This window comes from Orbicella faveolata, unplaced genomic scaffold (assembly GCF_042242905.1).
Source record: "Orbicella faveolata isolate gen_17 unplaced genomic scaffold, um_ofav_v1 contig_2, whole genome shotgun sequence".
NCBI lineage: Eukaryota > Metazoa > Cnidaria > Anthozoa > Scleractinia > Merulinidae > Orbicella > Orbicella faveolata.
In genome coordinates this window covers 30,420,146-30,481,775 of record NW_028301547.1, presented here as the reverse complement: position 1 = coordinate 30,481,775, position 61,630 = coordinate 30,420,146, and the positions used below count along the sequence as shown (strand labels likewise).

The 61,630-nt window shown below is 37.5% G+C and overlaps 2 protein-coding genes, 1 long non-coding RNA gene and 3 pseudogenes across 4 annotated transcripts; 1 reads left to right on the top strand and 5 right to left on the bottom strand.

Annotated features, from left to right (window-relative positions):
• Window positions 1–15,979: 15,979 nt before the first annotated feature.
• Window positions 15,980–26,762, top strand: LOC149112788 (DNA topoisomerase 3-alpha-like; annotated as a pseudogene). Its single transcript, XR_016207143.1, has 23 exons — window positions 15,980–16,096; window positions 16,425–16,511; window positions 16,945–17,004; window positions 17,105–17,155; window positions 17,695–17,769; window positions 18,013–18,063; window positions 18,169–18,247; window positions 18,957–19,070; window positions 19,270–19,338; window positions 19,595–19,623; window positions 20,322–20,380; window positions 20,924–20,987; window positions 21,355–21,451; window positions 21,941–22,114; window positions 22,490–22,575; window positions 22,917–23,171; window positions 23,289–23,325; window positions 23,433–23,515; window positions 24,424–24,567; window positions 25,225–25,264; window positions 25,385–25,444; window positions 25,771–25,973; window positions 26,204–26,762. The product of XR_016207143.1 is annotated as a DNA topoisomerase 3-alpha-like (transcript).
• Window positions 26,763–27,502: 740 nt separating this feature from the next.
• Window positions 27,503–28,838, bottom strand: LOC149112787 (adenosine receptor A2b-like). Its single transcript, XM_089290803.1, has one exon. It carries the CDS (start codon window positions 28,608–28,610, stop codon window positions 27,726–27,728), a length of 885 nt encoding a protein of 294 aa, XP_089146929.1. The 5' UTR covers window positions 28,611–28,838; the 3' UTR covers window positions 27,503–27,725.
• A 1,513-nt stretch (window positions 28,839–30,351) lies between these two features.
• LOC149112786 (adenosine receptor A3-like) lies at window positions 30,352–32,089 on the bottom strand (annotated as a pseudogene).
• Window positions 32,090–36,563: 4,474 nt separating this feature from the next.
• On the bottom strand, window positions 36,564–38,718 carry LOC149112785 (uncharacterized). Its single transcript, XR_016207577.1, has 2 exons — window positions 38,516–38,718; window positions 36,564–37,051 (listed from the first exon to the last, which is right to left on the bottom strand). It is a non-coding gene; the product is annotated as an uncharacterized LOC149112785 (long non-coding RNA).
• A 288-nt stretch (window positions 38,719–39,006) lies between these two features.
• Window positions 39,007–39,915, bottom strand: LOC149112784 (beta-4C adrenergic receptor-like). The gene has a single exon (XM_089290232.1). The coding sequence runs from the start codon at window positions 39,884–39,886 to the stop codon at window positions 39,029–39,031; it is 858 nt and encodes a 285-aa protein (XP_089146358.1). The 5' UTR covers window positions 39,887–39,915; the 3' UTR covers window positions 39,007–39,028.
• Window positions 39,916–43,233: 3,318 nt separating this feature from the next.
• Window positions 43,234–44,216, bottom strand: LOC149112783 (uncharacterized; annotated as a pseudogene).
• Window positions 44,217–61,630: the final 17,414 nt, after the last annotated feature.

Here is a 61,630-nt window from a genome sequence, read left to right as displayed (position 1 = left end):
TGTGTTTTTCGGTTTCATATTTAATTGCCTAAATTCTTATGAAGTGGCTCAAGGAAGGTAATGTTTCTCTACATCGACAAGTCCAAGAAAGATTTTCCTAAAATTACTATATAATTAAATAGATCCATCTCCTGCTCAAAAGACCCAACAATAACATCGCAATATGTAAGCGAGAGGCTCCTGCAACTCTTGATTTTAGTCAATTTTTTTTCATTAACCTCATGCCAAAAAGAATATGAAAAAGAACAACCGAACAAAATATGGGATATTGTTTCCGTTAGCTGATGACAGGTGCAGTTGGGATTAGAAACGTATCCTATTTTACACAGGCGGTCAATAGTATACAGAACAGAATTCAACACTTTGTACCGAAAGGAGCGTAGATACGATTCATTAGCAGTCCTCACTGGCAGAAGAAATGCCTCTGAAACTTGCTTGTCATCAAGGCTAAATTCTTTCTTTAGCTTGATCCATTTACTTGGCTTTTCCAATTTTTGTTTTATAGGAAAACAATAGTCAAAGTCACATTAGCGCTTGCCTTCACTGTGCTACGCAATGTAAGAAGGTTCGAAAAAAAAAAAGCAATCATTATCAACACAATATTTAGATTAATAAATTTCTACGTGACTTAGACTGCCCTTCCGTCCAAAAGTTTTCGTTGCCGTTGCCGTCGTGGTTTGCTTGAGCTCCCTAATGTCCGGAAAGTTAGAACACACGGGTAACTGGGAGCGTAGGGCGGTGTTTCGTAAGACATTTCCGTAAATTCAAATTTATAATCACATTACCTTTGTGAGATAACTGCTTGCAAATGATTTGTTTCTCCGCCTCTTTTAGCGTAATTCCGAGAGCAGTTAATGCAATTTTCCTGTGTTAATATTTTTTCTTTGGTGACATCTGACAATAAGTGTTTCTGATTTTCGTGAGCGGATAATTTCCAGCTAGAGCTGATACGAAAAGTAAGTGTTCCGCCCATGAGTGGTGAATTCAATGTTTGGGCGTTAACAGGGTCTGAAGACAGATGTCAGCGAGGCATCAATTCTAAACCAAACCCGGTTGTTCACTGCATCACATGACTAAAAAATTAATGTATTATGGCTATGTTTGACAAAGGGAAATTGTGACAGGCGAGAGAGTTTACAAAACTGTTTGGTTACGTATATAGCAGCAGAAGGGGAAATAAATAGACGGCTTTCTTGCCAATTTAGAGTTGAAAACTGACTCTTCGTACATCACTTGCACAAAAAAGTGACTTGACTCAGCTCGAAAGCTCAATTCAAGGGCACCGCTTTAAAAATTGCAAATGAGCCAATGGATGATAAAGTTATAAAATTGACAGTGGATCAGCAATTAAATCTCTTCACTGAATTAAGACATTGCAAAAGTAGTCAGGTGATGAGAATAAATAATACATCAACTATAAGATATTGTCTTGATGTCAAAATTTACAATATTTATTGCCAAATTTTCATCTTTTGCATATAAAAATATACGAGAAAGAATGTAGCAACTAAGTATTGAATGTTTGATACTTTTAAGTGGAAAAAATATCAAACGTAAGATTTTGTCAAATCGCTCGCATTGTGGGCTGAAATAGCGCCACAAACACCAGCAGCAGATTGTTTTCAGTCGTGTGTCGTGATGAAACTGGCTCAATGCATTGTTAAAGAGGAGGCTTGGTAGAGGAAATGTACAATTTACAAGCTCTTTGCGGCGTTCTTATTGGAAAAGATCAGAGAAAAGAATTGGAATTACGTGTTTGAAAACTTTGTTTAAGTTCAATCTTGACACCAAAATTGCAGTACATGTTCAAGAAGGGAAATCAATGCTCCCAAAATAACCATTACGTTTGATTTAGGAATTCTGGCTTAATAAATTACCCACAGACAGGTTGTAAGAACTGTTCTTGTGGCATATTGTGTAGATTTCATCTCGATACAGTCGTTTTTTAGAGCATTAAATGAAGCGGCTGCAATTTGTGGCAGCTCGACTTAGCATGTTTTTTTAAAAACTAAATGACGACTAAGATGTTCAACAACAAAATAGGAAAAAAGTTCCAAAGTAATACCAGGAGTGCGAATTTAATTCCTTGCATGGTACAGTTACATGAAAAATGATAAGGAAAAACAGCAGCATTCTCTCCGCTCCAGTTTTGACGTATTGTTCCCAGAAAGCGATAACAAATTCAAGTTAAAAAGTCGTTCATCGCTGAAACGTGTTATGTCGATTATAGAAATGAACTCTATTATTTCCAAGAAATAGTGATCGACAGCTCATTACTCCTTTCTGCAGATGATGAGAATTTCAATTAATTTCAGTTAATTACAATAATATTAATTTCAATAAGATGATGAGAAAAAAGGAAGTCATCAATTTTGGATCATTGTCTTGATGGAGCAGTGAATAGGCCATTTCCGAGTTTACCTTGTCCTTCTGTTTGAAAACGAGTTCTCGTGCAAAACCACCTTTGCGATGGAAGGCAAATTTCACTCTCGATTTCTGATTTTTTTCTAATTTCTTTGTGTAGGATGACAATTAAAAAGTAAGATGTTCGATTTGCAGACACGTGAGTTAAGTTATAATTATCCATTTCCAACGTTCAATAGTGCTGCCCACTTTGTTGCAAAAGTAAACAAGAAGTAAAGTTATATTATTCCATAATGATGATTAGTTTTCGATTTTCCATTATTTTATTGTAACCACAAATAATTTGGCAACACTCTGTTAGAAATGCTGCGGGATAGCTTAAGGCATTTTAAAATTATTCAGTACCTTTAAGATTCCTGGAAGGAATATAGCCTGGAATAATAAGATATTTCTGTTTGTCGTGAACGGATATTAAATTTTCCAGTTAGTACCGATAAAAAGTGGTAACTCCATGCATGTTTGGAGCGTTTCTAGCTACGGTCTTGAGAGAGGTGTCGGCGAGGCATCAAATTCCCCAACAAACCCGTTCTCCGTATAAAATGATTTACTATACACGACAAGTTCAGTGAGAAAATAAACGCACTTTGTTTAATATGTCTGACAGTGGGAAATTGACAAGCGAGATAGTTTACAAATCTGATTTTGCCATCAGTCTCCAAAACGAAATGGAGCTTTTTCTACCAATTTTGAGTTTAAAATATGTTTCTTCACACTTCAGTTACACAAATAAACAGTAATTTGAGGTTCACTTAAACAATGGCTTGATTTAGCTCGAAAGATCATCTCATGGGCACTTTATAAAATAGTAAATGAGTCAAGTTAAATGCTTTGTCTTACGGATAATAAAGGTTTAAAATTGACAGTGGAAGAGCAATGTGTTCGTCACGTAGAAAATAGCGGCAAGGTAGAACTGAATGAACTTTTTAGTTCCCAAGAACTAGAAATCAACATACAATTTCTCCTAGCTGTCTTAAAACATTCTCAAAAAGTCAAGTGATGAGAATGAAGAAGTAAAGCAACTGTATAGGACATTGTCTTGATATCAAATCTGACAACATTGCCGAATTTTCTAGTATAAGTTTAGTCAGTGTATGCATAGATACCATGTGAGTTCCTTGCTGTTTTTAAGGTAGCTGAAGTAGATCTACGGTTCTTGTTCATTTTGGCACAACACGTTGTTAAGTTGACTTTCTATAGAATGATAATAGAATCCTGGTTAACGGATTTGGCGATAAAGTAGCACCCAAATATTGATGGCAACCTATCAAACCCAAAAGATACGAATAGCTTGTGTATATGAAAAGAAATTAAGAAAGAAAAACTTGACATAGAGATTTGAAATTGTTACGCTCATTCTTGTTAAACCAGTACGGTTGGTAAATTAGCATATAACCTCTCAGGGCACGTATTTTCAATTGTCTAGATAGCCCTTACACTTGCCTTCTAACTGATCAATAATGATAATTCTTGTCAACAGGTTCACAGAGATTAGCCGGATCCGTTATGAAAATGGGCTGCAGCACTTATCAATATTAAATTCAACCACCTTAAAATAACGTGTTAAAAAAAGGAGGTGAGCAAGTCTTCGAAAAGAGTTAAGTGACTTTTTGGGAAAACATTACTGAAGTTTTGAAAGCTAGAAAAAGAAAAGACTTGCAAGCAAAAGACTTGCAAGGTAGCTTTCATCAGCATTTTCTTCCCTGAAACAATGTGAATCAAAGTACAATACTTAAGTGAAATTTCGCAAAGCCTTTCCTAGTGTTAAGAAGGTGTAAGGGCTAATTAAAGGACTCACAACAAAAATCTCTTGAAACCTTCTAATCCATTAGAACATTAAGTAACGAAAAAAAGATATATAAACAAGCTGCAAACTAAGTTTGCAGCCAAATCCTGTGTCCTTGTCCATTACTTAAATACTAAAAGACTATGTTAATAAATAAAGATCTAAACCCCTTTCCACAGAGGAGGTAGCAGGGAGCAAGATGACTCTTTTTCCCTCCTTCCTCCTCCACAGAGGAGGTAGCAGGGAGCAAGATGACTCTTTTTCCCTCCTTCCTCCTCCACAGAGGAGGTAGCAGGGAGCAAGATGACTCTTTTTCCCTCCTTCCTCCTCCACAGAGGAGGTAGCAGGGAGCAAGATGACTCTTTTTCCCTCCTTCCTCCTCCACAGAGGAGGTAGCAGGGAGCAAGATGACTCTTTTTCCCTCCTTCCTCCTCCACAGAGGAGGTAGCAGGGAGCAAGATGACTCTTTTTCCCTCCTTCCTCCTCCACAGAGGAGGTAGCAGGGAGCAAGATGACTCTTTTTCCCTCCTTCCTCCTCCACAGAGGAGGTAGCAGGGAGCAAGATGACTCTTTTTCCCTCCTTCCTCCTCTACAGAGGAGGTAGCAGGGAGCAAGATGACTCTTTCCATGGTTAATTTTTTCATTTATTCAATTTAGTTAATGACGCCAGGAATCATAATAAATAAAGTTCAAATGTTTTTTTTATTAGCAGTGATTATGCTCTACCTTGTTTGGAGGGAGAATTACTTTGGTTTTAAATTTAGTTTAATCCAAGGTAGATTTTCTATTCCCAAAGTGGAGCGCAGTGCCTCAAGAAAATTGTCAGTGAGAGATACCCCTACACGATGTTTTAGGCTCAGTGGTTTATCTTTTGGCTAAAATTCCCCACTATCTTACTGGGGAATATTGTTCGAAGAGCATTTATTTCTGTTCCTCAAACCTCCACTCCCCTGAATGAAACAATCACGCGTGAGGAATAAATTTCTTCCCTAATCCTTTACTTTCCTAGGAAGGAGATTTGGAGGGAAGTCTTAACCATAATCTCTTAATCTTTCCTTAAAAGTCAAAAGTGGTTACCGTTTCGAGTAAAACTTCCTCCCAAAGTAATTTTCGTTAGGACGGTCAAGGTTTAGGAAATGGCTGTAAGACTAGACTGCTTATTTATGCCCATAGTGTCGACACAGTGTAGTTTAGTCTTACTGCTACTTCTTAACCTTTAACCCTCTCAGAGAAAAGTACTTTGGGAGGAAGTCTAACTCATATTACAACCCCTTTTTGAACTTTAAAGGACTAGTGGAGGATTATAGATGACAGTTAAACTTCCTCTCCAAATATTTTTTCTAGGAAAGTAAAGGATTATGGAGGAGATTTAATCCTCCTTCGCGATTGTTTAATACAGGGGATTGGCGGTTTTGGGGGACAGGAATTAAGACTTTTCGAGCAATCTTCCCCTGTAAGATGGTGGGGGATTTTTGGCCGGAGATAAACTACTGTGCACAATGGGTCGTGTAGGGGTATCTCACGATTTTTTGATTATCTGATGATTTTTTTCTGGCATTGCCCTCTGCTTTGGGAATGAGCAATGTTCATTGGATTAAACTGAATTTAAATGCAAAGTAAAGGACAACGACACAGGTTTAACCGCATTCACCTTTCTGGTTCTGCGGCATATTTTTTTCTACAGTTATTTTCTAAATAATATTTTATCACAGGAAGGTGTAAGAGCTTATTGGAGTCTAGTCTTTAATTTGCTCTTTGCACCTTCCATACATCAGCTAAGTTTACTTTCGTTATTTGCGAAAATCTCTATCTTTTTATTCTTCCCTCATACAGACTTGATATTATATATATTCGCGTCCGCTTCATTTGTTAATCAACTATGAGGATCGACAGATTTACGATAAACGGAGTACAGGTGCTTTTCTTAAAGTTTATTTCCAAGCTCAAAGAGAGTTTATTTGAAAGTGTTTCTGCATTTGTCTTTTTTTAAACCAGTTGTTCGCTGTGGTGTATCATTGTTCACTTTCTTTACTATTCCTCAGGCTACCTGTTGATGGAATCAAATATTAACAGCTCATCAGAATGTGTCACGCTGAATCAACATGTATTATTATGCGATGGACTGTCGGAGTGAGGGTGCTGCTGCGATACTCTTCTACTTGTTCTATATTTTCTTTCCAAATAAAACTTACGGTGCTTTCATATATAATGAAATGTTCACAAGGTAACGCTAGCTTTTGGCTTCAGAAAAAAATAAACAAATACTAAGCAAAATAAACTAGTTGTTTAAATATAGAACTCTTACTAAATGATAGCCAATTAAATCTCTGCACTTTAAAACGTCACCATAGTGTTATCGAGCGCAGAATGAACTATCTTTTGAGTCCATCTTTCAGCTTTGTCCGAACGATTATCATTTTTTGCAGACAATCTTCAACCACTGATTAATAATGATCGTACAAAATATACCTTAGCCAATCAGAATGCAGTATTGCATTAGTATAATCCGGTAGATTTGTACTAATGATAAACAGATTACTGTACCGTTGTCAAGCACAAAAACTGTTGAAATCATTATGAAGACTGTTTGATTTTGTGAATTCTTTTGTTAGAAAACATTTTTGGACCTAGAAATTTTAAGGTTAAAATTCTGAATTTAATTTTCAAAGTTAAAACTTTAACTTTGCAGCAACTATTTACTTCTGCTGGGATATTGACACGACCTTGTTTCCTTACTTATGATCAACAACACGCTCTGCCTCGATCTGAACCAGTAGGGAAGAAATGACTTGCATTTAATGTCTTTTTTCAGGTTTTCTGAACTGCACTTAACAAACCTTAAGAAAGAAACTGACATATTCATTTCCACTTGTCCTATTCGCATCCTTGGATGGGCCGTGGCACAATATTTCTCTGCAAAAGAAGTCGAGTGATGCAAAACTTAAGCCCTGCAAAGGATAGACGAACATGGTTAAAATTCAAAAGGTTTGTTCAAAAGTTCCAAAGCAAAAATTAAGGCTAAATGATAATTATGTCTTGAAACCTTTACTCAGTAATACTGCTTGTAAATACTTCTTGTAAAATCACGGTTCCTGTAAGTGAGATTAGTTTTAAGCTTCTGATATATAATAACGTTTTCCAATAACTTCCCTAATCTTCCCTATGTCGAATCGATGTGAAAATTATACACTGATTTGCTAAAATGAGCTTAGATCAGGAGCCATAATCGGGGAGGGAGACCGTAAGCGCCCGCTATTTCCAGTATTGGGGTTGTTCCTATCATATGGGACAATTTTGCTATTTTTAGAACAAATTGAAACATCGCCCGCGGCACACGCGCGTACATGCTGCGAGGTTTTTTACGGATGTCGCGCGCGCAGGAAATGGTTTCTGGAATTCTCGAAATTTTTAATGCTTTTGGCCCACAACTCAGCGGGTTTATGTCTATTCAAATTTTGCTTAAGTATTGTCGTCGTAAGGTGCACCAATTTGACTGAAGTATTACACACTGTCGAATTTAGGTGTGTCCCGTTTTATATCACCGACCAAGTTGTGTTCCGCTGCTTCTTTTACAAGAGCTCCACATTACTCCACTCTAAAACTTCAGATATGTTGAAGATTAATAGCTTTTCCACAACACAGCAAAAAACTAGTTGGATATATTTGAATATAGCAGCGTTTTAGGACTTCAAAGTTTCCCTCCTCTTGCCACACGCTGGCGGGGATTTCGCCAGATTCTATCGCGACCGAAAGCAATAAAAAATTGCAAGTTTACGTTTAGCCTGAATTGTAAGCAACGCTTGATGTTTCATCAAGGCCCAATTATTTTACGACTGTAGATACTGCTAAGCTTTGTTTGTGTAAAAATCCAATAAATTGTCTGTTGTCGATGAATAAGAGCGCCCGCCGATGCGTGTTTTGTACAGTCAGTAAACATGACAAATTGGACTTCCGCACTTTCGAGTGAACATCGAACATCGAACATCGAACTCATACAATATCTCTAGTTTTTAAATATGTTTAAGGTTGATAAATGTTTAAGAACATATTAAAAGCTTAGCTGAAAATATGTGAATACAGCAGAAATAATCAGCAAAGTTACAATGACGCTTTGTTTAATCAACTCGAACAACGATTTCGATTCAGTGTTGGTTGAGTTATGCATTTTATTTTCGCAGTATAAAATTTCACTACCTTCAAGAAACACACATCATGTTAGTAGCTTTTTGGCGTTGGTGAAAATTGTTGCAGAATCTCAGCACAAAAGATTTGTTGACAAGTGAAAACACCGGCGACTCGGACTTGAAAGTGGACGCCCTGAAGCTACTTGTACGCGTCAGACTTTCCTTCCAAAAACTTTTGCAAACTTGCCAAACGAGCAGAAACAATAAGAAACTATCAAAAACAGGTTTTGGTTATGATTGTTTGAGAAATTCACAAATTACCTCGATACCAGAGTGGAGAGTTTTCTTACGTAAGCTTTATTCTTAAGTCAGAACAAGCAAAAGCTTACGTGAACAACTAGCGCGAGAAATATTTTTCATTCACAGCGCGAAATTGAAGTCTGATCTTGTTTTCGATCCTGAAAAAAACTCACCTTTTCCATTAGTTCGCACAGAGCATGAAACTACATTTAAGCGCCCTGGTTCTTATTCCCTGTCATCGCTGTGAAAAATCCGCAACAGAATCTCACAACTCTCGCCTTTTGATCACACAACAAGACAACATCTGTCACAATATTGCCTTCTATATTCTTTATTTAACAACGCAACGGGTACTACACGACAACACGAGCGGACAACGTGGCGGATACCAGAGGTTCTCAGCTCCCGAGGCCCGATGGGAGCACATGGCATGACGTAATATGACAACATCCACGCGAGAACCCACGAAATGTGCGTAGATTCCTACGGATATATGTCGTCAGCTGGCGCAATTTGTTCTAAAAATAGCAAAATTGTCCCATATCATAGGTGCGCGCAGATCGCAATACTATGATTCCTCCTTAGATTGAAGATTGTTTATTTTTACGGAAATCGACATTCCAAGGAAGCGGCAAACTGGGCGCGCATCAATTAACAGCTATGTAAATTCAAAGCTTTCTAAAGTTTTCGATTTTATCTATTTTCCATTTCATTATTACATTTCATATGTATAAACAGTAGCTTTGACACCTTTTGACCTGTGTACTTGTTTTATTTATCTATTTTCTCAGCGTCCATTTTTGTTTGCTGTTTTGTTTTAAAATGTATCGCGACCATTACTTCAATTTATCATTTCAGCTACCCTGTGAGAATAGCGTCACATATTTATTCTAGCTGGAATGTTATTTGTTTGTTGTTTGTTTGAATACCGACACAAAAACTTTATTCTCATGGAACAAACTGTTGTTTTCTTGAGAAAACGGAAAATACTCAAACTACACTTTGAAATCCATGTCAGTGAAACATCGCTACATCGAAAACATGACTTTTCTCTCAAGGCTTGAGCGCAGTCGTGCTCGGACACAGGTAAGTATTGAAACCAAACAACGCTCGTAAATATTTTCAGCCACCTGAAAAATTAATTCTGTTGTCTATGTTCTAAAAGTTAATGTTCACGTTAAATGAAGTAGCAAGACACTGAATTGCCCTAGTCGATGATATCTTTTTCATTCACCTCCATGTTTAGCATTGTACTTATATCAGTTATGCATACGAAAAAGTAGTGCATGTTTATATAGATTTTGGTCAAGCCTCGAACATAAATGACCAAAAAATGATCGTGTTTACCAAAGCGCAGTTATAATTGTCACGCCGATAAAGTCATGAGCTCTATCAGTCGTTATAAAATTAAGTTGCTGTTCGTTCTTGAAGGTCTGACAAAACTATTTTAAAACACAATTGATTTTGAGCAACTCCTTCTCTAAATTAAATGAATCGCCTTTAAAGTTCATTTGCGGCCTCGTATAAGGAAAGCATTGTTCGCACTGCAAATTATCATTGTTCTATTAAACTGGAATTGTTCTCGTAAATTGTCGTCAATGGTTCTCTGTCTGCAGCGTAAGTGGATCATTCCCTTCTTAAATCTTCGTTCGCAAAGCCAAGCCGAGAGTAAGCTGGAATGCTACTTTAGAATCTTTGTTTTTCACAATGTTTATATAAAAATAATTTTGTAACAGTTACTAGTACCACCAGGTTTTTGTTCTGTTAAATTTGAATTCAAAATGTCGGGAAATAGGACTTCAAATTTGCATTGCGGAGAATATTCGCCGGTTTCAAGTTGTCCCTTAAAATAACAAATTGCGTTGTTCAACCTTTCAATTCAGTCTCAAGCTCAAAATATTAATTTTCCCCATTGATTGTCACACGTTTCTTTAGTTGTTATTTCTATGAATTTGGTAACATTTTCTTTGGAACAAACTTGACAACGCAGAGAGGTACGATGAGATTATATTTTGATCACTCTTGGATTGAACCCGTTAATGGTAAACGACTTAGTCTAGAGAAACAAGAAAACGACTTATCTGAAGTGAGATATTTCCAGGGTCCAAGAGCTAGCACACTGCAATCCAAAATGACTACATATTCCTTTGAAAGGACACTTAAGCTGGAAGAAAAAAGGAATTTACACATCAACAAAAAAGCTGGTTATTATTGACTGTATCGCTAAACACTTACCGTTTCACAATGTTCTTACGAAAGTTATAATAATTAATGATTTCATTACGTCGTTGGACAAGTCTTCAATCTTCAACAAGTAAATTTAGATACCGTAAATCCTCGAATTAGCGCCTCCCGTAAAATAAGCGTCCCTTCGAATAAGCGCCCCTCCTATCGGCCAAAATAAGCGCCTCTCCTCGAATAAGCGCCCCCCCCCCCCCCCCCGTCTTCTCCCAAATTTGAAATAAGCTCCCCGTTGCGCTAATTCGAGGATTTACGATGAAACAGTTTGGTGGACAGTTACCGGAGCTCCCGCAAAAATCAGACTGGCGACATTTGCGAGTTCCTGTGTCACTGACAGAAATATCACCTCACAAATTAAACTCTTCTTACTGATTACAATATACCCTGATTCCAGTATTTTCTCTCCAAGATGCTTAACAAGGGTCAGCAAGGCATTGATATAGTCAGACTCTGATCACTCTTTGAACTGAAACCGTTCAATGGTAAACAGAGAAGAAAACGACTTATCTGCAAAAGGGTGTTTCCAATGGCTGTAAACTTGAACCAGGTTTCAAGAGCTCATACACTTTGATCCAGCAAGCTACACTTTCTATTGAAACGGTGTTTGCATTCAACCTGGTGATAAAAAGAGCAAAGAGCAACAAATTAAGATACTTTTCAACGATGAATGAATCTCCAGTTGTGTTAATTTCGAATATTTGCCCCTAAATACACATTTACAGTGCTTTTCTAAAGCATTACGTTATTGAAATCAATGAACAAATCTCTCGCAATCGTGTTACTTTTAAGAATTCGTTCGGACATCAGAACAATTCCTCATTGCCCAACCGGTATCTGAGAGTTTATGGGTTCGAATCCCGTCATGGACTGAGATGTTCAATTCTTTGCCACACGCTCACCACAGGATCAAAATTTCATCTTTCAGTACTCCCGATCAAATTTCTCTACAGGATTACAGTTATTAAGGTGGTCAACGACAAATTCAAGTAAAATAAAGAAAGGGTTAACTTATCTGAATTAAAAGATTTTTTCCAATATGTCATAGTGCACCAGCGTCCAAGAATTACACACTGCAATCCAAAATGGCCACACTTTCTCTTCAGTATCCGAGTTCACCTGGTAAAAAGGAGATTAAACATAAAACGAGCTATTTTTTCATCAACAAATGCGAGTCGTGTTTGTAAACTTAATAGCAGACAATTCTGCAGTGACTTCTTAAAGCAGGTATCAATACTGTATGATATAATTATTTAAGAAAACACTACATTTTTGTTGGCTGGCAAATCTCAAATAAACTTCCTGGTTCTGCCGAGGACATTAAAATAGTTGAAAATTTTCTCTGCAAGATACTTTGAAATGTATTGACATGGAAGGAGATTTTATTAACTTTGGACTGAAACCGAAAAAAACGGAAAATTTGAGGTGCTGGACTTATTGTGGAGAAAAAGTAGTTTCCAGCCATTAGCAAGCAGTGAACTACTGATTGAAACCACTGAGTCCAAGAGCCAACGAAGTTGCTTTTCTTGCACTGGAAAATTTTCAGTCCTTCGTTTCATAAACTTGCCAGAAACCAAGAGAGGCAAGTTGAAGATAAATTTCTAAAACCGGCAAAAAGTATTTTATGAACGTTACTGCTGAGCTTTTGGTGGTACATTTAGACAACATTTCTCAGTTAACGAATAGAAAACTGCGAAGATAATATCTGGTCTATCTGAATCAAGATGTTTGCAATACTTAACTTGTACCAAAGAACATTAGAGCCACGCACTGTCGTACAAAATGGACTTGTTTTCTCTCAGCATATCTTTCTTAAAACCTACATGAAAAAGAAAAGAGGAAGCTTTGATATACTGACTTAAATTGCGTTAGGTTTAGGAATTTGGTCAAAAACAATGCAGAGCCAGCGGTTTACAGAGACATTTAAAGCATAAATGTTACTCAGGCAGCGTTTGAACGCACAAAGCAGTATAAAATTATTATTTTTTTGCTACATTTTCCCTCAGGATGTACTCAACATGATAAAAGAAAATTAATTATTTTCTTTTTTGGACTGAGACTGTAAATGATATACCGGTAAGACAGAAGAGGCTAGATAAGAAAATTATGACGAGCTTACCTGTTCAGATGTCGTCTGCCTGCATCGAAGGGTAACACACTATAATCCAAAATGGCTGCTTTTTCCGGGTTCAATGCATTCTGTGTTCAACCTTGGAAAAAAGAGAGATGTCAATAAAAGAAGTACTTCTCCTTTTATTCAATAGTACAGTCTTGCAATTAGTGTACAAGTTTGCTATTTTCAGGCTATTATATTGTATTCGCTAACCTGAAATCAAGACAATACTTTATAGTGGTTACTGGCTTTCTTTTTGCTTAGAAAATTTACTGCGTACAAACGTGTTAGTTCTGGGACTCTGGTGGTATATTGTATTTCCTGATCAATATTGCTCTGAATTAAATCGTTTACCAGGGAAACGACGAACAAATAACAAAACTACAATGTACTTATCTGAAATCAGTCATTTCCTGTGGTCAACTTCCAGGTTGCGCTAGAGCCCAAGAACCACAACCTGCAATCCAAAAAGATTTCGGTTACGTTTTAATTTAAATTACCATATACTAGAACAAAAAAAAAAATATATAGAATTGTAGCAAGGGTCAAACTGAACCACAACAATACATTTATCGTGATAGCTACTTGTTCTTAGTCAGAATTTATAAGTCAAACTTTGCTATAAGGTCAGATCATACTTGTAAATTAAAGATAAAGTAAAACCTAGAATTTACCTGAAATTAGAGTTGATCGCAGCAAGCATAAAGAGGCTGATAAGGAGAGAACGGAGCTCCAAAGCTGAACACGGCTGCTCATAATGGTTACATTTCCTTTGGATACCCCTCTGTTCGTTTAGTGCGAGGCGGGAGAGACGAAACTGTCAAAAAATATATTCAGTAGGTCAATCAGTTAGCTAGTTAGAAACCGGTCACACAACGTCGGCCAATATCGCCTGCATTAACAAACTTCTTAATGTTCTCTTAGAAGTATTTTATTTGGAGTGAGATAGTTTTAATGTTTCCGCCAGAATTCAAAGCAAGTTTGTTCAAAATTGGTTCTATATTCGTCAAGTAATTTCTGATTTCACGAAAATTATGAAAACATGAGGATAAATAAACAATAGCCACAATGCAATTATAACTCAAATCTGCCTTTATGTCTGAAATTCTAACGAAATGTTTTGATATTACTTACCCGAAAATGTATTAGAAATGAATCCTGGAGAAAAGGACAAGGATGGCTGCATAACAACTCAACAAAGCCGCGCCCAAAGTAAAACCGCCTAAATTAATTCCAGTTAAAAACTTCACGAGCAGTTAGTTCAGCGATTGTATTGAAACAAACTGTTCGTGCATGAGAAAAGAATTTAAATCCTCAGGAAATATTATTGACGTAATTTTAAAACTGTTGATATTAAGTCAGTCAGATCTTCATATCCTTAGCAACTCAGAGCATCGGAGCAATGGACAACAAACCGGGTCTAAAACACAGGTCGCATTCCACTGGTCAAGAGTAGAAATCCCTACTCTACTGATGAATAACTATGCCAAAAGTTTCCCCTCGATCTAAAACAACATTTTAGCAAAGTACTAGGGCTAATTAGGGCTAGGAGACTGAATCTTGGTGCTGTTTATTTATCTGAAGCACAGTGACCTGTACTCTGACCTGTGGAATGTGACCTGTAGTTGAGACCCGCCGTGGACAACATAAAACAGTTACAAAAACGACGAACGAGAGAGCTAGTAAATTAACTTATTTCTGAAATGTGGTATTCAGTAAGAAACTTTCAAACCTACTGTTCCGATGTGCTTGTCTAAACGCGCTTGGTAATTCTTTATTCCGAAAGTTTCACACCCTCCCAGTATTCAACAATTTCTTCAATGTGTGGACGTAAAAAATTGCTCCTCGAAATGGCTATACTAAACCACTAAACTGCGGAAAAGTGCAGGCGTAGCGAAAAGCGAACAAAGACATGAAAAGAGAAAACGAAAGCGTAGACTTATCTGCGAAGGGGAGTTCGTACATCCACGAAGATGCTGCTTCACCTCTACATCACACGACGGTTTCTGACACTAAAATGAACGGGATGTCCTTTGAGACTTCCTTACATACGCGATTAAAATTCATTCCACCTACTAGAAAAGTGTTTGCTGCATCAGAATGTTTCATTGAGATTTCTGTGCGTCAAACAATAGAGCATACAGTGATATCATTAAAAAAATATCGAATAAAGCACGCACTCAGTCGTAAGTTATTTTCTTCTAAAAAAGCACAGGTATTTCAAATGAAATTCGTTGAATAGTTTTCAAGAGGTTGACTCTTGAAGTCGTGTGTGATATCTTTAAAAACCCCAAGGAAAGACTGAACATGTGTCTTCGGGAGCTTGAAATTCATCGCCGCGTTTTAAATGCACAACGTGTCTTATTCTCAGTTGTGTTGGCATTTTACAGAGCCAAGCCCTGAAAACTGAAGGTGTGAGATGTTTACCAAGATAGGAACGGAAGGCGTGCTCGAACTATTCGGTGACAACACTGGGACTGTACAATTGTGTAAAAGCAAAAAATATAAACATATCAAAAATAATTCTGATAAATGTATTTAACATCAATGCTGTCTTGAATTCCAAACATGATTTGTTTCCCACAATGGAAGGATTTGAGTTAGAGACAAAACTAGAGGTCCAGAACAATGCTTTTCTCTGACTTTCCCTTGATAAAAATAAAATTTCTCTAATCAAATAAATAACAGATAGAGTGACGAGTAGTAATAAGAGAATTAACCAAATACCATTTTGTAACCCAGACCATTATTTTCTTGTTTTAACTCCCTCACCGTAATAACCGAACCTCGCTTGCTCGCTTCGGTTATTACGGTGGGAGGGAGTTAAAACAAGAAAATAATTGTCTGGGTTACAAAATTTTATTTGGTTAATCCTCATCTTATTACTACTGTGAAGAAACAGGGGAGCGCCCGAACCAAATTAAACGGGATAACCGGGGAGAGGGATTCACTATTTAGACATAACGCGAGCTGTGTTATACTGTTCGAACACCGGACATGAACTGTCAACTTTCCGAGGCCATCCAAAACCCCCCTCCAGAGCTTCGTGAGACAATTTACAAGGAGTATCTCGCAATAAAAAGGAGGCAAAAAAAGGAAATGGGTTGGGATGAGGTACATGATGATATTGAAGAGGCGCCCTTCTGTGAAAAACGATCAAGAATTGTAAAGGTCATGTTTTACCGTAAATGCAACTCCTGTCGCCTAAAAGGACTATGTTACGAGTGTTATAAAAATGGAGTAAAACACTATCTCGGCTACCCCATATATGACGAGAACGACTACGCCGAAATCTTTCAGAAATTTTACTGAGCGGCGGCGATATTAACCTTCGTTCGAAGCAAAAGTTTTGTTTTGAAATCTGTGAGTTGCGTGACATTTTTCTCAGAAAGACTGGAACCAAATATAAATATTCCCCAGGCCCTTGGACGAGCAGTACTGAAAACATGGAGGACAACTAAAGATTTTTTTGTTTGGGCCGAAAAACGAACCAGAACAGAATTACAAAAATACGCTCAGTCAACGCGCTGTAAGTTATTTTCACCACAGAAGATGTCGAAGTGAATCGAGCAGGAGAAAACGATAAAATAACAAGATTTGATCCCAGCGTTCGATCGATCGTAACATGAAATATTCCTTGAACAAGGGACTCAATCGAGCCCGTTTAAGTTTTCTCTGCTTCTCGCATGGCTTCAACGACTTGATATGTTATCTGTCTGGCCTCTTTCTGCCAAACGGGTGTAGAAAGTTCCATGAAAATAAAGCAAATCGCGTGGAAAAGCACAAGCATTTTGGCCTTCAGAAGTACTGCTAGGATATAATTTATTCAGCCAATCTCTAATTATAGTTCATGATATCTTGTATTAACTACATGTAGATTATAATATTATGATATGTTATTTCTCTTGTCTACAATATTTATATATTCTGTAACTCAAAGGTACACTCCACTGTATTGGCAGGGTAACGAGAAAAGACTGTACGAGTTTATAGTGAGACATTTCTTAGCCTGCTGTTCTGAGGTAAGAAATTTCACATTATGCTTTGCTAAAGATACATTAATATTGCCTGAAGTTGTCAATGGCGAGCCATATCATAAACTGAACTGACTCTTTTTGTCAGGATGCCAAAGGTCAAGAGACAAACGTGGAAATAGAGATTGCTGGAGAAAAGGTGAGTTGACATCCTAACTTGTGAAAACAAATCATTTTGAGTTTACTGTGCCATGCATCCTACCATTACCACTTGAGAAAGTTTTTTCTTAAAGTTTGAATTTTTTTGACAACTTTTTGCTGGCCTCTGTTTGAACCAGCAAATCAAAACATGGGACTGTTGAAGGTAAAGATGTTAAATTGTGAAATTCAACATTTCAAAAGTCTCAATCTGTGAACATTTGAAACCAGCAGGAAGTTGTCACAGTTTGATATGCAGTTTCAAACGAAAGCCATCAGAAGTTTTCAAAAAGATGGCAAAAAGTTGTCAAAATCTAATCAAAAACTTTCGTAGGTGGCATAGTAAGGTGAATAGCAGTGTAAAATAGTGCCCTAGTGTCCAGATATGCAGTAGTTGTTTTTTACACATAAAATGCTTCTCAATTCTTACAGTAAATATAGAGATGTACTATATTCAAAATGTACTAAATTAAATCTTATTGTTATTTCAAGTTGAGAATAAACTGATTATTTATGGATCTCTGTACTCCATGCTTTTAGTTTACAGCTACAGGACTCATGATAATTGCAGGAAACTATCTTGATGTTTATCCATATGACAAGTGGAATGCAAAGGTGGGTTAATTTTATTTCAATCACGTTCTGTTTTCTGAATTCAGATAATTATGTCTGCACATATCAAGCAGCTTTTGTAATCAGGAGTGTGCAATGTAAATTTGTATATTGAGAACTGTTTAGATTGGTTTCATGATTGTGATTTCTTGAGCTTACATACATGTATTACAAAGTTGAACTTCTTTTACCTGTAAACCTTTTATGATTATCTTAGCATTCTCAAATCTGCTTTCTTCATGTTAGACAATCCCAGTGTACAACCAAGGTGAAGAATTTCAACCAAGTTCAATTGAGGTTTGTAATTACTGAGCTTGATGTCTGTTGATTAATGAGCTGTTGTTGGTCAATAGTTAACATAACATGAGTACTTGTGTTCTAATTATTTCAAACTGTTTGCAGATGGTTGATGGTGAAACCAAACCTCCTCCTTTGTTAACTGAAGCTGATCTGATCAGTCTAATGGAGAAACATGGTATAGGTAAATTGGAAAAGCTCAATTTACAAACTTGTTCAAGATTCAATGTCAACGTTTATTTTTACCGTACATTTTCCATAATAATATTCTCCTTGGATCCTTGAGAGGATTAGTTTGGAGTCATGGGTGAAGACAATTTTTCAATATTGCCAGGAACAGTCTTATTTTTCGTTATTTTACTTTTTATTGAAATCTAGTGAAATTATATGATTATGCAAAACATTGATTGAATTTTATTCAAAGATTTCTCTTATTTCATGTAATTAATATGTTTTTCCAAATATACACTTATTATAACCATGAATATTCAAGTTAATACAAGTTAATTCCTACCTAGTAACTTTTCAAGTCCATTCACTTAATATTATTTATAATTTACGCTCCAATGGAGTGGAACCCTGCCTTACGGCCACCCTGTTATTTATGGCCACTTTATTCTGGCCTAAACTAAAGCTCAGTCAGTCATTTTTGTATTTAAAGAACTCCTTTTAATATGGCCACCCAGTTAATATGACCAGATTTTTGTGGCCCGCTGGTGACCGTTTTAACAGGGTTCCACTGTGTCTCTGTTTAGCGTAATTAATGATTGTATTTTTTGTCTAAATACTTTTGTCAGTAGTAACAGCAAATAACTAAAGGAGAAGTGAATTTTAGCGATGATCCACCTTTACAGACAAGTGAAATATTCTTGTTGTTCACCTTTTACATACAGGCACAGATGCAACTCATGCAGAACATATAGAGACCATAAAAAACAGGTGCTATGTGGGAGTGCAGCAAGATGGGACCTTTCTACCAGGACAGCTTGGAATGGGACTTGTTGAAGGTAATAGCTTCACAAAGATCTATTGAGTTGTAATTTATGAAGACTAATTAATCCTCAATATGGAATAATCATCTCAGAAACTCTGCATTATTTTCATACAGCAGTCTTCTGTTACAATGTTGCTACCTGTTTTCTTAACTCTGCTATTTTGACCCAGAATCTGATTGTATTTCCTTGCATTTCTCTTGTATTTGAAAAGGTTATGACTTGATGGGATTTGAGCTTTCCAAACCAAGCTGAGGTCAGAACTTGAAGCTGATTTAAAAAGGTGAGTGAGATATACTGGTTACAGCAGCATTTTCAGTAAAAGCTGATTGTTAAAAAATTTATTCCCAGCTGTTCTCAAATGTAATCACATGTTGGTAATTCTGTTAGCTGATAATAACAGAGCAATTCTGCACACATGTTTATTCCATGTCCGCCCATATGATCGTCAACATTAGACTATCCTCAGTGGTGAATTTACTTTTATTATTGTGTTATTTTATTAAATTTAATGCCTACTTTATGATCTAACTTTGCAGAATTTGTGAAGGAACAAGAAACAAAGATGGTAAGGACAATTTACAGTACTGTGCACCTTATCACTGTCACCTGATCAAGTTTTTGATCAATATTTGCTACTAGCAAACTGGAATCTTTTTAAACAACTATTTGATATCTTCCAGTGAAAGTGTAACGTATGTGATAGGTGCAGTTGTCAAGTTTCTCATTCTCACTCAGTCTGTTGTCAACTGCCTCCCTCACTTGTTGCATTGTCATTGGCTGCTCAACATTTATTTAACAAGATGGCCACCATGAAAAATCACCCCCTTCAAGATTTGTTGCTGCCAAAATGGTCAAGAATACTAAGTAAAAGGAGGGAATAATTCCAACTTCCCAGATAAGAATGGAGATACAAAAACTCATTTATAAACAGATGTCTTTCTAAACTAGTGCAGATTTTAAATTGTTTTTATCTTACTTTTATTCATGATTTCGATTGTAAACTTACTGGTATGTCTGCTGAGTCTGACTTTTTCAGTGAAAACTTCATTAATACATTCATTCCAAATAAGACAGAAGTCATCAGAGAGTTCTCAGAGACATGAAACCCTAACCCAAAGTTGTCAAAAATTAATAAAAAGAACATTGTCAAGTAGCAATAGCGTGGTGGACAGTTCTTGAGACATGTTTATGACCAAGAAAACAAGATGTAGTAGACTTGCTTTTGCCATAAAATATCTGATAATTATCATTCCTGTTGTTTAGATGTACTTGTTGAACAGATAGCCAAATATAAGGAACAGTTTGTTCAAGCTGTGGAAGAGGTGGGCTTATATGTATTCTTCATTTACATGTATTCAAATTTATTTACAGATTATAATGGGACACAGTTTTCCTGTGATGCTCAAACCTTCTTATGGAATAAATAACCTTGGCCCACATTAGGCTTCATTGTTACAGTAATCAAAAGATCATTGTTGGAAATTGTTTGGATACTGTAGGTATGCTTGCAATAAAGGCTGGAGATGAGACTTTTATAACTATTTACAGGTCTAATAGTTACTTCAGATGTACAATATATTAAATTTTTGCATTTTCTGTACGATATTTCATGATCTAAAGAGTTCATACCAATATATTCAGTCTGCACAAACTCTTATTTATTTTTGTGATATAAAGATTATCTTTTAGTGGCTGAAGTGTTTTGTCAAAAAATGGTGAAACTTGCTTCAGTGGTACTAATTTGGATTTAATTGTTTTTGGCTGCTCAGTTTATAGTAGGTTAATATTCAAATCAGTATTACAGACTTCTTGGAATTCATCAATTTTGGTGGTTCATGATTGGTTTGTTTTCTTTCTCTGTATAGGCAGTCAAACTGGATCAAGCCTTATCATCTTATTTTGGAGATCCTCAAGAATTTATCAATGAAGGTAAAACTTACTGTTGCATACTGTTGTATGCGTAAATAGAAGGAGAAAAATGTTTGATTGAATGCATTGTTTATGTCACTGAACATCAAGCACAGGATAACTGAATGACAGAGTTTGTCAACCAGGGCATTATGCTCAAAACCGAATTAATGCTGATTACTAACTTTTTATCTTAATGCAGATCTACTCAGTGAGAAACTGAGAATTGATATTTTAATTTACTTTCATTTGCAACGGTTCAAGTATTGTTAGAAATCTTGCTCTTACTGTATAACCAAATTCTTGGTGGAATCCGGACTCAGCTCATGCCTTCCCAAGGTCTATCTACAAACTTTCCAAACCTTTAGTGATTTTTTTATGATTACAGTTCTTGGTAATGAGGACGAGAGACAAACAGAACCTGATCGCCTTTGTCCTAGATGCAAAACTGAACAAATGGTGCTCAAGAAAACTAAAGATGGCAGGTACGCTGATGTTGTTAAAATAAGTATACAAATACTTATGGCTGATGTACATGTAGTGACTGCAAATATTTACAGTGATTTTCCAAGTTTTGTCATAAAACCATCAGTTTAGAGTGTTTCAATGACTTTTCAATGACTGCTGCTGCTGTTAGGTGCCAAGTTGACCTTCTTTTTGAAAGTAGTCACCTCGTCCACTTTTACTTTCTTCCAAACTTACTTACAGGGTTTCATTAAGGGCTGGACACCAAGCAAATTGAGTGGCTGTGAGGATGGTTTTGTCCCCCGGGTTAGGCCATCTGGAAAAAAGTTTTTCTTGGAGAGTCCGAGTTCAGTTCAAAACGTTTTGCCCACCTGTGAAAACCAGTTGCCTTCCTACTGAAAACATTAATGAAACCCCTGTAGCTTCCCACCCAGGTTTGTAATATGTATAGTTCCTGACTTGTTAAAATGCAACAGCCTTGTTACGTTTTTCTTCTTTTAACTCTGCAGCTTCATGATAGGATGTCAAGGCTACCCAAGATGCCGTGCCAGTGCCTTCTTCCCTAAATTTGTGGTTGAGGCTGCAGTTCATGACTCTGTGTGTCAGCGGTGTCAACCAGGAGATGTACATAAAATCAGTTTCAAATTCAAGAGAGGTTCTGTTCCACCCATGATGCCTTTACAGTAAGTTTTAAAATTTGCATTATTTAAAGGTGGGTGGAGTATTTGTGTGATTCACCTGTGTTTGCTGCATGCCTGAGTAGCTTGAAACATCATGCAGAACATGTTGGCTTTGACCCATTTTCCTAATTTACTATCAAAATCCAGCATTTCCTCAAGCAGAGCTAGGTCTGTGTCACCAAAATTTTCCCAAATGCTTATGATGAAATAATTGTTAACCTTTAATGTTGAAAGGGTGACACTATGTTTTCTTATTGCTAAAACATTCAGTTAAGTGCTTAAGACTCCAGCGAAACCGTTGGCTTTGTTGAAAGGGACCCCTCGTGCATGAAGCTTGTTTTATTGGCCGCTGATGATTGTATCATTCTTGCTTTGTAGATATACTGGCTGCGTTGGTGGATGTGATGATAGTCTAAGAGAGTTATTGGACCTCAAGGACTTAACAAGGCTGCCGTCTGAGTCAGGTAAAAAGCTCTATCCGGGAAATGTTCTTCTTCATTAAAAGAACTATTGTTTCACAAGATTAGTCGGAAATCCTTCAATAAGGGTAGTGTTTTCTTCTGTTTGTAGCAAAACATGGGGAATGTCTGAAACTCGATAGCAAGTGCTCTGAGCATACACGCAGGGAGAATTTCGGAAACTTAATCAGTTTAAGGTGCTTCTTCTGTATCTGTTGTACTAAAGGTGGAAAATCATGGCTTAAGTCATTTGTTGGTGATAGAAGGATCATGTATTTGCCACTTCTTCTTGCTGTCATACTGTTAGCCGTTTTAAGGCAGTAGTTCTTGTTTTGATACCTGACCAGGTGGTTCAAATTCAGCTGGAAGAGGGAGACAAACTTCTCAGCCCAGCAACAGAGGAAACAAACATACTTCAGGGCGTGGTCGAGGCATGCCTAGCAAGACCAGAGGGAGCGGCTCTAGATCAGCTGCAACATCTCAAGTAAGAAGACCTTCTGTTCCAAAGAGAGGTATTACCTCCAATCAATCCAATAGGAATGCAGGGCGTGGTTATACACCAGCTGGTCAGAGTTGGGGACTCAGCTCATCATTTTCGGGAGGTACTTCCTCATTTCATTTTCAATTAACGCCAAACTATAAATTAACGATCTACAGTTGCAACATGAGAAGAAGTCAAACCTTCATCTAAATGTGTGTGCTCCCGTTTTTCTTTTCAGGTTTTAACCAATTTCCTTCAGATGGCCACATTGGAGGGTAAGTTTTACAGAAATCTGCATTTGCTGCCAGCCCTCTGCTTTAATGCACCATTACCACTATACTGAGGTCATTTTTTCATCCTATTTTGTTAACTTTTACGACAGAGATGACAATGAGAACTGTGTGGTTTGTACCTGTGGGCAGCCTGCAACAACATTAACTGTAAAGAAAGATGGACCTAACAAAGGTAAGTAACATGAACACTAGTTCCAGTAGCATATAGATATATGAAGTGGCTCGCAGGAACCCATAAAACAGTGAAAGTCTATCCCATGCTAGGAGAGATCAGTAGAAGTTAATCTTAAATGGCATACTGGTTCTGATTAGCGCCAGGTTCTTTGCATGGAGCAACTTACAATGTTATTATTGTATGAATATTGCTACTCCATTTTGGCAAGATGTTAGTCTGTCAGATTATCCTGGCAGTTTGTCTGGTTGCCCTACGAATTTGTTGTTACTCATTTATGGGCGAATCTTTGCTGACGTCATTGTTTACATTTTTCCTCATTAACATACGACTTTGCGCATAGAGGGCATCATGCTAGACACGATTTTACTAAGAAAACTTAAAGAGCTTGTGAAACTTAGTAAGTGGTGAAATGTTTGGCTCTTTGGGTGTAATATTCGAGGAGAGATTGACTTTCAAAAAACATCAAAATTTCTGGGTGGCAAAAGCGCTAATGAGCTCATACCTTCTTTATAAAATTTTGAGCTTTTAAACCCTCGTCGCACAAAACGTATTCAATACGTCGAGATTCCTTGGGATAGTTATTCGTGCCGTGCCCTTTCAATATTCAGTATTAATCTCTTTGTGGCTCCATCAGAAACTGTATCGCTTATGGTAATGAGGCAAATGTTGTAAACAAAGATTCTCCTATACACCTGGGTAGAGAGAGGCACAGAGAGTAAATTGCATTGCTCAAGGAACACATTACAGCGAACCCAGTCAGTGCTCAAACTTGGAACTCTTTGCAGAGTGCGATGGCTAACCTTCAGTAAAACTAAAAGGGACGTCATGTATTTGTCGCATAAGAAGGTTACCTTGATCAGGGAAGAAATAACAGTGCTGGTTTGATTTTAATTATTTACATTCAGGTCGACCGTTTTATAAATGTCCAAACAGAGATAATGGCTGTGGATTTTTCTTGTGGGCTGATGACGATTCAGGGAGTTCATCATCATCATTTGGCCAAACTGCGCCTCTAATGACATCCAATAACTTTAACAGGAATAATGCAGGTACATGATCACTGTTGGTTGGTCCAGAGTCTTTTGTGCGAGTTGAAGCTTTTTTCCATAAAAAAAATTACTATCAAATAAACATTTTACGATAACTGCAGAAATTCTCGCGCGCTCATTGGCTAATCTTCATCGTCAATATGCGGACAGACTCATGAATTTATAATTTATGCGATGCGTCAACGAGCGAGAGCGGACAATTTGACAATCTGTTATCGTAAAAAACAGATTGACGTCAGTTTTTCATACGTCTGTCCTGTTATTGACAATGAATTTCATCATAACATTGTCAAAGTAGTCTGCGGATCCACCAGGCGATAGCCTCGTGGATTCACAGCTGCTTTGACAATGTTATGACGAAATTCATCATCAATAACAAGATAGACGTATGACGTCAATTTGTTAAGTTTAACCAAAGTGGATAACACGATGATCTAACGATTAGATTATCACACGTCTGATTTGGCAGTCTGGGTTTGAGTGCTGGCAGGGGTCAGTATGTTGTGTTCTTGGTGAAGGCAATGTAAGTTCCCCTGTGTCTCACTCCCACAATTCATTCCCTCTACTCAGGTAAAAATGGAAAATGTCTGCTTTTGAAACTGCTCTTGTGTCTACATTGGGATCTTCCACTAATAAGTAAACTTTTCCTCACTTTAGGATTCAACTCTGGAAGAAACACAACTTTTACTGGAGTCAGGTGAGATACAATTTTTGATTAGACCATCTATACACGGGAAGTCAACACAAAATCTGTTCTGTGTCGTTTTTTTTTTCTTTTTTTCTCACAAACTGCCTCATAATGTTTCTTTCATTACAGTGGATCAATGAGTACAGACAGCTCTAATCCCTCTTGTCGCTGTAACGAACCAGCTGTAAGGTATTACATTACACACTTAACATCTTTAGTTGTAGCTTACAAGTACATGCATATGCGAAAGTTTTCTGTTATGAAATACTGATCAACACATCGCCAATTGGACTACTAGTAATAAAGTAAGTAGTCTGGATAATTTATAGCAATTTGGCACGACGACAGATTAAAAATAGAGGTTTAAAGAGATTTGAGCAACATTTTCTTAAGAAAGCTTTTACTCTATTTTCACAGCAGCCTCACACTCTTGCAAGTCCATCCATTAGCTTGTTGTATCCAAGTACCAATACTTGCAAGACATAACCAAAACTAACTTTCATTAAATTTGTCAGCCGCACAGTTTCCAAGGAAGGACCGAACAAGGGCCGGCCATTTTACTGTTGTGCTAAGCCGAGAGGGCAGGGTTGCGATTTCTTTGAATGGGGGGACACTCCAGAGTCATCAGCTCGCAGTAACGCGTTCAAAACAGGACGATCAGCACCAACAAACAGTGGAGCGACAAAGAAAAGAAAGTGCGGCCTTTGCCACCAGGAAGGTAGGGATTTCTTTAATTTTGTTCAAAGAATCTTGCTTCTGCTCCAAAAACAGTGCTTGATTGGTAACTAAAGAATTTCTGGCAACCTCAATAGTGGTAACCTTGTGAAAGTTAGAGTGGAAAGACTTGAAAGTGCCTGAACTTCATTCATCTTAAATAAAAGCAATGAAGAGGCAAAGTGTATTAGCAAACAAAAGCTGTTGCTTCAGTATTTTTTTCTTTATTTGCAGGTCACACCAAGAGGACCTGCCCCATGAACAGATAACACACAGCCGGAGTAGATATTCTGTCGCTAATAATATTGATCTGTTAACGCACAATGCAAATAAATTCTTTTACATGTCATGTCTCTGACATGTGGAATGCCTCAATGAGTTCTTAGAACATTTCAGCTGTGGCTCAAAGCTTGATTCCACGTTTTACATCTTACTTTTATTACAATGTACATCCTGTAACTTCATAAAAACACCAAGGACACTTATCAAATATGCATTATGCTTCAATGTACTTGCATTTCAATTATTTTAATAAAAACCGTGTCTTATTGAACAATGAAAAATTAAGACGCACAAACTGGAGCATTCTTTTGTCTAGGATGAAAAATAAGTCGAGAATTCGGTTTATTGCTGATGCGGGTTAACCAGCAATCTGTACGTACTAATAACACCTCGACGATGTTCCAATCTTACCTTAGGGACGAGGATTTTATTGCGAGCAAGCTCTATTTATGTCAGTCATGTGTCACGGTTGTATTAAAATGACATTCCTTTTTTTGGCAGACCCAAATAATGCAGGTCTGATTGTTTTACCCAATGGCTCCCATCTAAATGTTCACTTAACACTGATGATTTAGTACTTAGCACGATCAGACTTTACCCTGATCTTGGGCTTGTCGAGCCAATCTTTGTACCTTTAGATGGTTCGCAAAACTCGGACTGATTCAACTGTACTGATCAAACTCTGTCAATCTACTGTGACTGAAATAGATAAGAGTAAGTTTGCCGCACGTGATCTGTTTTTGTTTTTGCAACTGTCAAATTTTAGGTTTATAAATGCGGAGGTCTCCTGCTCTTAAAATTATACGTATTGTAACAACCTCAGTTTCTGGATTAATAGTGATTGTTAATCTTGAGATGTACTCTCAGTCGTAGTTACTTCTAATCATAAGGGTGTACATTCGAGATAAACTTCGGATCAACTTTGACGAATACATCTTCCAACGACTTTTGCATGCGCAACGTAGAATTTCGAGAAATCATTTGGTTGCTACTTACATCCCACACAAATGCAGAGATCTCAATTAGAATGCATAACATTCCGAAAAGTAGGCGAAATGTAGTTCTAACCCGCTACCTTTAACATGGAAGCAAAATGTTTCTAAAACACATTTTTGTTCGCAACGTTTATTGTTATTTGGTTATGAATCGGAATACACTGCAAAACGAAGTTAAACAAAGATAGGCCAGCAAGTAATAATTCTGAAAACCATTAAAATTATAATACTTAAAAAATGTTTGAAAAAAACCCAAACGTTTTCGACATTATGTGATTGTCATCTTCAATATAATGTCAAACACGTTTGGTTTTTTACTTTTTTAGTCTGTTAAACATGTTTAGCCTTGTAAAAATTTTAAATCGCAAGCCGATATTATGGACATCACAATACTTCTACATCATGTTTAAAAAGACCAGTTAAATAACTAAAAACCCAAAGGTTAATGTCTCTAGATAAACTGTTGGTGGTAATATCACTTACGAAGTCACTCTTGCGGCAGTCGTGGGATTACAATTTTGTCTTATATTTCGCAGTGTGTCTATGATAGCGTGTCGAATGTGTCTCATCTTCCAGCAGTAAATAACAGGATTCAGAGAGGAATTAAAGAACAACAGGGTCTTTGAGTATAACAACAGACCCTTTAAAGCGGTACTTGGCGCAGAGATCAAACTGGCAACTAGAGCGGAATAATCTGGCAAACTACAAACTAAAAACACAAGATATACGCAGAATGTACTGACGGCAGATTTTCTCTGCCTCGCAGCACTTTCCATTTGGTTATTCTGTGCTACCTGTATTTGCTGGACTTGCATTTGTTTTGCGTGGCGTTGTACAGTGAAATAAATTTTGCAGTAAACAGTTGCTGTAATAATATAGCAAAAACTTACAATGATAATGGTGACGAGCATGGTGGCGACATTAGCTGAGGGCCAAAGCCAAATTGATGTAAAAAATGCACTAAAAACCCAAATTGAGATCACCACAGCAACAACACGCTTGTGAGTCACAAGTTCCTGATATCTAAGATGAAGATGAATAGCCAAGAATCTGTCGACACTTATGGCCAAAACACTAAAGAACGAAGAGTAAATAAATACGTATGAGGCTTGGTGAAGCAGGGTGTTAGTGGAATTAGCAGGACTGACCATCCGTGGGATATACAAAGGTTGGGTCAGCAAACCAACACCAAGATCAGAAACAGCAAGACTCAGGAGCAATGTTTTCAAAGGCTTTGGTACCAACGAAGTTTTTTTCATCGCGTGTATTGTTAAAATATTTAACATGATGGCGGTGTAGGCTGAGAAAGCGTTGAACACACAGTTAACGATGACCGATGAGTAGGGTGGGTGAGCTTCATTCATTATACAGCTTGAACTTTGAAAAATGAGCGCTGAGCAATGTTACAGTGAAGTTGTACCGTGGGCTGAGTTGTAAACGAGGGGGTTTGATCAAAAAATGATGCGGTGTTTGATACTACTTCCGGTCTAGGATTGAATGATGTATACAGGTACTAAACTGGCATCTGTTTTAATGTTAAAAAAAAAAACAAACAAACAAACAAAAAACACTTGTCTGTTCAAAGAGGGCGATCTTTTGACATTGTTGCTTAAATTGATTATTCAATGTTCATTTTGTGCAACACTACGACAGGAAAACGAAGATATCTATAGTAAAGCAATGAATGATACTTAATCTAAGGAATAGTTTAGGCGTTCAAGTAGAGAATTTTGCGTTTTCCATAAAAATTGTTCGTTACAGAAATGTGCTGAATTTGAATTTTCATAACAATGAATGTCACAATGCTAGCTTTGCACGCTCTTCTCATTTCTGCAATCAGACTAAGTTCCCTTTTCCCCAAAGTAGAAATCGCATTTAACAATCATTTTGATCTTGAAGGAGTTAAACTAATATATTAAAATGGAAAATAACTGAAAGTAAGTCTTCATACAAAACCAAATGGCTTTTCTAAACAAGCATCCTAATGATGCCCAGATGGTGACATGTTAACTTGTTTCGCAAATAAACTCCTCCAACGTTATTCCAGTTTAGCCCAAAAACTATTTTTGTCTTCTGCTCATCTCTTAATTTATATTATAATACAAATTAATTATTTCTGCAAGAGAAACTATTTGTTCTTGAACAAGAACGTGATGAGTAAAGTTCCTTGTTAGTTAATTAAACCTTTCGTTATGTCATGTTTCTGTGACAACCTCAGTTGTCTGGGACCTGTCCATTGGTAAATTGCCTCCTGTGAATAGCGTTTTACGGGTGAAGTCAGAAGTTCATACTATGAGTTAGTTATGGGTGCGTGTATACCTAATAAGAAGGAAAACAAAAATTTCGTGCCAAAATGAAAATTATACAAATTAGAAATTCAGCTGCTCTTTTATTTGGTCATTTCTCGTTCGTCTTTTCCGTATTTTACGAATATTTATATTTGCAAGGGGTGTTCACTTTAGTCAAAAATTGCAAATTGTAATAAAAACGTCGTTTACATTGTCGGTAAGTTTGATTGACTCATTTAAAACACTGGGAAAACGCATTTTACACGCAGACCATTTAGTCGCTTGTTTATTACACGCATGCTAATGAAGCTGAGATGGTCAAATATTTCGTTTTAGCCAAACGGAGCAGGCTACGCCGGTTATTTCAATTTTAGTGCAAAAATACTGAATGAATTATTTGAACCTTTATCATAATTGCAGAGCTGTTTTTCGTGACAGCAGTAAATGCGTCAATAAAAGTAAAGATGTTTTGTGTTTGTTTGCTTCTACTTGTCATGTCAAACAATAGTCGCGGAACATCTGAAAATAAATTGCTTTAAGAAGAGTTATGCGGTTAAGCACCAAAAGTTCGACTAAATTATGATATGATAGCCCTTCGTTCATTTATGCTTTATGAAGAAACCGGGAATTAAACACGATGCGATTACCAAATCTCTTCCAGTCTTGTCTATTCAGTTGCGTGCGAAAATTTCACCATAACTGTAGTTTCCGTCTTTCACAGATTAGACAGGTGCGTGGAAAATTGAAGATCTTTTGATATACTTTTATAACCCTGAAATTCGCAGGACGTCCAACAAAACAAATGCACAACAACGTGTTTGTAGACCCAGATAATACATGCTTGATTGTTAACCTTTAATAGCTTTTAATATATATTTTATTTTAAGAAGTTTTAACAAAGGATCCACCTCCTTAAACTCCCTCTCAGGGTGTCTTTTATTAATCCCTGAATAAAGTCTTGTGTGTATAGTGACTATGTATTGTTTTATCCAATGGCTCCCATCTAATGTTTCACTTTACTAATTACTCACTGATGATTTAGTACTTTTTACAGTCAGACGTCCTATCTAGATGAACTGTTGCTGGCGATCATATCATTTATTAAGTTACACTTCACGCGGTCCCGGGATTACAATTTGTTTAGTTTTGACTTGGAAATATATGTCGCAGTGTGTCTATGATAGCGTGGCGAATGTGTCTCATCTTCCAGCAGTAAAGAACAGGATTCAGAGACGAATTAAGGAATGTTAGTGTCCCTGCGTATAGCAACAGATCAGTTAAAGCGGAGCTCTGAGGAGAAATCACACTGAGCTGGCAACCAGAGCGCAATAGGTTGGCAAACAACAAACTAAAATCACGAGAAATACGTGGAATGTACTGACAGCAGAGTTTCTCTGCCTCGCGGCAGCACTTTCCATTTGGCTATTCTGTGTTACATGTATTTGTTGGGCTTGCATTTGTTTTTTGTGGCGTCGTAAAGTGAAATATATTTTTCAATTGGCAATTCCTGTAATAATGAAACAGACCCCGAAAATAATGACAACTGTGACATCGTTTTCATTGTTTGAACACAAAAACAAAGGTAATGGCCCATAAAGTACACTCAAAGTCCAAAATGCAATGACCACAGCAGAAACTCGCTTGTGAGTCACAAGTTCCTGATATCTGAGATGAAGATGAATGGCCAAGAATCTGTCAACACTTATGGCCACAACACTAAAGAATGACGCAACAGTGAATATAATTTGGGCGACGTTAAACGTGATGTGTGTGAAATAAGTAGGATTTACCATCCTTACGATGAACAAAGGTTGAGCGAGTAAACCAACACCAAAATCAGAAACAGCAAGACTCAGGAGTAATGTTTTCAAAGGCTTCGGTAACGACGAAGTTTTCCGCATCGCATAGATTGTTAAAATGTTCAACATGGTGGCGGTGTAGGCTGAGAAAGAGTTGAACACACAATTAACGATTATCGATGAGTAGAGTGGGTGAGCTTCATTTATTATACAGCTTTGAGAAAGAGCGCTAAGCGATGTTATGTACGATGAAACGGTACCGTATGTTAACAGGCTGGCCAAGTTACTGAGCAAGAGATAGGTGAATATTGAAAGATGTATGGTTGGTTTGAGTGCTTTATTACGACTTCCCGTCACAGAAAGCGAATAATATTAAAGCTGGCATATCTGTTTTCATGTAAAAATAAATATCAGTCGAAACCAGGCAACCTTTGGCATTCTTGTTTAAATTAATGAGTCAATTTTCGTTTTACGAAAACGAAGATTTTAGTAAAATGATAAGTGCTTTTCAAGGCTTATTGGAAAAATTGAAAGTCTGGTTTTGCGTTTCTCATTAAAATGGAAGTTAGCAAAAGGTGTTGAATTTTAATTTTAATTTTCATAACAACGAGGCGAACTGTTTGTGTAAGTCAACTCGCCACCATTATTCCAAGTTCGCACAAAAATAATTTTCAACACTTTTTATTCTTTTTGCCTACCACTCATTCCCTAATTTTTATCATGATACAAATGAACGCTTCCTGCGAGACAAGTCATTTTTGTAAAAAGCATTTCGTGATGAGTAAAGTTCTTTTTTCATTAGTTCATTATGTTTTTATGTGCCATATGTTTTTGTGACAGCCTTTGCTGTCTGTGACCAGCCCTTTTGAAACCTGATTAGCTGCTTTGACTGGGGTTTGACGCATGAAGACAGATAAGTCGGTATTATTTAGCCAGGAGTTACGAATAGACACAAAAAGCAAACAAGGAAAAACAGCAAACAAACAAATTCCCTGCGGAAATTGGAATCGAACCTTACCAATTCAGACGCTCTTAGAAAAACTTTCCAAGCATATTTTCGCGCCAAATAGAGATTATTGTGATCATAATTTCCAAATATTTTTTCGGAAAACGCGAAATCTTTTCAAAGTTGGGGAATATCACTCGGATATTCCCCAGTATTCAGTCACATCACGAGTTTAGACCAATCACCTGCAAGCGAAAATATTTGATGGATTATAATGCATGACAACGTCGAAAATGTCATTAGTATGCGAAACATTCTAAAACATAAAAGGAAAATATTTCTTAAACACATTTAGGGGGACATTATCCTTTTGCAACGTTTATTTTATTTGGTTACGAATTTAGAGGAAGAAACGAAGAAAAAAAGATGAGCCAAATTATTCTTAGAAACATAAGCTGGTTTTAATCTTTTTACGTATCATCTGTGCAAACATACTATAGTTCAATTGGCGAACTTACAATATGGAAATTATCTTTACTGACTTCCTCATTAATTTGTATTGCTAATCGTATGAATGCGAGTGGAATTAAGGATTTACACTACGACTGATATTTCAAAATTCTCTCAAAAGTGCACGAGCCTTTAGGCGAGTGTAATTTGAAAGAATTTTAAAATATCACGAGTAGTGTAAATCCTTAATTGCTCGAGCTCATTTATTATACAAGTTGCGAAATTGCGAACGAGCGCGCGTTAATTTGGCCTGCTCTCAGCCGATCACAATGAGCTAATTTTCTCAGTTATATAACAAATTGTGAAATTAGCTCGGATAACAGGTTGCTCTGCAGTACAATATCTTCTCTAAGATGGTAAGAGAAGAGAAGAGAAGAGAAAAGAAGAGAAGTGAAGTGAAGAGAAGAGAAGAAAAGAGAAGAGAAGAGAAGAGAAGAGAAGAGAAGAGAAGAGAAGAGAAGAGAAGAGAAGAGAAGAGAAGAGAAGAGAAGTGAAGAGAAGAGAAGAAAAGAGAAGAGAAGAGAGGGGAAGAAAAGAGAAGAGAAGAGAAGAGAAGAGAAGAAAAGAGAAGCGAAGAGAAGAGAAGAAAAGAAAAGAAAGAAAAGAGAAGAGAAGAGAAGAGAAGAGAAGAGAAGAAAATAGAAGAGAAGAGAAGAGAAGAGAAGAGAAGAGAAGAGAAAAGAAGAGCCTTTTCTTTAAGTCCCATCATCAGGACCTTTAATGAAAGGTAGAAACAAGAAGTACATATTATATATAAACACAGAAGTCGCTACGTCCTGCTGCTCACTATACAAGATCTTCGCGTCTTACTCGTAATTTATATTTTGCAAACTCGTTCATTGATGTTTTGCAAACTCGTTCCATGGTCCTGGAGTAGTTTCATATAGATTTTTCTTTCCACGGTCGTCTCCAATCGGTGTTTCTCAGTAATTCTGGTTCTTTCGTGTATGCCGATGTAACATCAATTCAAATACAACGTACTGATGTTCAAATGCAGCTAGTGTGTCTTACAGTTACGAATAAGCGAGTAACTCATTTGCATACAAAATTCCGCTACAATTGCGCCTGGTGATTGGCTGATTGATAAGACTTCCGGTTACGAGTGAGCGAGTAACTGATTTGCATACAGTACTCCGCTACAATTGTGCCTGGTGATTGGCTGATTGATAAGACTTCCGATTACGAGTGAGCGAGTGACTGATTTGCATACAGTACTCCGCTACAATTGCGCCTGGTGATTGGCTGATTGACCAAGTGAGTGAGTGACTGATTTGCATAAAAATCCCTGCTATATCTCAATCATCATCATCATCATCATCATCATCATTATCTCGACAACAATTCAAAACCGTTGCGTGGGCAATATTTCATTTTTTTGTAATTTAGATGTCATTTGCATTCTTTTAAGTTTATTTTTTCACACGCCTATGGTATTTTAGTTTCTAAATTTTTTCACTCTTTTGGTATTTACTTCTATTCGCACAGAAACATATTTTATTCGTTAAAGACCATAGACTGATGGCCCGAAGCTTATGTTTTTAATCTTTTCAACCAGACAACGTTTATACTTCTTTTAACATCGTGTATTAAGAGACTTAAGTCTATCTGATGTTCGCAGATTTTGCTTCCATCAAAAAGTTAAATTACTAAAAATTAGTTTCTTGGTCGAGATGAACTTTTAATAGTCGTTATGACGTTTCTAAACTTACTCTTACAGGAGAACTGTCTAGTTTTGTCTATCACAGCGTGTCGAATGTGTCTTATTTTCCCGCAGTTAATAACAGGATTCAGAGAGGAGTTAAGAAACATCAGCGTAAAAGCTTCGTTTTATTCACATATTCTTAATATGAAGAGAGGTTCTCTTTATACAAAAAGTTTCAGGCGAATACAACTTTCTGCTTTTAGATACTCATTAATTAAAAACTGCTTTGCGGGCCCGAGAAGTTCCAGGACTTTCGAGAAACAGACCCCTGACTACATGTATGTAGTAAGTTAACCTGGCTTCAGCCTGCGATCCAATCGAAAACCAGTACCTGGGCAGCGGTCAGCTTCTTAAAAAAACGTGTGCCAGACAAGCTTTAAACCTGAGCCCGCGATATCGTCACGTAGTACTGGTGAGCGGATACTTTGTTTTGACAGTTATCAATTGACCACAGGAGGGAGAGGTCAACTTTGCTTGCGTGGCGATGCGATTGCGCGCCCGATGATCTTGGCCATTATGACGTCACTCGTGAGCCAGCCCGTGAAGTTTCAATGGCCGCTAAAAAATGACACCAGGAAAGTTTCTCATCCGATGATTGCTCAAATAATTTGAAAGAAAGCGATCAACAGACCACAGGAATAAGATAACCTATTAATGTTGTGTCCAAAAATACCTTGGTTTTCAAAAATTAGATGTCGGAAGGCTCAAAAACACGCAAAATTTGGAGATCGCTCAATTGAAAACGCGATTGAAAAGTGAAGCTTCACGCCCGTTTCCTGGGCGATATCTGGAGAACCCAACGATGAACAACACGAACACGAAATTATGATCTTGATATGGTTTAAAACGTTTGAATGGTGATAAAAACGAATCATTTAACATATGCATAAAAATGATCAGTGGGTTTAAACCCATTATTTTGTACACGATAGCGTGGAGGACCTGCTGATCAATACTCGAAACCCTCGAAATATGAGAAAGTATTTGATGGAAAATGCTCCCTTACAAAGACATTTGAACTATCAAGTCATATGCTGGGTTGCAAATTAAGGTAAATAATGTACCAAGAAATTATTTTTCTGCGCTAAATTATCCGCAAAACTGTCAACAATAACATTTTCTTCAGCGAGACCAACCAACTGACGCAAGCCGAGCAGACGTGTGGATATTTTAGGTGGTAAAATGATGTAAAATCACTGTACGGGAGACCTAGATGAAACAGATGATATTCCGACTAACATGGATGAGACCTCTTGGCAGAAAGGTGCTTTACTTCATGTCAAAATGTTCGTCAAATATGAGATCGGAGCAGGATCTGTTTCCTCGGGCGTCCGCATGCAGTGCAAAGCTATTTCTTGTCTCGCACCTCTGACAAGAAAGGTATCCTAAACTAGTGCTTTGGGTTCTAATTTTTTTTAATGTCACAGTGAGTTCAATTAAACTTGTATAGGTTGTAAAAGAAAACTCATAGGATGTTATATGGAAAGAACTAAAAAATACAGAATCTGGTTCCAAGCAGCAAGTGAATTAAAGAGGAAAGAAAATATGAACAGGGACACTTCCTATGCTAAGCCATTGGCAATAAAAGTTAACTTATCCAGGAGCAACTTGTAACGCCAAAATGACTTATTGCCAAAACAAAGAGTTCAGTAAGGAAGGTTAAGACAAAGCTGGAAAGATCAATATCAGGTGATCTCTTATCATAACCAAACCCCTTGTTTTCTAATAGTATCTGTCTTGAGAAACTGTAATAGCTTTACTGTCTCTAAGTTTGAAATGATAATCAGTTATTTTCTTTATACTTTATGCTTTTAATTTTCATCATAAATCTTATGTAAATAAAGATAGCTTTAACTATTATTTTACATTACGTTTAAACTGACCTACAAAGAAATATTCTAGAGAAAAGTGTCACAGAGGTTGTACTTGTAAACATGAACCCAAAGTCTGATTTCTCCCCAGTGCCATCCATCCCAGGTTCCCTGTTGCTTTTTGCATTGATGAGTTTATTATTGGCTTCAAGAGAATGATAAGCGCACATTTTCAGCAAATAACAAAAAAAACACGCAAGATTGGGTTTTAAATGTTTAATTGACAGTACATTGACAATAAATAGACAGCTTTACATGGTCAGAAAACGGGCCTGCTTGGATGGTCTTGCAAAGGTAGTGGAAGATAGTAACCTACGATCAAATAAAACTCCCCTTATATTCACCAGTTGAAAATTGAAGTAAATGTTGACGTGACCTCCCTTCCCTCTTTGGTTTTTATTTCGCCCCTAACTCTTTTCAACACAAAATGTAAACTAAAAGATAAATTTCCTAATGAGATCTCGCACCAGGAACTCAATATGTATTTACCATTAAAAAAACTAATTCTCACAATTAAATGATTCAAATCCATCCACCTTTTAAGTCCCGTCCAAGCAGATACAATGCGGTAATGTACATGGAACTAATATCATAATTTATAAAACATTATATAGGTCATTTCCAGTATCAATATATTGAATGGAGGTCTTCAGATTTTCACATAAAGAATTTTTTTTCAGCGCCCTCACCTGCACAAAGGAAAAATAAAATTTCTGAAGCATGTCAAACAAACTACAACAAACACTCTGCATAAAGCATTTTTGGATCCTGACATAAACAAAAGTTACAATATTGTTTAAGAATTAAAATAAATCAAACTTCAAATGCCTAAATTGTTGATCCAGTTGTGCCAATTTTGTAAACATCATAAGATCAGCAACAGGAACTCAAGGTGACCAGAGTTTGGATCTCAAGTTTTGTTATATAAGCATACATGATCACAGCTGACAGTGAGGCCCCTTATTTGGTCATAGGTAACAAAGAAAGCCCTCCCCCCAGTGACCCTAGATGAGCTAACTTTCACACCATTTTGTTGAGAAAGCGAAACACAAGTCACCCTTAGCAACATAACCAGGGTAACACTGGTAGGCCTCATAACCTTTTTTCATCAAAATACTGGCCTACCTGGGGCAACTCATGGTATGAAGAAATCAAAATTAACTCACAAAACCCACAGTGATCAAATGACTGAAAGGAAGCCAAAGGAAGAAGGATAACTGAGCATTAGAATATGAAAAAAGGCTTAAGTAATCCTGGAGGGACAACTTCATTTCATATAAACACTTGATAAAGTTGCCTCAGAAGGATCTCATAGTGTTGTCTCCAGTACCCAAGACCATATAAATGGGGCCTTGTACTCTCTCCTCCATAAAGGCTCCCAATGGGAAATTGAATATACTATGAACTACCAGCCTAAGGTTAAAGCAACACAAGATAGGCCTATGCAGAGGAGAGAGGGCCTTGTATGCCATTATATTTAAAGAAAAGTCTTACAAGACTAGACTGCAAACCATGGGTAAAATGTAGACTGCAGGCTTTTTAAGAATATCATATTCCCATTTTCATTTATAGAGAGATCGAGCTAACCATACACTGGCTAATCTGAGCCGTATACTTCAGGCTAACAGGAGAACTAAACTCTCTATAAAGGAAATGGGAATACAATATTCTAAAAAAGTCTGCAGTCTTCATTTTTATCCTCCGTCTGCATTTTAACCACCGTTGTGCAGTAGGTAGGCTTTAAGTCTTATTTAAATAATTAAATTTAGGTTCTTGTTTGTGAAAATTCTCATTTCCGTCATTGTGGATAATATTTCTGTTTGCTAGGCCTGTTGCAGAAAATGTGGAAAGGTTTTAGTTTTCTGAAAGAACACTCCGAGCTCGAGATCGCAGATATTTCATACTCAAATGGACTGATCATTTTTACTGCTCATTCTTCAAAATCATCTTCAATTACAATGTTTTCCTATACATATAAAATATTCTGTGACCAAGTTACACGTTTCTTTAGGCTACTGATCACGTAAAAAACGCAATTTCACAGGGCGAACAGTCAAAATTTTGCTCCACATATTTCCACCGCAGAGCGATGACTGTAACTCTTTAAATGCACTTTATGCGAGATTTTTCGGTCATAATTAAAATCTACTTACCTCTCAAGAAATAAAAATGATAATCACTCCTTGAGATCCAAATACAGTACCATTTGAAGCTGGAATGATTGGAGAAATCCTCCTCAAAAAGTTGTATCAGCGAGAGGCGACGACGCCATTTTCGAAAATTTTGTGCATTTGCGCGCTTCTTTCACCGTGACGTCATAATGGCCACGATCATAGGGTCAGCCAAATCTGACGTGTTCACCTCTCCCTCCTGATTGACCATAACATGGATTTCCAATATCAAAGATGTAGCTGTAAACCAAGGCTGCATGTTTCGGTCAACCCGCCAGAGTATGGCCGCCATGTTGCGCCTGCGTCGTCGTCTCACGTAGGCGCCCATGCACGAGCAAACCGCTAGCCATGATGACCATGAAAAAAAAAGCGATTCACGGTTTCCTATGAGTATGGTGCTCCGCTTGCTGGCCCTTCGTGCCGCCGGAGCTCTGCTATAAAGTTACTCTAACAGCAGTGCTATGTTGTTCGATCATTGTCCAGTTACAATTTTGTTCAGTTTTGTCTTAGAAATATGCCTCGCAATGTGTTTATGATAGCGCGTCGAATGTGTCTCATCTTCCAGCAGTAAATAACGGGATTCAGAGAGGAATTGAGGAAAAAGAGGGTCAGTGAGTAGAAAAGCAAGCCATTTAAAGCTGAACTTTGCGGACATATCAAACGGGCGACCCGAGCGCAAAAAAAGTCTGGCAAACAACAAACTAAAAACATGAGATATACGTATAAAGTATTGACAGCAGACTTTCTCTGCCACGCAGCACTTTCTATTTGGCTGTTCTGTGCTACCTGTATCTGTTGGCAATGAATTTGGTCTGAATGGCGTCTTACAGTAAAATAAATTCTGCAATAAATAATTCCCGTAATAATATAGCCAACACTCTGGGTGATGAGGTCGACGAGCAGGATGCCATCAAGGGAGATCCAAAACTCAATTGATGTAAGAAAAGCGCTAAAAACCCAAATTGAGATCACCACAGCTACAACACGCTTGTGAGTCACAAGTTCCTGATATCTGAGATGAAGATGAACGGCCAGGAACCTGTCGACACTTATGGCCACAACACTAAAGAATGAAGCACTAGCAAATAAAGGTGAGATCATGTTAAACGCGGTGTTTGTGAAATAGGCAGGATTGGCCATTACAGCGATGTACGAAGGTTGAACCAGTAAACCAACACCAAGATCAGAAACAGCAAGACTCAGGAGCAATGTTCTCAAAGGCTTTGGCAACGACGAAGTTTTTATCATCGCGTGTATTGTTAAAATGTTCAACATGATGGCGATGTAGGCTGAGAAAGCGTTGAACACACAGTTAACGACGTACGTTGAGTAAAGTGGGTCAGCTTCGTTCATTTTACAGCTTGAACTTTGAAAAAGACCACTGAGCAATGTTACAGTGAACTTGTACCATGGACTGAGTTGAACATGAGATGGTTTGATCTTAAACGATGCAATGCTGGTTTAAGTCCTTTATTAACAAAACACTTCCCGCCTAATGAATGCGGGTAATAAACAAATATCTATTTTCATGCAAAAATAAATGTCAGTATAAAACAGGTAAGCGATTGACATTTTTGTTTAACCTAATAACTTAATTTTCGTTTTGTGCATCGCTATTGCCAAGAAAACGAAAAAGCTAGTAAAGTGATAAGTAATACTCAACTTAAGGTATATTTTAAACGTTCAAGTGGAAAAATGGAGAGTCTAATTTTGCATTTCCCATAAAAATGTGAGTTACAAAAAGATGTTGATTATGAACTTGAATTTCCATAACAACAAATGTCATGATTCTTCACTAAGTTTACTTTCGCCTGAAGCAGAAAAAAGATTTTTGTATATAGTTGCATTTCACAGAGAGAAATGTTAAATTTCAATAGACCTTATTACGGTTTTGGAAGACAACACGCGTCAGAATTACAGTGTTTGAGAGCGAATCCGATGTAAAATAATTTCCGAACAATTCATGAATAGCAAAGTTAAGATACTGGGCAAAGAATTGCATTCACCAAATTTGAGATATGTAGCTATGGTAAAAAAACGCCAACTCCGTTTTTAATCTTATTAAATTTGTTTTTGCAAGTTCGCAGGAAAAAAATATTATAGACAAATGATTGGAAAAGTGAAACTGAACGTGACTGGGAAATGTGCGGCAATCAGCCGGGAGAAAGTTTGGAATTCGAGCTAATAACTTTTCATGGATTTGAATAAATGGTGAAATATAATTAGCCTTTTATTTAAGAAAACGTCTTTACTTTTCCTTGCGTGAATTTGTAGCTGTATATTTATTCAAGGCATTTAAACTACACAGGGCACACTGTTGTTAATTCATTAAGTGAGAAACCTGTCGCGTTCAGTATCACGTTCGAGTCCGAATATACTGCTCTATGATGGATTAGGGCGTTTCTTATTTTTACGCAAAAAGCCGATAGAACCTTTAAAGAAAAGTGATATATATATAGACGCACTACTGAGTTTTTAAAAATGTACATGTTGTAGCAGCAAGTACTCTGCTGTCGCAAAAACGTGTTGTGAAAATGGTACATGTGAAAAAAAGCGATGGGAATCTAAGAGCTCTAATTGTTGCCAAAATCGAGGTAAACAGGCAACGGAAGAACTATACGTCGAAAAAGCGTACTTGCGAATTAGCTTTTTCTTCAATATCGCCGGATGAAACATAATTAGTAAAATAGAAAATGTCTTGCATAATTAACGTGAATGCAAACATGACATTTTCCGTTTTGTAAAATGTGAATTCTGGAACCCCAGAAAGCTGTGACAAGCAGCATACCAACTGCAGTCAAGCACGACGAGTTTATAGAGGAGGCTTTTACTTGTAACAACAAACAAAGAAATTCCACATGAGAATATATCCCGGGAATATATCGTAGTAGTTTGTATGTTATATCTCAAAACTGCCGTTATATAAACAATAGCCTCCATTTGACGCGAAAATATGCTAGGATATTTGTCCCCGGACATTATCTGTTTCGAGAAGCGAACAGTTTTCCTCGAGCTACGCTCTCGGAAAACTGCGAGCTTCGAACAAGTGAAAATCTAAGTCCAAGAATTTCACCAAAACTTTTGGGTCCTTTTTCGTAACTGAGTGAATAAAAGTGTCTCTGATATAGAAAATTAATTTATCATATGGCTAGCTCCGTGAGCGGGCAAGATGAATCAAATCCTGAGCTGTGATTGGCTACCCAAGCGCGCAAGATGGAGCTATCTTGCCTGCTAGGGACTACGCGCCGTGTCCCGCAAGAAAAAATTTCCCCTAAAGCCATATAATAAATCCTTTATTGACCCAGCTTGTTTGGTCAAGATGGCTGGATATTGGCCTCATTCCTTTTTTGCGAGTTTATGGACCGCGACTCCGTCTCGGTCCATAAACACGTAAAAAAAAGCACTTGGCAAATATCCTGCCATCTTGAGCTCACACTTGATCAATAACCCATACTTCTAAATAATAAAGCTTGAAATTAGAGTAATAATGACGCGAGTTAACTGATCATAAACACCAAGCAGCTGTAAGCAACCCGGTCCTTGAGCGAAAATATAACACTGGCTTGTCATTGTTGTGTTGGTTCCACCATTTATTGGAAAAAACAAAAGTTTGCAAGTTTCAAAATGAGTGTGTTTTGAAATGTAAATAAAACTGAAAACAGGCGATGGTGAAAGAATTAATGAATAAAAGTGTCAGAAAGAGTATGCCATACATCAACAATTTTTTTTTGCAACCATCTAAGTTAAATCAAAGACCTAGACAAAGGAAAAAACGCGATGATCTCTCATGTCCTGAAATTAGGGAGCTTAATAAACCACGACGGCGACGCCGAGGACAACGTCGATCAAAAAATCATTTTGCAGTTTATCCCCGGATCTCTCGGTACCTAAAGTCATTTACTTTGTTTATCACTGTCAAAGCTATCCCGAAACTGAATCTAGGACTCATCGATAAATTCGAAATAAAAATTTAAAAAATTGGCCGTCGTGGTTCATGTTCTCCAGACAACGCAGAATTAGGTCATTTCACGTTGTTAGGGAACTTAAGCAACCAGGACAACGACACCGGGGGAGACGCCAAGTAAAAATTGAATTTATATTTTACCAGCGAAATTCGCGATTGTTTAGATCTGTTCGGTACACCAATGGCTCTAAAAACGTGCTTAAGCTAAACATCCAACGACGGCGTTCAATTCCAATGGAAATATCAGAAATTAGCCGTCTTCGTCCACGTTCCGTAGACGACGCAGAACTTGGTCATTTCCATTTCCCGTTGTTATTTTGGAGAGGACGGCAAAGAAATGTACGGAGAATTATAACACACGTGCACAGCCATTGTTCTCCTCATTAAACTTTTTGTTTAGCGACGTTGCCGTTGCCGTCGTGGGTTTGTTAAGCTCCCTAATATACGTGTTTCCCTAGACAATAACCTAAGTTTTCAGAATAAAAACTAAGGATAAAAAATGACGTTTCGATCTCTCTGAGATCATTTTCAAGTTGTAAAAAAAGCGAATGAAATATACATATATTAGTACAAATTAGGGCGTGAGAACTTACTTTGGCACTGTCTCAAGATCTTAAAATCACGAGTTGTTGGTTAATGGTAGGCGGCTTCTTTTCTTTTGGTTTGATCTCGTGTCCGATCTTACGGCTTGTTTACACGGGGCGAATATCAATTCCAATTTTGCGACCTAGTTCCCCAAGTTGCCTTCGCGCGGAATTGACTGAACTCTTATCCTTGAATGGTAACACCATTCTGACATCGACAAGCGCTTCATTTACGTTACATGCTCGTGTGGAAATTGGATCGCCTGAAACTTTCTTGGTGACAAAATTACTGATGGTCGATTGCAGAAGTTAGGCTGGGTACTGAAGTCGGGAGAACGTCTGTTTGAGACGATCAAATTCCAGGTGGAACAGCTGCCAGGTAGACGACACTTTAAAGGCACGATCCAGCATTGTTTTTAGCATTGACTTCTTGTATCTAACATTGACGTGGCTCTTGTAATGCGGTGTCAGTTGGTTTTCTGTACACCCTTGTCTCCAGGCGACCATTGCATTTCCTGATCTCCGTTCCCAGGAAAGGAAGTTTACCATATTCGCCAAGTTCCATGGTGAAGTTGGCAGATGGATGGCTTTCATTTAGAGAGGAAAGGAATGCTTCAGCTGTTTCGGTGTCAGGCATTATGCTCAATGTATTATCCACATAGCGTTTGTAAAACTCGGGTAACTTGCCTTGGTCCTGAAGTCGATCTTCGATACTGTACATAAATGCGTTGGCCATTAGGGGTCCAGTTGGCGAACCCATAGCAACACCATCGGTTTGTTCATACAAACTCCCCTCAAACTGAAAAAGCTGGTTCTTGGTGGCAATATTAAGCAACTCCACCAAGGCTGATTTTGTAATGTTGAGATTATGCTGCTTATTTAACCAGTCGTCCTTAAATACCTTTTCAGCTAGAATTTATATCGTCTCATCAACAGGGACATTGGTAAAAAGTGAAGTTACGTCATATGAAACAAGGATGCTTTTATCGTAAACTTCCATGTCATGGAGAGCATCCACGAAATTAAAAACATTACTGATGGTGTGATCATTGACTGATAGAGGTTTAAGCTTTTCATCAAGCCATTTTGCCAACTTGTAATTATATGTCCCGGTTGCCGAGAGCATTGGTCGCATTGCTAATTGTCGCTTGTGGGTTTTTGGCAGGCCATAGGGATCGGCTAGTCTCGAACCATTCTGGATAACTGTGCCAGCAACTGCCTTGGGAATATTATTTCCACAGTGGCAGGGAGCCTCAGAGAGATCTAAACGTCGTTTTTTATCGCTAGTTTTTACTCTGAAATGAGTTTCAAAAAAAATACTTATAAGAATAACCTGAGTTTGTGGATAAGAAGTGATTGTTAAAATGGCGGCACAATGATGTCAAGGACATATCGTGATTTATTTTTTCCCAAGAGGGCACGGTAACGAATCCTGAAATCTGATTGGTTCTTAGTGCGGTCCGGATTTTCCTATCTCTGACCACGGTCACGGTACCGGCGGGAAACCGCGCGGGTGAAATTGTCGCGTTGGTCAATATTCCTGAGTGAACCGGCGGTAATCGGCAATCTTTCGCCCTTTTCATACTTCAATCGACAATTAACCAACGAAAGTTTAGCTCTATTCACTTTTAAATGGCAAGGAAAGTCAGTGTAAGTAAATTCAATTGAGTATGTCGAAGTTGTGAGAATTTGTTTGGTTCTTTGTACCTCGGCGCTGTAATGGCACTTAATCCTGTAAAAATAAATATGTTATTTGGCAGCTTAGGGTCGGTCCGTATAGTGAAAAACTGTGACCTCGGGCTTGAAACTGCTGCCCTCGGCCTGCGGCCTTGGGCAGCATTTTCAAGACCTCTGTCACGGTTTTTCACCATACGGACCTTCCAGCCGGCAAAGAACATGTATGTATTTTCAAGAGAGATCCAGATAAATACCTTGATCTTCTCTTGATTTTCTACCAGAATTACTCCTGATCATGGGGGGTGGGGGGGGGGGGGGGGAATTGTACTCAAGAAATAAATTTTAGATTAATTATACGAATGCATCGACTTTATAGGGACGATAGAATTCACAATTCCTTAACACGAAAAATCATTTGGTTGTTGAAGATTCACTAACTCTGAGATGCCTACCCCATGCCGCTACCTTAGAAATGGAACCAAAATATTTCTAAAAAAACGATTTTTCTTTTTACAACAGATATATTTTATTTGATTACCAATAGACTTCAAGAAAGAAGTAAGATAAGAATAAGCTAATTGTTATTCTGACATTAAAAACATTGATATTTTATATTTGTACATCATATATTAACAGACGTCTACCGGATGCACACAGATTATGTTCTATCAGTAAAAGCAAAATTCCCAAAAAGTAGTTTCGTGGTCGAGATGAAAAGTTAGTCATTATAATGCTTCTAAACTTATTCTTACAACAGCACTGTCTAGTAACTACAAGTTTGTTTGGTTATGTCTTTGTGATATATTTCGCAGTGTGTCTATGATAGCGTGTCGAATGTGTCTCATTTTCCAGCAGTAAATAACAGGATTCAGAGAGGAATTGAGAAACAACAGAATCAGTGTGTAAACGACAGACCTTTTAAAACTGAACTTGGCAGAGATATCAAAAAGGTAAATCCAACGCAATACTCTGGCAAACAACAAAAAAAAAAAACACAAGATATACGTATGACATACAGGCGCGGATCTAGGAAAAATGTTGACCGATTTACTGCAAAAGCTTAGGGTTAGCCGAAGGCGCAAGCTCCTAGGGGGTTCCGGGGGCATGCTCCCCCAGGAAATTTTTTCAATTTTAACTACCTAAAGTACCCTTTCCTGGCTTTTTGAGTCACTCAGACAATATATTTGCCAGTTCCATTCTCCTTGGATGAAGCCTTGCAAATCTGCGAATTATTTCGTCAAAGTCAATGTCCATGTTGTAATGAATGTGCAGCAAGGCGAGTCCTGTCAATCTCGTCTGTAACATCGTGCTTCGTAAATATGTTTTCAGTCGCCTCAAAGCTATTGCTAGAACGAGTTTCCACTGCAAAGATAAATCTTTTGTTCAAGTATTAGAAAGAGGAAAAATTTCAGCCCAGAAAAACACGTCTGGGTATCACGTTAGCCAGGCGTGTGCATACCGAACGAAAATAACTTTTCAGTAAAATTCATTTGTCTACTCTCAACCATTATTAACAAAGATCCGAACTAACCTTTTTTCCTGACGTAGTCAGTAATTTGTGACATCTTGACGTTGTTATGTATTCCACACTCTTGTTGAAGTCGTTGTCCAAAGACGTTGAATGATCATACAGGCTAATCGAGTAGCAGAATTGCATAAATCGCCCGGGGAAATTAAATTTTGGTCTAGACGCCCGCGGCGATGACGTGATGGCGTGACCGCCGTCGGGAGACTAGTGATTTCCCGGCTGTAAAATTTTGCCGCCAGAACGTGTCTATGACCCTTGTCTATTTCCGGTAATTGGCAAAAAAGAATAAATAAAAAATAAATGTCAAAACTATTTTCGAGATTCAACTTGCAGTTTACTTTTATTAAAAATATATACATATCTATTGATTTTTTTTTTATTATGAAAATTCTGATCGATTTCCGTAAAACGCTGGAAACAGGTATGGATCCGCGCCTGCTTGTTTACAGTCTATCGAACTTTATCTCTGGCAATCTTTGTTAATCTTTCCTTTGTGTACTTTTGCAGTGAAAAAGCTGGTTCACCGCGTCAAATGGACAGGATAAACCTTCAGATACGGAGGGTACAGGAAACCTGAAAAATAACAGTTTAATAAGATAGAAAAACACCAAAGACATAATGATAAACCATAAAGGAACAAGGATCGCTAAGGATGGAGAAGATTAACACGGATTGCAAACGACGAATTTGAAAAATTGAGGCTAAACTTTTCAATATACGCAAACGGTGACGGAGCTCCTTTAAATAAACGTAAATTTGGCAATTTCCGTAAAAAAAAAATCACGGGAAATTATGAGAACTAAAGAAAATGTTAAAAAGAAACCGAACAAATGGCCAGATTTAAATTCTACAAAGAAACTGAATTCTAGATATAGAAGCGCTAAATTAAAATACCGTAGTGCAGCACGTTCTTTCCAGCGAACTTCGTCCGCAGGAATTTTTACGGTCACAATTAGAAATGTTGGTTGTATCGACGGTTAGATCTTCATGCGATTGCGTAAGCTTATTAATTGTCAGAGAAAAGTTTTTCTTCCAAAGATATTTTCCAAAGACGTGAAAAAGAGGTAAGAAAACTGAGTATGCGTCATAATTCGGGTGCGCATAATTTTCGTCATTATTAAAGTTGAATTATGACGCAACTGTAATTACTTGGCTGGACCAAACGTACGTTTTACGACACTTCACCGCGGTGTTCTTGTCTGTGAGAGTTTCGACAGTTAGAGACCAATTTCGATTTATTAAATGTCTTACTTGGCTCCGAGGCTTAGGGGAATAAAACAAAAGAGACCGCCTCGGGTCTAAGGGATGAATAATTAACTTCTTTTTTATTATTCCGTTAAGCCTCGCGGAGCCAAGTTAGAATTTTAATATATCAAAATTGGCCTATTAACTACAAACATGGCCTATTCGGATCAAAATTCCTTTCAGGTGAGTGTTTTTCTCCCAAGTTGCTCATTTTTCACAATTCAAAGCACACAATCTTAACGTGGGATGCATTTCTTTTGTTCAAAGCATATTTCTCGCGGCTGTAATGAATTTTAATGTGGGTATATATAAAGAAGTGTAGAATGACACACCCATTTTAGCGTCGGTCGCCGTTGCATTGAAGGCGAGGGCGAAGACATCTTAGTCACTGTGCTCCCTTCAGGCAAGTCCATATTTTCTTTATTTATTGCCGCCGTTGAATTGAAGGCAAGGGCGAAGATATCTTAGCCGATGTGCTTCCTTCAGGTAAGTCCACGTTTTCTCTAGCTAGTTACGTGTTCTAGCTGTTTCCCTCGTCTTTCAATTTGATCATTTAATGGTAAAATTAAAACTTTCCTTAATGCTGTGGAAGCTTCGAGGTGCATGTGGTTTTCCTTAACACCGAAGACCGTATTTAGGCGAAGTTGAAAAACCGAATACCAAACATTTCTCTTGTGAGTAACTGAATGATTATTTTTAATAAAATGTTTGTTTACGGCTTGATAATCTGCTTGGTTTGCCGTTTGACTTTGTCATTCGCAATTTGCTTCGTCACCTCGGAGCGCTACCACGCACACTCTTTTTAACTGTTATAAAAACAGAAAACTCCAACCGCCTTTGCTCTGATACGAAGAGAACAGTTATGTAGTTATATCAAAACCTATAACTAATCTTCAGTTCGTTCCCACTGCAGTGCACCACGTGCACTTTGTTGGTAGTCATTTAAAAGTGTTATTCCACATTTTGAGGGAGTTTTGTTAAGTGCAAGGCCGATAGATGTCCGTTAACTGATAGTAATACTCATTCAAGTCCGTTTTGCTTGAGTTAACACGCGAAAAACTTAACCAGGACTTTCCTGTTTTTTCACAAGAATTGACCAGAGGCAGCAAAGTTGTATCCAAAGGAATTGAATTGGAGTGACAGGCGTCATTCGCCAATTCAAATGAAGTGTAGCACGACCAGCTATGGACTCTTGGCAAGTTTCATGTTGACGACAACTCCGTTGAAGTTCAGATAAGTGAATCACAGTTGTCGCTAGATTTCATTTAATATAATCCTTTGAAGTTTTGCAGCTAAGTCCAGTTTAGGGGCATTCAGACGTAACATTAGAACCGGTTTGCAATTTAATATGTGATCGATTTCAAAATGAGTGCATGTCGCTGGTAATTTGTATACCTTGGTGCTGAATGTTTCGTAATTTTAATGGACGAGTCTCGTGTTTGGACGTATTTTTGCTTAAAATTAACCCACAGACAAAATTGACACGTATTATTTATTTCGTACTATTAAGTTAAAACATTTTTCATTTATCTTACAAATACAGGAGATCGAGTACCGAGTCTAAGATCTTACGATTTGGTGGCACTAAAGTTTTACTTTTTTTTTTTTTTTTTTTACGTAGTCCATTCGTAGAATGCTTCAGTTTATCGTCCTGCGATCGCGTTTTTCTGTTTTAAAAAACCTTTTTTGAAATCCATAGCAAGAATCTAAGAACTTCTAACTTATTGACTACACCGGCAAATTCGTGTATTAATTCTAAAAAAAAAATTTATCTGAGCTGAAGCCAACTGACGAGCCTGTAGGCGTAGTTCAATGAGAAAAATGAACAAAAAACAGAAAAAATTTTCAGCGCAGGGAAAGATTTGCAAGCTCGTTAGGCTAGCTATCTTGTTATTTGTTCGCCAACATGAGAGCAGTTGGCTTTTGAAACAAATAGTTGTTTGGTTGTAGAAAGTTAAATTCAAAACAATTGACGTCAATGTCTGCAAGCAGTGAATATTGCTCTTTATCTCTGATCCGTTGACAGAAAAACTTATTGCCAGAATGTTGTCATGGAAATCAAACGCAGATGAATCCGATGGATTGACCACACACTTTCCAAGGTTGCCTAGAGATGGACACCAACTGGCAACAGCAAACCTGGTTGGCCATAAACAACCTGACGCCTGCCACGAGCTCAATGAGCAACGACATATCGTACAAAATAGAGATAAATGTAGATGGATTGTGGCTGCTTAGTGTCCCACAGAGAACGGAGAGGATCAATTAAAAAAGTAAGTAAATCTCGTTATCAACCTTGCAGCAAGTCTTTTATCGTACATGGCGGCTATCCTTCATTATAAACTCATTCTTACACTACCAAGTTGAATAGAAATACATGAAAGATGAAGAGTTGTTCCATATCGATTGTTTTAATTCGAGAGGGCCATTTATTATGGTTCAACTTTCTGACCACAACATGCGAACAGGTTTTTGGGGTGAGCAAGTTATCTGACCATGAAATAATCATAAGTAAACCTAGGTGATTAAATAACTTAAGATGCTGCCGTTTGCTCTGCTATCTCCAGGATGACCAAAGGTGTGTTAAAGGACAGTTCACGAGTTTCTGGATTTATTCATCAACCTTAATTATTTGAATTTCATCAACGTTAACTGAATTCTGGATGGCAGTGTGCAGAGCTTCACTTCTGGCGTACGATCGATGACTATTGGAAAAACATCTCATCTCAGATAAGTAGATAATGGTATTCCTATCTTTACACTCCGAAAGTGTTAAAAATCGTGATTCCGATTGTAGAATTGATAGATTTTCAAGTTTCGTGCCATTGCTGCATATAAGTGTACGGTTGTCTTGTTGTCCACAAAATGCCATAATTTATATCAGTACAATACACGTGTACTGTATTATGTTCGATAATAATTGTAATGAGACTACCATTTGTTTGGAAGGACTTTGGGTCGAACTTTTGTTGGCTCAGATCATTTTCGCCTGGAGGGTGGAGTTAATATGTGAAGGAATTGAACATCTTACACTTTTCTTTTCATGTTACGTTCTGGGAATTAAGCGTCTGAAAAGGTTTAGGTGAAGAGGAGAATACCTCGACGTAAATAGTCATAAAAAAGATTCTTTAATAATCATTAAATCCAATTTTAATAGCTAGGTTATATTATTAACCAAGTTAGAAAGCATTATCCTGGATTCTTAGAAGCGCGAACAATACAACCCATCATTCTATTTCATTTTTGAAGAAAATGCTAAAATTCGAAAACACATCAAAACACTACTGTGTTCTGCATTTACATAGTTATCAACTGTATCTGACACTGCTGTAAATTTTTTAGTTGACAAGGTAGTGTTGATTAAATATTCTTTTTCTCTGTCTCTCTCGCTCCATGCGGCTGATATAACATTGTTGACAGAAAGGGCAGCCATCTTGGATCGCAATGTACTGTTGGACTCTGGCACAAGTTGACTATTGGAAACATCAAATCTCAGATAAGTACATTATTTCTACTCTCGTTAACTTTTAACAGTTTCAGTGTAAGAATTATGGAAATCTCAGAAACTGATTAACTAGAAGATATTGTCTTGATAAAGAAGCAAATTCTTAGAATTAATATTAACAACAATATGAGAAAATCAGTAACGAGAATATACATTTTTGAGCATGGGATGTACTTAAGAGTTACCACTTTGAAAAACTAAATTCTCAGAGTTAACATTTAAAACAATATGAGAAAACATTTTGAGCACGGGACGTGCTAAAAGTTACCACTCAGTTCGTTATGCTGAAGGTCAACCTGAAACTATCGAATATTATTTCTCGCAATTCTTGTTTTTTTCAAGGTATTGATGAAGACCATAACCAGAAGTTGCGGAAATGCAGATAAGAGAAAAAATATTTTGCTTAATTGAAATCAATGGTGGTTTCTTTACGAGAAAAATTTAAATGAAGAGGAAGGGGTAGTAATTAAGACATGACCGCGGCTTGTCAATAAAATCAACTCGTGAATGCTCACTAGTTTTCCCATTAAGCCTGAGATGAATGATACATGGAATTGTTGTTTTGCCTGTCTGCATCCTTTACATTTGAGCAGTATTCTCGAGAATATAAAGTGAAGTATCTTACTTGAAAGGTTTTAATCTTCCAGTTCGTCACTTCTCACACATTGCAAACTACTTGTAAGAGTGCTGTTTGAGTACAACCGTATTAAAATTACTTTTAAAATTTAAAATAAGATCGCTCTAGAAAGGGCTTCTTCTGTTTTGTTTGTGTTTCTGTCGAGTAAAGAAGGATTTTGAATCTTCACAAAAATTTTGGAAAGGCTGTTTTGTTTTTGTCGAGTAAAGAAGGTTTTGAATCTTGAAAAAAATCATGGTCACAGCTAGTCAGACATCCGGACTACAATAGATCGTTTTTATTGTCATGTCATAAAAAAAAAGAAAAACAAACAAGAAAATGCGATCTTATAGAAGATAAATTAAGAAGGCACCTGCGGTTTTAGGTCTATGCGCTATCCCAGACTTCAGATATTCGCGTAAATGTTTTGCACAAATTTACAGAGCCCAGTATGGTGCCGCCATATTGGTGTACCTACATGGTACACCAATAAGCGAATCTTTGTTTACAATATTTGCTCCATAAGTGATACAGTTTCTGATGGATCTACCAAAACACTAGTTCTGAATATTGAAAGGACATAGCACGATCAACTGTGTCAAGGAATTTGAACTCGATGTATTGCATACTTTTTGAGCGAGGCGGGTTTAAAGGCTCAAAATTTTAGGAAGAATGTGTAAGCTCATTAACGCTTCTGCCACCGAGAAATTTTGTAGTTTTTGAAAGCCAATTTCTCCTCGAATATTACAGCCAAAGAGCCAAAAGCTTCACCAGTTACTAAGTTTCACAAGCTCTTTAAATTGTTGTAGTCAATTCGTGTCTAACGTGATACCTTCTCCGTGCAAAGTGGTATGTTAATGAGGAAAAATGTCGGCAAAGAAATCAGCAAAGATTCGCCAATATGGCGAACGGAAGATAGTGCGATAATCTGGAGCTTACTTGGGTATCTAGGCCACTGTTTGCCTGCACAGCACAAAGCTATAAATTAACACTTTACTACTACTTTTCTATTGCACGAAGGGCTAACAATCATGAGATAAGTATATATTTTTCGACAAACGCGATCGTAGCTTTACGTCCCGCACTGCCATAACTCTAAAATTCAAAGTGCATTTGTTTCAAACGTAGGACGTTATTCTGCTGAAATGTTGCGAAGATATATACTTTTCGCACCTCTTATGCCTGATGAGGGTAGAAACTCTGATGGCTCTTTAGGTTTGGATTTTAAAACTTGATGACGTCGCATGAAAACGTCCCATTGAATTGAGCATAGAATAGAATCTTCTTATTCAGATCTAATCGGTAATTAGTTCTACAATAATAATTAAGACAAAATCCGAGGGGAAATTGACCAATTTCAGTTTTTATTGGACAAAACCTTCTTCCAGAATATTTGTAAGTATATTACAGTCCTTTTTACATTCTCTAAAAGCTTGAGGTATAAATAGTTGCCTGAAATAACACCGAAAACAATTTCCCATGGAGACGTAAGAAAGTAAATTTCAAAGTTCAGAGAAGTTGTGCAAACATGTCAACAACAGTTTCATTTCACCAGTAATTTCAAGTGTTTCATATGAACTTCAAAATCTGTTTTGGACATTTGGTGTTGTTAGAAATAACTTCCTTTGAGAAGATATTGAAACAGTCGCACAGAGGTTTGCTATACGATGTGAATAATCCATTTGTTACTCGAACGTCTTGTGGATTCCTTCTTAATTACTTGGAGGGAGATTATTGAATGAACTTGGTAAGCAATTGTAAGAGGATACCATGAAACAACTTTCATACCGTCACTGGACTTTTTTAACACAGGATTTGGCAATATGACTTCTGCCAATACCACAGTATACAAGCTTATTGAAGTGCCGTTGAAATTAGTTCCCAACTTATTTTTTACTTGCATAATGTTTACATCTATGGAGCCCTGAATAAATTTTTTTCCGTAACGTCATGCTTATGAAATCACGTAAGGATACTTTTTTGAATACTGCAACTGACCCTCTCCCGCCACCCCAACCCCAAAAAAGAATGAAAACAGTCAAAATAGTGACCGTTGATAGGGGATTTCAGAATATATTTAGACATTGGCCCTTCAAAATCTGTACAATGCCTTCTATGGAGGATTAAATCTTTCACAGATTCGTAGATAGATCAGAAAGAGCGAAAAGTTTCAAAAAACATTTTTATGACTTAATTTAGGTCTACAGGTTAAATTTCGCGGGGAGAACGTTTTTTCGCAATTTGCGGCGACGAGTTCTCTTTCTAAGAATAAAGTTTCTCTCATCAAATTTCCGTGATACAATGTTAGCCGAAAACTGAAGTTCATTTAAAAATTTAACAAAAGAAAATTGTACTTACTTGGGAAAAAACGTTTTGAATGACATTCCGATGGGAAAAGGAGCATTGTTGACAGGCCGTATTATCTATCGGAGGGAACTTTGTGCTAAAATATTCAGAAAATATTAATTTTAAAGAATACATCATGAGTTATTATAACTGATCATAGAAAGAAAATTAAAACTGTGTTAATACATCGATATTAAAGACATGATAAAAGGTCAGTTAGACGTGGAGCAGTTTATATAATTAATAAATGGAATTTCCGTCGTTTATTGAAATCGACTTAAAAGATCATACTTCTTGACTGGTTTTAAACTCATTACTTTGTTTTCAATTTCATTAGAAACTGCATGCGAAAACCTGTGTTTTTCATACATGAAAGAATGAATTTTGAGTTGTGGATAGGAAATGAAATAGTTAGCTTAAATAACGACGATACCTACGCCAGGGACGACTCCTGGAAAGAAAAATGATATTTCTAATCTCTTAACAATCTGTATATCTGCTCCGTACGCCAATCAGTACTTAAAACTTGCTCAAACTAAATCTGTAATGCCAGCGATCTATTCCAAAAAGAAATACAAAAAATTTGCCATCCCGACCTACGTTCTTCAAAATGCACAAAACCTGTTCATTTCACGTCACGGCTACAAAATGCACAAAGATTTAAAACGCACGTGCACAGCCATTGTTCTACTCAATAAATCTTTTGTTTGGTGACGTTTTCGTTGCCGTTTTGTGTTTTTTTTTTCATTTGGGATTTTTTTATTTCCACAATTACATCAATTACAATTCTTTTTTCAACAATTAAGTTACAGAAGAACGAATAAAGTTTGGTTTACAGAAGTTAACAATGAGACCATATTGAATTAATTAAGAAAAAAGATTTTGTCAATTCTTATCTTCATACTTATTTAACTTAACGATTTTCCTTAATAATAGCGTTGTCTACTTTAATTATTAGTTAAAATTGTTTCCTCAAAGATATTCTATTCTCCAAACAAATTCGTTTTATTCGATTTGAAATATGTGTTTTTCGGTTTCATATTTAATTGCCTAAATTCTTATGAAGTGGCTCAAGGAAGGTAATGTTTCTCTACATCGACAAGTCCAAGAAAGATTTTCCTAAAATTACTATATAATTAAATAGATCCATCTCCTGCTCAAAAGACCCAACAATAACATCGCAATATGTAAGCGAGAGGCTCCTGCAACTCTTGATTTTAGTCAATTTTTTTTCATTAACCTCATGCCAAAAAGAATATGAAAAAGAACAACCGAACAAAATATGGGATATTGTTTCCGTTAGCTGATGACAGGTGCAGTTGGGATTAGAAACGTATCCTATTTTACACAGGCGGTCAATAGTATACAGAACAGAATTCAACACTTTGTACCGAAAGGAGCGTAGATACGATTCATTAGCAGTCCTCACTGGCAGAAGAAATGCCTCTGAAACTTGCTTGTCATCAAGGCTAAATTCTTTCTTTAGCTTGATCCATTTACTTGGCTTTTCCAATTTTTGTTTTATAGGAAAACAATAGTCAAAGTCACATTAGCGCTTGCCTTCACTGTGCTACGCAATGTAAGAAGGTTCGAAAAAAAAAAAGCAATCATTATCAACACAATATTTAGATTAATAAATTTCTACGTGACTTAGACTGCCCTTCCGTCCAAAAGTTTTCGTTGCCGTTGCCGTCGTGGTTTGCTTGAGCTCCCTAATGTCCGGAAAGTTAGAACACACGGGTAACTGGGAGCGTAGGGCGGTGTTTCGTAAGACATTTCCGTAAATTCAAATTTATAATCACATTACCTTTGTGAGATAACTGCTTGCAAATGATTTGTTTCTCCGCCTCTTTTAGCGTAATTCCGAGAGCAGTTAATGCAATTTTCCTGTGTTAATATTTTTTCTTTGGTGACATCTGACAATAAGTGTTTCTGATTTTCGTGAGCGGATAATTTCCAGCTAGAGCTGATACGAAAAGTAAGTGTTCCGCCCATGAGTGGTGAATTCAATGTTTGGGCGTTAACAGGGTCTGAAGACAGATGTCAGCGAGGCATCAATTCTAAACAAAACCCGGTTGTTCACTGCATCACATGACTAAAAAATAAATGTATTATGGCTATGTTTGACAAAGGGAAATTGTGACAGGCGAGAGAGTTTACAAAACTGTTTGGTTACGTATATACCAGCAGAAGGGGAAATAAATAGACGGCTTTCTTGCCAATTTAGAGTTGAAAACTGACTCTTCGTACATCACTTGCACAAAAAAGTGACTTGACTCAGCTCGAAAGCTCAATTCAAGGGCACCGCTTTAAAAATTGCAAATGAGCCAATGGATGATAAAGTTATAAAATTGACAGTGGATCAGCAATTAAATCTCTTCACTGAATTAAGACATTGCAAAAGTAGTCAGGTGATGAGAATAAATAATACATCAACTATAAGATATTGTCTTGATGTCAAAATTTACAATATTTATTGCCAAATTTTCATCTTTTGCATATAAAAATATACGAGAAAGAATGTAGCAACTAAGTATTGAATGTTTCATACTTTTAAGTGGAAAAAATATCAAACGTAAGATTTTCTCAAATCGCTCGCATTGTGGGCTGAAATAGCGCCACAAACACCAGCAGCAGATTGTTTTCAGTCGTGTGTCGTGATGAAACTGGCTCAATGCATTGTTAAAGAGGAGGCTTGGTAGAGGAAATGTACAATTTACAAGCTCTTTGCGGCGTTCTTATTGGAAAAGATCAGAGAAAAGAATTGGAATTACGTGTTTGAAAACTTTGTTTAAGTTCAATCTTGACACCAAAATTGCAGTACATGTTCAAGAAGGGAAATCAATGCTCCCAAAATAACCATTACGTTTGATTTAGGAATTCTGGCTTTATAAATTACCCACAGACAGGTTGTAAGAACTGTTCTTGTGGCATATTGTGTAGATTTCATCTCGATACAGTCGTTTTTTAGAGCATTAAATGAAGCGGCTGCAATTTGTGGCAGCTCGACTTAGCATGTTTTTTTTAAAAACTAAATGACGACTAAGATGTTCAACAACAAAATAGGAAAAAAGTTCCAAAGTAATACCAGGAGTGCGAATTTAATTCCTTGCATGGTACAGTTACATGAAAAATGATAAGGAAAAACAGCAGCATTCTCTCCGCTCCAGTTTTGACGTATTGTTCCTAGAAAGCGATAACAAATTCAAGTTAAAAAGTCGTTCATCGCTGAAACGTGTTATGTCGATTATAGAAATGAACTCTATTATTTCCAAGAAATAGTGATCGACAGCTCATTACTCCTTTCTGCAGATGATGAGAATTTCAATTAATTTCAGTTAATTACAATAATATTAATTTCAATAAGATGATGAGAAAAAAGGAAGTCATCAATTTTGGATCATTGTCTTGATGGAGCAGTGAATAGGCCATTTCCGAGTTTACCTTGTCCTTCTGTTTGAAAACGAGTTCTCGTGCAAAACCACCTTTGCGATGGAAGGCAAATTTCACTCTCGATTTCTGATTTTTTTCTAATTTCTTTGTGTACGATGACAATTAAAAAGTAAGATGTTCGATTTGCAGACACGTGAGTTAAGTTATAATTATCCATTTCCAACGTTCAATAGTGCTGCCCACTTTGTTGCAAAAGTAAACAAGAAGTAAAGTTATATTATTCCATAATGATGATTAGTTTTCGATTTTCCATTATTTTATTGTAACCACAAATAATTTGGCAACACTCTGTTAGAAATGCTGCGGGATAGCTTAAGGCATTTTAAAATTATTCAGTAACTTTAAGATTCCTGGAAGGAATATAGCCTGGAATAATAAGATATTTCTGTTTGTCGTGAACGGATATTAAATTTTCCAGTTAGTACCGATAAAAAGTGGTAACTCCATGCATGTTTGGAGCGTTTCTAGCTACGGTCTTGAGAGAGGTGTCGGCGAGGCATCAAATTCCCCAACAAACCCGTTCTCCGTATAAAATGATTTACTATACACGACAAGTTCAGTGAGAAAATAAACGCACTTTGTTTAATATGTCTGACAGTGGGAAATTGACAAGCGAGATAGTTTACAAATCTGATTTTGCCATCAGTCTCCAAAACGAAATGGAGCTTTTTCTACCAATTTTGAGTTTAAAATATGTTTCTTCACACTTCAGTTACACAAATAAACAGTAATTTGAGGTTCACTTAAACAATGGCTTGATTTAGCTCGAAAGATCATCTCATGGGCACTTTATAAAATAGTAAATGAGTCAAGTTAAATGCTTTGTCTTACGGATAATAAAGGTTTAAAATTGACAGTGGAAGAGCAATGTGTTCGTCACGTAGAAAATAGCGGCAAGGTAGAACTGAATGAACTTTTTAGTTCCCAAGAACTAGAAATCAACATACAATTTCTCCTAGCTGTCTTAAAACATTCTCAAAAAGTCAAGTGATGAGAATGAAGAAGTAAAGCAACTGTATAGGACATTGTCTTGATATCAAATCTGACAACATTGCCGAATTTTCTAGTATAAGTTTAGTCAGTGTATGCATAGATACCATGTGAGTTCCTTGCTGTTTTTAAGGTAGCTGAAGTAGATCTACGGTTCTTGTTCATTTTGGCACAACACGTTGTTAAGTTGACTTTCTATAGAATGATAATCGAATCCTGGTTAACGGATTTGGCGATAAAGTAGCACCCAAATATTGATGGCAACCTATCAAACCCAAAAGATACGAATAGCTTGTGTATATGAAAAGAAATTAAGAAAGAAAAACTTGACATAGAGATTTGAAATTGTTACGCTCATTCTTGTTAAACCAGTACGGTTGGTAAATTAGCATATAACCTCTCAGGGCACGTATTTTCAATTGTCTAGATAGCCCTTACACTTGCCTTCTAACTGATCAATAATGATAATTCTTGTCAACAGGTTCACAGAGATTAGCCGGATCCGTTATGAAAATGGGCTGCAGCACTTATCAATATTAAATTCAACCACCTTAAAATAACGTGTTAAAAAAAGGAGGTGAGCAAGTCTTCGAAAAGAGTTAAGTGACTTTTTGGGAAAACATTACTGAAGTTTTCAAAGCTATTTAATCAATAGAAAAGACTTGCAAGGTAGCTTTCATCAGCATTTTCTTCCCTGAAACAATGTGAATCAAAGTACAATACTTAAGTGAAATTTCGCAAAGCCTTTCCTAGTGTTAAGAAGGTGTAAGGGCTAATTAAAGGACTCACAACAAAAATCTCTTGAAACCTTCTAATCCATTAGAACATTAAGTAACGAAAAAAAGATATATAAACAAGCTGCAAACTAAGTTTGCAGCCAAATCCTGTGTCCTTGTCCATTACTTAAATACTAAAAGACTATGTTAATAAATAAAGATCTAAACCCCTTTCCACAGAGGAGGTAGCAGGGAGCAAGATGACTCTTTTTCCCTCCTTCCTCCTCCACAGAGGAGGTAGCAGGGAGCAAGATGACTCTTTTTCCCTCCTTCCTCCTCCACAGAGGAGGTAGCAGGGAGCAAGATGACTCTTTTTCCCTCCTTCCTCCTCCACAGAGGAGGTAGCAGGGAGCAAGATGACTCTTTTTCCCTCCTTCCTCCTCCACAGAGGAGGTAGCAGGGAGCAAGATGACTCTTTTTCCCTCCTTCCTCCTCCACAGAGGAGGTAGCAGGGAGCAAGATGACTCTTTTTCCCTCCTTCCTCCTCCACAGAGGAGGTAGCAGGGAGCAAGATGACTCTTTTTCCCTCCTTCCTCTTCCACAGAGGAGGTAGCAGGGAGCAAGATGACTCTTTTTCCCTCCTTCCTCCTCCACAGAGGAGGTAGCAGGGAGCAAGATGACTCTTTTTCCCTCCTTCCTCCTCCACAGAGGAGGTAGCAGGGAGCAAGATGACTCTTTTTCCCTCCTTCCTCCTCCACAGAGGAGGTAGCAGGGAGCAAGATGACTCTTTTTCCCTCCTTCCTCCTCCACAGAGGAGGTAGCAGGGAGCAAGATGACTCTTTTTCCCTCCTTCCTCCTCCACAGAGGAGGTAGCAGGGAGCAAGATGACTCTTTTTCCCTCCTTCCTCCTCCACAGAGGAGGTAGCAGGGAGCAAGATGACTCTTTTTCCCTCCTTCCTCCTCCACAGAGGAGGTAGCAGGGAGCAAGATGACTCTTTTTCCCTCCTTCCTCCTCCACAGAGGAGGTAGCAGGGAGCAAGATGACTCTTTTTCCCTCCTTCCTCCTCCACAGAGGAGGTAGCAGGGAGCAAGATGACTCTTTTTCCCTCCTTCCTCCTCCACAGAGGAGGTAGCAGGGAGCAAGATGACTCTTTTTCCCTCCTTCCTCCTCCACAGAGGAGGTAGCAGGGAGCAAGATGACTCTTTTTCCCTCCTTCCTCCTCCACAGAGGAGGTAGCAGGGAGCAAGATGACTCTTTTTCCCTCCTTCCTCTTCCACAGAGGAGGTAGCAGGGAGCAAGATGACTCTTTTTCCCTCCTTCCTCCTCCACAGAGGAGGTAGCAGGGAGCAAGATGACTCTTTTTCCCTCCTTCCTCCTCCACAGAGGAGGTAGCAGGGAGCAAGATGACTCTTTTTCCCTCCTTCCTCCTCCACAGAGGAGGTAGCAGGGAGCAAGATGACTCTTTTTCCCTCCTTCCTCCTCCACAGAGGAGGTAGCAGGGAGCAAGATGACTCTTTTTCCCTCCTTCCTCCTCCACAGAGGAGGTAGCAGGGAGCAAGATGACTCTTTTTCCCTCCTTCCTCCTCCACAGAGGAGGTAGCAGGGAGCAAGATGACTCTTTTTCCCTCCTTCCTCCTCCACAGAGGAGGTAGCAGGGAGCAAGATGACTCTTTTCATGGTTAATTTTTTCATTTATTCAATTTAGTTAATGACGCCAGGAATCATAATAAATAAAGTTCAAATGTTTTTTTTATTAGCAGTGATTATGCTCTACCTTGTTTGGAGGGAGAATTACTTTGGTTTTAAATTTAGTTTAATCCAAGGTAGATTTTCTATTCCCAAAGTGGAGCGCAGTGCCTCAAGAAAATTGTCAGTGAGAGATACCCCTACACGATGTTTTGGGCTCAGTGGTTTATCTTTTGGCTAAAATTCCCCACTATCTTACTGGGGAATATTGTTCGAAGAGCATTTATTTCTGTTCCTCAAACCTCCACTCCCCTGAATGAAACAATCACGCGTGAGGAATAAATTTCTTCCCTAATCCTTTACTTTCCTAGGAAGGAGATTTGGAGGGAAGTCTTAACCATAATCTCTTAATCTTTCCTTAAAAGTCAAAAGTGGTTACCGTTTCGAGTAAAACTTCCTCCCAAAGTAATTTTCGTTAGGACGGTCAAGGTTTAGGAAATGGCTGTAAGACTAGACTGCTTATTTATGCCCATAGTGTCGACACAGTGTAGTTTAGTCTTACTGCTACTTCTTAACCTTTAACCCTCTCAGAGAAAAGTACTTTGGGAGGAAGTCTAACTCATATTACAACCCCTTTTTGAACTTTAAAGGACTAGTGGAGGATTATAGATGACAGTTAAACTTCCTCTCCAAATATTTTTTCTAGGAAAGTAAAGGATTATGGAGGAGATTTAATCCTCCTTCGCGATTGTTTAATACAGGGGATTGGCGGTTTTGGGGGACAGG

Coding starts and splice junctions, on each gene's coding strand:
- LOC149112787 (XM_089290803.1), bottom strand. CDS start 28,610: ATGAATGAAGCTCACCCACCCTACTCATCGGTCATCGTTAACTGTGTG.
- LOC149112784 (XM_089290232.1), bottom strand. CDS start 39,886: ATGAACGAAGCTGACCCACTTTACTCAACGTACGTCGTTAACTGTGTG.